The sequence below is a fragment of the Pleurodeles waltl genome, chromosome 5, assembly GCF_031143425.1.
Source record: "Pleurodeles waltl isolate 20211129_DDA chromosome 5, aPleWal1.hap1.20221129, whole genome shotgun sequence".
Lineage (NCBI taxonomy): Eukaryota > Metazoa > Chordata > Amphibia > Caudata > Salamandridae > Pleurodeles > Pleurodeles waltl.
Genome location: NC_090444.1, coordinates 1,091,115,400 through 1,091,187,488, shown reverse-complemented (window position 1 = coordinate 1,091,187,488; position 72,089 = coordinate 1,091,115,400).

Sequence of the window (72,089 nt, the reverse complement as noted above, 5' to 3'; positions counted from 1 at the left end):
GGGAGGAGTGGCACCCACTTGGCATGCACCACTCCTAAGGTGTTTCCGGCAAGCTGGGCACTCAATTCCATTTTCCTCCATTTTGGATGGAAGGAAAACAGTCAATCAGGTATAGGGAAGAGACACCACCCCACAGGAATTGATCACTTAGTGGGTGTAGCCACCCTAAGGTAGATGACCCAATGATCACTACCAGGTTCCCCCTAAGATGCCCACTAAGTACATTATTTAGTGGGCATCCCTAGACCAATAAATCAGATTCAGGGAACAAAAGAAGACCAGCACCAAGATGATCCAAAGTATGAGAACTGTGGACCTGCTCCACCAAAGAAAATGTGCCAAACCCTGCCTGCTGCACCCAGAACCCGACAATCGCCACTGAGGAGCTTCTGGACAACTGGACAACTCTACAAAATTCCCAGAGGATGTCCGGGCTTCACAAGTCACCAGATAATTCCCTCCAGAGTGGAGGAACCACTCTAAAACTACAAGAAACCAACAGGCCAGTGAGGGTCACTTCACTGACCAGCTGCTAACTCCCAAACCAGACATGCCAGCTGTCCCAAATTAAACACCAAAGTCTGCGAGGACAAAGCCTGCAAGTGTGCCAAGCTTGGTAGCATTGCACCCTCCAGTGACCAAACCATGCCAAAACCCTGGGTATTTCTCAGCCAACTTTGGATATCCAGAAAAATAGCCTCTCTGGGGCTCCAAAAGGACCAGGAGGAAGCCCCAGTCAAGGGACTTCAGGAATAACCTTTAACTCCCACCAGAGTGTCCCCGTTGTCCTGCAAACGACCCTTGAACCAACTTACCTCCTGCTCCTGAGGGCATCCTTGCACACAGCTTCTGGTTCACTGATTCGTTGTGCACCCGGCCGCCCTGTACCTTGCACCGAAGAGCCTGCTGTGCCCTAAGGGTCCCCCACCCCGTGCAACCCAGACACTCCAAGGGGACTCCAAGGATCCATCTTTAAACTTACCTGTGCAATGCTTTTCCAAGTGGTCCCCCGCAGTGGCTCAGCATCAGCTCCAGAAACCTCCTCCCACAGCCCCCCCCAGAACCAGAAGACGCCCAAACTTCTCCAGCTGGGACAGTGTGCCCACCAATGACCTCAATCAACCTGAAAAAGAAGAACTTGGTAAACTAACTGTGCGATTTCATATGTATTTTTAAAGTCGATCCTCTATTGAATCCTATGATGCGTAATTAGCATTAAAAAGACAATTTTTGTATTATACCTCAAGAAATCATATCTTGAAAAGTACTTACACAATTCCGATGATCTTCATCTCAAAATGTATATAAAAGCTTGAAGAAGTTTTTTTATAAATTGGTCTTGAGTTATTCCTTTGAGGGTGTGAGTGCAAGATTGATGATGTGAGTACAACAAACGCTTTGCACTTCTCTAAGACTGGTTTAACTGCTCGACCAAGCTACCACAGAAATTAGAGCATAGTGGTCTAATTTTTACCCCTGTAAACCAATGTGTGGTTGCCTTTGTCTCCCTGCACAGTGTGCCTAGCTCTGCATACTACATAGAGAGCCAGCCTCCTGCAGTGCACACCACCAGTAGGCTGACCAGACCTCTAGAATGAGCCGCCTGGTCTGTGCACTAAAGTCTGACTTCTGCCATCTTAGGAATGCCAGAATAGAGGGTTCTGGGTAGGTAAAAGGGATCTGTTCCACCAGATGTGGTCACCTTAGGGGCAGATTAGTTACAGGAGCTAGTTGCCCATTGGCCACTAGCCTCCACACACCTATAAATCCAGGATTTAAGGGCAACCCCTGACACCAGAACCTCAGATCTGCCAGCTGACATAAAAGAAAGACCACTAGGATCTGTGTGTCACTGGCAACCAGACTTTGGGGGTCATTCTGACCCTGGCGGTCATTGACCGCCAGGGTCAACGACCACGAGAGCACCTCCAACAGGCTGGCGGTGCTCTCAAGGGCATTCTGTCTGCGGCGTTTTGGCCGCGGTCAGAAAGGGAAAACCGGCGGTCTCCCGCCGGTTTTCCGCTGCCCTCAGGAATCCTCCATGGCGGCGCAGCTTGCTGCCATGGGGATTCCGACACCCCATACCGCCATCCTGTTCCTGGCGGTTCGCCCGCCAGGAACAGGATGGCGGTATGGGGTGTCATGGGGCCCCCGTAAGAGGGCCCCACAAAGAATTTCAGTGTCTGCTTAGCAGACACTGAAATTCGCGACGGGTGCAACTGCACCCGTCGCACCTTCCCACTCCGCCGGCTCCATTCGGAGCTGGCTTCCTCGTGGGAAGGGGTTTCCCGCTGGGCTGGCGGGCGGCCTTCTGGCGGTCGCCCGCCAGCCCAGCGTGAAACACAGAATCACCTCGGCGGTATTCGGACCGCGGAGCGGTGTTCTGGAGGGGGAACTCTGGCGGGCGGCCTCCGCCGCCCGCCAGAGTTAGAATGACCCCCTTTGATCTCTGCAACAAAGCAAAACAGGTATACTCTGTCCCTGAGGCAACAGACTGGTAACTGCATGAATGACCCTTGCACTTGGCTCAAGCTCAGCAATCTCAACCAGAGGGACCCCGTGGATGTCAATAGCACCCTCAGTTTCCCCTAGACTAGTGGCACTAGTCCCCTGCAAATTGCAACTAAAAATGTTTGCAGGATCTGACGATTCAGGCCTTCCGTGGGATCACCAAAATCCAGGTAGTCCTGGATCTTCTGGGAGTTGTAGTCTCACCTGCCCCTACGTTTTAGGCTGCTACATCACTTTTCCAGACCTCTTGAAGTTCCCAAAGCTTTTCTTCGACCTTATTGCTGCCAAGGCTTATAGGGTGCCAGTCTGATAACTGACCCCCGCCCTCTACGCTGTAACTGCAGGGCACACTTTGCAGTCTGCAACTGACATTGGCAACCCAGCCCTGCTGAGTTATTGCATCTTTTTCTCGGCAACGTTGTATAAGCGGTAAAAAGCAGCACCAGCATGAGTCCCCCTCACTAACACAGACAGCCAGGACAACTCTATACCCAGATGCCATGCGACAGGTGAAACTGAACTGATTGTAGTGGTCTGGTCCTAGGACCTGCACCACCTGAACCATCCAAGGGTTCCACGTAACGTGACCCCAAAGTGGCCATTTGTCACTAGTGGTTTTTCTCCATTGACTGCAACATTAAGTTTAAGTACCATTTTTGTAGTGATTTAATTTTGCTTCTGAAATCTGTAACTCATGGTGTACTTGTGTTTTAGTGTTGAAATTAAGATAGAAAGAAGCTTTATTTTTATGAATTCGTGTCTGATTTCTTTAGAGTCATGTCAATTACTTATCATCCTTGTTGGTGTTCTGAAACGCTTAACACATGTTCCTCTAGTAAAGCCTGACTGCTCTTCGCATACTACTGGGACTATGCTAAATATTTATTAGTGTGAATCCAAGGACCATCTTTGGGAGAGTATTTCATAGTGAGGATTAACCCCCACACCACATAATACTCCACTTTCCTACACTAACCCTACCAAATCAGTATACGTCTGGACCTGAGGACATTCTGCCAGGAAGAGAGACTGCTGTGCTGCTGAAGGGATGGTCATTCTGCTAGAACTCTGCTGGAATTTGCTGGATTCCTGATTTGCTGTGTCTGCTCTGTTGCATGCTGCCCTCTTTGCCTGGGAGTGAGAAGGACTGGACTTGTATCTCTACATCCCTAGAATAAAAGTAACCACAAGAGCTTTCTGGCTTGCCTCCTGCTCTGAAGTCTCAGGGACATCAGACTTCACGTACCCGTGCTACAGCCTATGGACTATGCCAACTGTGAGCCCTGTCCTGCCAAGTGGTGCCAATCCAGTCCTGGCTCCTTGGAAATTGGTTCTGCAGCTGGTCCAGCAAAACTCATGCATAACCATCACTGCGCCGATGGGAACCATTGCATCTCTCTTCAACGCCAACACATCACCGCTACAGCTGAGGACGAGGACTTACCAGTGATGACTGCGCAGCCCAGAATAGACGCACTCCCCTCAGCACCGACTCATCGCCGGCTGGGAAGCTTGACAATACGCTTTACCTTCATCACCTTGGTTTCTCTGACGATGCATCCCCGACTGCATAAATTGCAACAGAAACATCGCCTGCGCATTGCCTTCTTTGCCTCTCACACCAGAATTCTGCCATTGACGCATCCTGCACCCAAAAGCTACTTTTTCAGTGGGACAAGATTGGTCCCTGTATCTGACCCGTGCTCCATCGCTGTCGGCTTAACTTTTCATATTTCACCATGTTTAGGGCCACCAGATAGCCAGGGTTGCCACTTTATGCTTCTATTCACTATATTTGCAGATATTCTTTAACCCCTTCGTTGCCAGGCCTTTTCCCCCTCGGGTACCAGGCCTCTTTTGGCTATTTGAGGCAGTTTGCGCTTAGGCCCTCATAACTTTTTGTCCACATAAGATACCCATGCCAAATCTGCATCTTTCTTTTCCAACATCCTAAGGATTCTAGAGGTACCAAGAGTTTGTGGGTTTCTCTGGAGAAGATGAAGAAATTAGCCAAAATACAGCAAAAATTTTGTTTTATTGAGAAAAATGGGAAAAAGGGTTGAAGAAGAAGGCTTGTGTTTTTTTCCCTGAAAATGGCATCAACAAAGGGTGTTTGCTGCTAGAATCACCATAATCTCAGCTTTCAGGAACAAGAAGACTTAAATCAGAAAACCAAATTTTTTAACACAGTTTTGGCATTTTACTGGGACATAACCCATTTTTTCTATTGTTGGTGTTTTTAGCCTTCTTCCAGCTAGTGACAGAAATGGGTGTAAAACCAGTGCTGGATCCCGGACAGCTAAACCTTTCTAAAAAGTAGATGAAATTCTGAATTCAGAAATGGGTCATTTGTGTAGATCCTTCAAGGTTTTCCTACAGAAATTAATAGGTGAAAATAAAAAAAATAGTAATTGAGCTTTAAAAAACTGCTGTTTTTCTCTATATCTTTTTTCTGCGATGTCAGATTTTCAAACTCAATATACCGTTATGTCTGCTGGCTGTGGGAATGTATAGAGCTTGCAGGTTCATCAAGAACCCTAGGTACCCAGAGCCAATAAAGGAGCTGCACCTTGCAATGGGTTTTCATTGTATAGCAGGTATACAGCAATTCACTTTGTGAAATATAAAGAGTGAAAACTAGGTATCAAGAAAACTTTTGTATTTCCAAAATGGGCACAAGATGAGGTGTTGAGAAGCAGTGTTTATTTGCACATCTCTGAATTCCGGGGTCCCCATACTAGCATGGGAATTACAGGGCATTTCTCAAATCGACGTCTTTTTTACACACTGTTTTACATTTGGAGGGAAAAAATGTAGAGAACGACAAGGGGCAATAACACTTGTTCTGCTATTCTGTGTTCCCCCACGTTTCCCGATAGAAATAGTACATCACTTGTGTGAGTAGGCCTAATGCCCGCGACAGGAAACGCAACATGGACACATCATATTTTTACATTGAAATCTGACGTGTTTTTTGGAAAGTGACTAGCTGTGGATTTTGATCTCTAGCTGAGCCGGCACCTAGGAAAACCTACCAAAACTGTGCATTTTTCAAAACTAGACACCTAGGGGAATCCAGGATGGGATGACTTGTGGGGCTCTCACAAGGTACTTTTACACAGAATCCTTTGCAAACCTCAAAATGTGGCAAAAAAAACCCTTTTTCCTCAAATTTCGATGACAGAAAGTTCTGGAATCTGAGAGGAGCCACAAATTTCCTTCCACCTAGCATTCCCCCAAGTCTCCTGATAAAAATGGTACCTCACTAGTGTGGGTAGGCCTAGTGCCCGCAACAGGGAATGCCCCAAAACGCAACATAGGGCACATCACATTTTCCCAAAGAACCTGTCCTGTTCTTTGCAAAGTGCCTAGCTGTGGATTTTGGCCTCTAGCTCATCCGGCACCTAGAAAAACCTAAGAGGTCGCTCCTCATCTGTAAAACATTTTAAAAAGTAAAAACCCCTGGTGCCTAGTGGTTTCTGCCCCTCGTGGGGGCTGGTCTGCAATATTAAAAATAGGTTGATCTTCCCCCAAGGAAGGCAGAAATGGCATAAAATAAATTCCCCCCCCCTGGGGAGCGACCCTTGCCAAAGGGGTCACTCCCCTTGCATGAAATTGTCGCAAAAAACAAAATCCCTGGTGTCTAGTGCTTTCTGCCCCCTTGGGGGCAGATTGGCCTATGAAAAAGAGGCCTATCTTCCCCCAAGGGGGGCAGAAATGGCCTTAAATAAAATGTCCCCCCAGGTGAGTGTCCCTTGCCTAAGGGGTCGCTCCACATCTGAAAAAAAAATGTAAAAAAAAAGCCCTGGTGCCTAGTGGTTTCTGCCCCCCTTGAGGGCAGATCGGTCGAAATAAAATAGACCGATATACCCCAAAGGCAGCAGAAATGATCTAAAATAAACGCATCCTCCCCAGGGGGGTGACCCTTGCCTAAGGGGTCGCTCCCCTTGCGTGAATTTGACTTTAAAAATAAAATCCCTGGTGTCTATTGGTTTCTTCCCCCCTTGGGGGCAGATTGGCCTAATGAATATAGGCTGATCTGCCCCCGAGTTGGTAGAAATGGCCTAAAGACAATTAGCACCCCCCCCCAGGGAGCAGCCCTTGCCTAAGGGGTTGCTCCCCTCCTGTAAAACAAAGTAAACAAACAACAAAAATAATAATCCCTGGTGTCTAGAGCTTTCTGTCCCCTCGGGGCAGCTCAGCCTAATAACAATAGGCCGATCTGCCCCCAGGGGGGCAGAAATGGCCTAATAAACAATTGCCCCCCAAGGGAGCAACCCTGGCTCGAGTGGTCGCTCCCCTTCTTCATTTTTGTATTTAAAAAAAAACCTCCATGGTGTCTGCCCCCCCCAGGGGCCTTTTGTCCTAATTAAAATAGGCCAATCTGTCCCCAGGGAGGCACAAAAGGCCTAGTAATATATTCCCCCCCTGGGGAGCAGCTCTCACCAAAGGGGCCACTCCCCTCATACATAAATAGTGCTAAAAAATATCCCTGGCGTCTAGTGGACGTTTCTGCAGCCCGATCGCTTCAGGATCAGGCTACAGAAATGCTCATGTCTCTGTGCTGCCCCCAGCCCAAGGAACGGAAGAGAAAAGCAAAGCAATTGTCTCCGATCACGCTGGAAGCTGAGCTTCCATCGCGGTGGGGCGGCCTCTGATGAGGTTATTGCACGATTGCGCACTGATGTCATCAGACATCACAGGGGGTTGGGGGGTGGAAGGGGAAGCAATTCCCCTTCCATCGCTGCCCATGGGAGGGGGGTGCCAGGCCATCACGGGGAGCACTAGCACTAGCACTTCCCCCAAGTGCCAATAGCGGGACATAACCGTTATGTCCTGGGCACCCAAGGGTTAAAAATTCACATCACAACTTCTACCTCATGGATTTTTATTGTTGTGGTCTTTTGTTCAATAAATTAAGCTCTTTTTTTCTAATCTGACATGGATTCTTTTTGTGTGGTGTTTCACTGCTTTTCTGTTTTAAGTGTTGCAGAAATACCTTAAGCATTGCCTTCTAAGTTAAACCTGCCTGCTCTGTGCCAAACTACCAGAGGGTGAGCACAGGTACATTGATGGTGTGCTACTGACTTATCCTGACTAGGATTGTAGTTCCTGCTTGGAAAAGGGTGCAAACCTCTGTCAAACAGAAATCCAATTTCTAACGCAACCCAAAACTTGATTTGAGTGTCCTCTGGAAGGAATAACTCTCCCGTACAACAAAATACTCCTGACCATTTCCTACATTGGATGGTCATTTCTCTGCAGTTGGTGCTGTTGGCAGTAATGTAATTACTACTTATAGTAATGGATTTACTGCTGTAAGTAGAGTGGCAGTCCAGAATTTTTTTGGCTCATGATATTTCTTCCTTCTTTAGTGTCAGCATTATACACCAAGTACCACTAGTGTTGTGCCTACCACCCTTTCCGTCTTGATATCATAGTGCGATGCTTTGCTGAGCTATAATTGTACTACCTAGACATCAATTGACCTCAATATAGGTATACTGAAACCTTATAAGTTATGTGCCCTATATTTAAGATAAAAGGGATGGTTTAGAATTTGGTGGATCACGCAAACTGTCATAAACTAGTAAATATCTACTCCACCAAAGTGGCAGTTCACCAGTTTCATTTAGAGGTGGACAAGCTAGATGGTTTCCAGTAACTGAGCTTCTGCTGTTTCTGTCACTACAAACCATGGCAATCACAGGCAGGGAAATAAAACAATCACCCTGATACAGGCAGAAAACCCTCTGAGTGTTACCGGATATTGTGTTTTCTGCTTAAGTTGATTTTTTTAAATTGAATATTTATTATAATCACTAAGATAGACAAGAAGAATAGAAGGCAAGTCCTTTTAGTCCAGCACCCTAAGGTCTACTTAAGACATAAGAATAAAGTTCGGAAAGAAACACCTTGTGACCCCAAGTAATAAAAAATCTGTTATTAAAAGACAGAAGTGAAAAGTTAATTTTGATAAAGCAAAATATCCCATAAAAGAAAAATGTTATCACTATTTTACCTTGCTCCTGATATTAAGTACATCTTAGTCAAAGACTAAGAGGAGAAAGGGACTAAATCAAAACTCCACATTCTAAACTATATATACCACTAATAGTACATAAAGTGCCAAATATAAAACAACCTCATATTTTGTCTAGAGTAATTCTGCACGACTCCAACTGTGCACAATGAGTATTGTTCAAATTCCCATAATAAAAAGGTTCACTTTTTTCAATAACAATCTACACTTTGGATGCTGCAACATATGTATCTAAAAGGGCAAACAAAAATAAATATGAGTCCAAGTCAACATTGCAATAGGTATTGAAGGTCACAGCATATCCAACTTCAGCAAATGTTTAATAGCATATATCAAGACAATATCCGACCTATCAGTACCATAAAACATTATTTAATCCAGGACATCTCATTAGCCCAAATCACAATATGTCCCTTATAAATCCATACTATCCTCTACAACAGAGATGAAAGGAAAACTTTATATCCTCCATATTACAATTATCATCTATCCACCTCATTTCAGTAATTTAACAGGCCTCAGATATCCTCTACAAATACAATATACATCCCTTGTATGTCAGAAATACAAAACCCCTATATTGTCACAAGACATGAGCTACAGCTCTGTATGGGGTTATCATATCTCTGTTATCTATGCCATATGCAAAGACCAACTTAGCTTCCACATCGTATAGTTTGACATATTAGAAAAGTGAGTTTTGTACCGTATATAGTCGCACATATCATATAAAGATACCTATTACTAAAGAAAATACAATAACAACCTTTACAGAGGTTATCTTACCTGTATCCCCGACAATATGAGAAAGACCCAAAGCAACATCCACAGCACATGCCAACAAACCTGAAACACCTGCAGCAGCCCCAATTTGAAGGACGAGATACCCAATTAGAACAAGGCTTTCTAAACAGTGGAGCAGAAAAAAACATAGGCGGTCTAACAATGAATCGGTCTCCATGTTGGGAAAACTATGTACATGAAGTCTTATAAGCACCAACTATACATTATCCTCTTGCAGGCATATGCCAAAGATACCTATATATTATAAAAGATAAGCTGTGATCCATTGTCAAAATTATCTTACCCATGATTTCACAGCAATATGAAAATTACCCAACGACGTCTAAAGCCAATTTAAACCAGGCTCCCGGCATAAACAGCATATTTTAACAAGCTAAGCACACACCGCATCAACCCCTTATTTAGTAGAAGGGATGCCCACATTACAACAAAGTTTTCTAGAAGGTAGACCTAGAAGAAAGGCGAAAAATTGCCCGACATTAAATCAGTCACCATATTGAAATGAAAGCATATGTATATGAGACCTTATACATATTCATTATATATAGTCCTCCTGCATGTATTCACTGCAAGACGAGTCCTATATATGGAAAAGGCATAGAATGTGAACCATTTAAGAGATTCTCAGCATCCACAACGTGTGTTAACAAATTTAGCACACATCGCGTCAACCCCTTGTTTGGTAAACAAAATGCCCAGAATTAAACACAACTTGCTAGAAAGTATACCAGGAAGTAAAACAAAGATGGCTCGGCATTCAATGGGTCACCATATTGGAGTAGAAGAAAAAGTATATGAGTCTTTAAAATATTACTTAAATATTATCCTCATGGTCAAATAGCATCGCTGCGAAATGACTGTGGCCCTCATTATGACGCTGGTGGTAAATCCCGCTTACCGCTGAGCTGACGGCCGCCAACTTACCACTGTGCTGGCGAATATCCGTTCACCATATTATGACACACACACACACCAATCAGACAGAATACAGCCTCATACACAAATCTGCCACACCAAGGGTCAGTGATAAACTGGCAGCCCTAAAACCCCCACCGTTACGCCAACAAAACAATGGCCAACACATTATGACCCACAAATCACCATGGCGGACATTAAACGGTGGTAAACCATTGGCGGTAAATACTGCCGCACTCAGAATGGACACCCACAAACAAAACAACACCACATTGGACAACACTAAAGACACACACCTGACACTCATGCACACACCACACCCACCCACACCACTATAAAATACACACCCATCTTACCCACAACCCCTTACTTCCAACAATTGGCACCAGTACACTGAGAATGAGAGCACAGAGACAACTAGACGCACAAACCACATACACCCATTCACTCCTCATGCACTCCACATCACACACACCACCACATTACCCAACACACCCTCACCAACATACATCACACAACACCCATGGTACCACAAAGGCACCCCTGTTTAACTGAGGAGGAGTTAAGGGTCATAGTGGAGGAAATCGTCAGGGTAGACCCACAGCTGTTTGGAGCACAGGTGCAGTAAATATCTTTAGCAAGAAGATGGAGCTATGGCGGAGAATCGTGGACAGGGTCAACGCCGTGGGACAGCATTCAAGAACAAGGGACGGCATCAAGAACAGCTGGAATGACCTACGGGGAAGGCATGTTCCATAGCAGCAAGACACCAGCTCGCCATACAGAGGACTTGGGGTGGACCCCACCTCCTCCCCCACAACTCACAGCATGGGAGGATCTCTTACTGGCAATACTGCATCCTGAGGGACTCGCCGGATTTGGCGGAGGACTGGACACTGGTAAGTCAACGTTCAACAGTTATCACTCCCCATACCTGCATGCCATCCCACACCCTCGTCCTCACTCCCATCACTCCACCACATCCCACACATTCCACCAACACATCTCACGAATCCCAATGCCAGGCACTGCATGCTGTACCAATGCATGAACACCCCTCCCAGCCCTGGGTGGACAGTCATCACTAAAGCAAGTACAGGATAGGGAAACTAATATAATCACAATACACCAACATACACAAGCAAAAGCTGGCAGGGCAACACCAACCATAGAGGGGAAGCTACAGAAGTACAAATGTCATGCACTTGAAGCATAATACAACATTACATCCCCACAGGTACCCCAGCCAATGCCACTGGAGAGGAGGTGCCACCACTATCCAGTCCCACAACAGAAGAGGCCCACAGTGATGACGGCAACTCTGGACTTCATTGCCAAAATGTAAATAAAATGTGCCAGATATTTGCCTCCAGTAACTGGTTCATTGGCTTCAAGTGGCTCAGAGAAATCGAGAAGGGAAGACGACTTAATCAGCTACAGCAAACACAAACCCACAAAGTAAAACTGCAAAAGTGGTACTGTGAAGGGTAATAACTGTAGTGAAGTAAATCTGGGGAATATGGCAATCAGGAACCAGACAAATGGAGGCTGGGTGGTTCAGTAATCATGCAGAGTGGACCTGCTGGAGTTTGAAGTTAAGAGTTCAGAGATAGTTCAGTGTTGAAAGTACTGGCCTATTCAATAATAGGAAAGTATTGGCAGAGCAGCACTCTAGTGGTGATTGGCACCGGAACACTCACTCAGCTCTTGCTTTCTTTTGGTGTCTTTTAGATGGTTTGCGCGTTTGACTCAGGCTCCATTCTCTATTTTGCTCTATGGCTCCCTTGATATGGGAATATCTTGGTACGTGGTCTGCTGCTTTGCTTGAAGGCCCACTACAGGACCATTATGATTATGCTACTAAGGGCCCCATTTAGAGTTTGGCACATGGGTTACTCCATCACAAATGTGACAGATATCCCATTCACCATATTACAAATACATTATATTCAATGGCACTTGTAATGCAGCAGTAGGGATATCTGTCATGTTTGTGACGAAGTACCCCAACTGCTGAACTTTAAATCAGGAGCTAAGTTCCTTCAATAGATGACCCCCCTCCCACTTCAGACTCCACAAGAGACTCTTTACCCAAGGCTATTTCTGGGCTCTCCATCTTCTCTTACTCACTCTGGTCTGGGCATGAGTCTGTTAGATGACTGCAAACCACAGCTGCGTTCTCACCTGAGCTGTCCACTAACTACTCTCTACCAACTCTGCTGCAAGCTCACCATCCCTCTCAGCTTCCCAACAGGTGGTTGAACAAAGTTAACTAGAGCAGCAAAAAAGGCATGCCAGTGAAATAATTGGCACTGCAGAAACGGAGTGGGGGTGTCACGAGGAGACTGGCATTGTCCTATTCCACATAGCACCGTTTGATCACTGAACAAGCAGTGATAATTCCTTTATCCGTGACATGATCCACATGAAGGTGCAAGGACAAAACAGCCTTGCTGGATGTGCTGTATAGTGGTGTGCAAACCTTTACTATACAAGTGACTACTGGCCTTCACATAGATTGTAGAATTTCCCGATTTCACTTGATCTTCACCGGGTTTAGATTTTCTCTACTAAGTGTTAGTTAGGATCTGAACCCGAAACGTCTTACATCTCACAACTACAATGAAACTGTGTGATGTCGGTGAGTTGTGATCATTTTGTACACAACTTCAAATCTTGTTTAACCTTTGCTCGTTGGTCACTCAAAAAACACAAAGAAAACGAAATTTCATATTACACTCGGGTATAGAATAATTACAACAGGGATTATGCTATACTAAAACCCTACAGAAATAATCCCAATTGTCACGAACAAGCCTATAGGAATAGAACGTTGTGACCTCTTATCTGTTTGTTGTTTTTTAATGCACTACTTGAAGGTCATAAGAAAAAAGCGTGCGTTTTCAGACGCTCAGGTGCTATCACACTGAACAACATTGTGACAACATTGAGCCATGCTGATACCATGGACGTCATTTTGGGGTCACCAGGGGTCGCTGCAACCCCCTGCCTTGCCCTTTGCGACACTTGGCACTGCCTTTGCGACCCCTGGCATCAGAGATGGCAAATTCAGTGCCAGGAACACAGTGACAGCTCGTCCTTATGGACTTCAGTTGGGGTCCACTCTGTTTGTTTTCTGTTAATTTGTATTGCCATAACAGTAAGTAATAGTATATAAATTATAATTAGGGTACTAAAAATGGGGTACAATTAGCTGGAAGTAATCGCTTTCCTGGCAGCTAAGGTAAGTAAAAATGCTGTTACATATATGCTGTGTGCGTGTTTGCTGGTGACTGTGTTTATGGGAGAGAGTGTGTGTAAATGTGAATGTGTGTGTATGTCACTTCCGCTACCCCTGGTATTTTGGTGAATTGATGTCCATGGCTGATACTTTTGTTAAGTAGTACTGTACAAGTAATGCTCACTTCAACAAACTAGTCACCACATTATAAATGGATAGTCTGCCTCTCACTGGAACCAAAGCAACAATGATAACCTACATTATTGTTTTGCTTTCTGTTTGAGTTTCTTTACCTATTTACTTCAAGTAAGGCCATTGAAAATCAAACTAAAGTGCTCATTTGTTAACTCATATGATTGTATGAAATGGCCCTTTTGAGGCTCAGAGGTGTTTCTTGAACATTTGCACTATATAGGACAATTTCAAGGTTAGGGAATGCATTGTAAAAATGTCCCAGTGGATAACTATTCAAACGTACCTCTGAGATTATGACATCAAATATGAGAATTTAGTACACAGGGGTGTATGTCAAATGTATAAACCACCGTAGACAGTTATTGCACTTCATGCCTGAAGTGAACTGCATTGTGGCAATGCAAGTTTTGTAATTGGCAACTTTGAACCACGCACTCATTTTCTTAGGATATAAAATTGACCTTTTAGATGCTTGCATATTTCCTTTAGTCATTCCGTATCTGTAGGTTTCTTGTTTACCTCTGCAGAACTGTAGTTTAAATACTTTGAAGAAATGTTATTCTCTATCAAAAAAGGCGATGAGTTTGTTGACTTTTAAATTATTTAAAAATTAAATAACTTAAGTGCTTAAAGTTGTTGAGCATCTTCCAGCAAATCATTTGTGAAAACGTTTTCTACTTGTAATATTCATTTCATTTCTCTGTCACGTTATATCTGGGGACAGAGAGTGTTTTGCTCGTTATGACAGGTGGCTAGCCTTGCCTCAGGGATCTCTTCAGTGCTAGATTGCATGATGTGAATTTCGTTCGTTGTCCTTGACTGTGCTGCTGTGCCCTTGTTTCTGCTTTACTTTCCATCTCATGAACATTGCAGCTTCTTCCTAATACCAACAGTCTGATCGGATATGCTGAAAACCACAGATGCGCCCAACAGTGTGAGGGAACTAATGAACACCTATTTTGTAATTATCAGAAAACTACAAATTAGTGGTTTGTAGGCTCTTGAAATTAGACATTAGACATCGGACTTTCCAGGCCCAGGAAGACCTAATTCTGACAAGAGATCAGCTCATCCCCTAAGAACGATGATTGAGGACAGGACACCAAAGATGGGCCAAGTTGTCATCTGTAGGTTGAAAATTACTTGTATTACATAAAATATGCTTAAGTAGTTGCCTGCATAACAACTGTGTGCAAAGTATAACCCCATGTACAAAAGTAATTTTCAAAATCAAAATAAGCTTTATTTCGGCAACTAGTACCATAAAAGTACAGAACATTGAAATAAAAAATACCACATTTCATCTGCATAAAAGACTCTAGCACCATACGCATAGAACTAAAATAAAAGTTATAGATCAGTTTAAAGCGTAATAGTTTTTTCAAAGGTCAACGCCAAATACAGTACTAGAGAAATAGCAGCGAAGACTTTCCCAAATAATTTACATAATCAATTACAAAATCTCACAGTTCAGGCCACAGATTCAACATAATCAGTGCACAGCTTCTCTTTCCCAAGTGCAATAAAAGCAGTGATTTCTTTCCACAAGGGATATGGTTATCATATAACCACAAGCTGCATCGTCACCCTTTTTAAAATTTAACAGAAGGTCGTGATTTCATGAAAAAAAGTCACAGGAACTCAAACAATACCCCACTCCTAGACCCCTCTGTATAAAAACACATAAAAACACAATGGTATTATGAATACACGCACCAATTAACAATTCATGTCACGGGCATGGGCTAAACCACGTTCATCATGGTAAGAGCAGCCTACAATTAAATGAAGTTATACATACATGGCAGTTATAAGATAAAAGTTTTACTCTGTTGTTCCACATGGCTCCAAGAAATTTAGCTACAGCAGTAACCAAGACATGGTGGGTGTCTGATCTAAGAATTCGAAGAGCTATAACATTCTTGCAGATGCCCAGCAGTCTACAGGCAGGAGCAAGTCACTTCCTGTGAGGAATTGCATAAGCAGGACAGACAAATAATATGTGGGGCAGGTTTTCAATGGGGGCATTACAAGCAGGGCAAACAGTATTCTCATCGGATGACCAACTGCTAGTGAATGATATTAATAGTGGGGTTTCTACACTAAACTGAAAGTACAGCTTCCTGTCCTTAGGGGTCCAAATTATATCCCAAAATGCATATCTGTGTGCATCTTTCAAATCAACAAAAGCATCAGACAGCTGGGAATGAATTGCTGCACCCAACTCCTCAGAATCAATCATCCTCCATTACTTATTTGTAAAGTCAAACTTTGAAGGAAAGGCAGCAGCATCTGGGCAATCCCAAAGCTCGCTCCATAAAATATGCTTAGGTAGTTGTCTGCATGACAAGTGTGTGCAAACTATATCCCTGTGTACAAAATATATTTGATATAGCTTCTTAATGTGTTTTCCACGCAATTCCTTAAGGCCATTGATGAACATTGCTAGTGCAGCACATATGGTTGCAGCAGGCATCCACTGTTCCTGCACAATATGTTCTGCCTAAACCAGTCTGTCATGGATGAAAACTCTACAAATATTTATGAGAAGGAAAACAAAAATTATGGAAAGCACAAAATCTTAATTCATGCAAGATGATGCCTGCATAAAACAAGTAGTAAGTTTAAGAGCAACTTATAACTATTCACTACACATGTGCAGTCACAAGGTTCACATGCCTGACCTGGCTTTTCCACTCTCATCTATGTATATTTGCTGTTCAAAGACGAGTACTACGGAACATGGAGATGAGACTACCACAAGCCTCAAAAGTAAGTATTGATGCTGGAAAATGGGCCATTTGAGAAAATGGACAACATTTTCTTCAGGTCTAAAATGCAGTTTAAATGTACATGGATCTTTGCCTATATCCATTGGCTAGCAGGAATACAACACAAGAAAACCCCTTACCCAACTTCAGTTTCGAGCGTACCTAACTCTCTTTGTTGGCACTGCAAATCTCTGCTCTGCCAATGTTCAGGTGATTCATGACTGGTGAGGTGGTACAAATTTCAGGACCTTAAGATGTTTTGGGCAGATTAAAGGGGTCATTACAACCCTGGCGGATGGTGTTAAAGCGGTGGTAAGACCGCCAACAGGCTGGCGGTCTTTTTTTGAGTATTATGACCATGGCGGTTACCGCCATGGTCATCCGCTGCTTCTCCGTTCCGCCCGCCAGGGCCGAAACGACCGCTGGGCTGGAGACCTGGGTCTCCAGCCCGGCAGCCGTCACAATACCGGCGCCGGTATTTTGACCCGGCTTACCGCCGCGGATTTCCAACGGTAGGAACCACCATGAAATCCATGGCGCTAAGCACGATCAGTGCCAGGGAATTCCTTCCCTGGCACTGATAGGGGTCTCCCCAGCCCCCCACCCTGACTCCCTCCCCTACACCCTCACCACCCCTGCCACAGCCCAAAGGTGGCAGGGCCCCCCTCCCCACCCCGACCACCAACATCACATCACCCATACCCACACGACACTCACGCAGGCACCACCAACACACATACACGCACACACACCGACATACATGCCAACATCCACACACACAGTCAGACACGCACACCCACATTCAAACATACACGCACACATCCATACAGACATACCTACAGACATACACGCACTCATTCCCAAAACACGCAACACCCCCACAAGCATACACGCACTCACAACCCCCCTCTACATACACACACGCACACCCCCATGCACCCACACAACACCCAACACCCCCCCACCCCCGTCCCCTCACGGATGATCGACTTACATGGTCCGACAATCCTCCGGGAGGGGGCGGGAGCCATGGGGGCTGCTCCGCAGACACCAAACCGCCAACAGAACACCGCTGCGCCGAATCACAGGACGTGATTCGATGGGCGGTGTTCTGTTGGCGTGGCGATGGAGGTGGAGCAACCTCAACTTCCCCGCCGCCTGCCAGTATGCTGTTGGCAGCTCTCCGTCAGAAAAATGACGGAGAGCAGCCAACAGTCATAATATGCCGAGCGGCAAACCGCCACTACTGGCGGTCTTCCGCACGGCGGTCCCTCGGCGGTCTTGTTAAAAGAACGCCGAGGTTGTAATGACCCTCTAAATGCCTAAATTAGACTGACAGGTACTTCAGGAATGGTGGCTAATCATCCTTGCATAAGTCTACCTTTCTTTCCATAGACTCTGTTATTTTATCCAGATACAGGATTTTCCATGTGCAATGCCTCCAGTCATCAATCTCTTGCAGTCATGATGGTCTGTCTCACCACACGAAATACAAATGCAGTGTGTGTTCCTCTTGTAGGTTGTAATGGGCAAGATTGCACATTCGAAAGCCTTAGTAGTATGTGCATGTAGTCTGTGGATTGTGATATGGAGTCTCACATTGAGCGCATCTTTCACTTCAATCCAGAATCACTATAGTTTAGGACAATATTAAGGTAGTACTGCCAGTGTACCATTGCCCCTACTACCTTGCAGGAAAAATTGTGATTGCATGTTGCCATTTTCCCCTATTTTGACTGTGGTTTCATACCAGGATTGAGTTATGTTGGTCATGATCATTTTCCATGTTAGACTTCTTGCTGGGACATAGGCTTAAGTATAAACAACTTCCAATTATTTCTTCATAAATGCATGTCTTAGTTTAGTTCCCCATTTTTTATGTCTGTGTTTGTAGGGATTTGTAGATTTCAAACACTACTTTTCAATTGACCTCTTTGTAACTAAGCCACCTCTTGATCTGAAATGTGCAAGTGCAACAACCTGACTTTGGTGTAACAAAAAGACACCAAAGAATAAAAAACACTACCCGCAGTACCTATGTCAGTCAGCCGTGCAGCCAAGATGTTATTACTGATGGTGTCAAAGGCTACAAAGAGGCCAAGTAACACTAAAGCACTCTGTTAGAAATGGGGTCTTTGGTTGACAGTCAGGTTACCCCCTGTTCAAGCAAGGACCCTCACTCTAGTTAGGATAAAAGAGAATCACCCTCAGCTAACCCCTGCTTACCCCCTTGGTAGCTTGGCAGAGCAGTAGGCTTAACCTCAGAGTGCTGGGCGTAAAGTATTTGTACCAACACACACAGTAACTTAATGAAAACACTACAAAATGACACAACACCAGTTTAGAAAAATAGGAAATATTTATCTAGACAAAACAAGACCAAAACGACAAAAATCCAACATACACAAGTCAAGTTATGATTTTTTAAAGATTTAAAATAAAAAGAGTCTTTAGGTAGTTGTAACAACACACTAGCGCTGCTAGCGTGTAAATGTACCTGGTTTGCGTCAAAAATAACCCCGCACGGGCGGTGTGCGTCGAAAATAACCCTGCACGGTTATATGCGTCGAAAACAGCTCGGCACGGCGAGGCGCGTCGAAAAAGCCAGCCACGCGACGGTCCGAAAGTCCCGCGGCGCTGGTTGCGATCTCTCAGCCTTCGCCAGCGATGCTGCGCGTCGTTTCTCCTGCTCCGGGCGTCGATTCTCCGGTCGCGTTTCCTGCGGCGTCGTTTCTCAGCTGCGGAGCCGGCGTCGCGTCGTTTTCTCAGCCGCGATCGGATTCGCGTCGATCTTTTCTCCGCACGGCACTCGGTGCGTGTATTTTTGTCCTTAGGCTGCCAGCCTCTCCTTTCAGGGTCCCAGGAACTGGAAGGGCACCACAGAGCAGAGTAGGGGTCTCTCCAGAGACTCCAGGTGCTGGCAGGAAGAAGTCTTTGCTATCCCTGAGACTTCAACAACAGGAGGCAAGCTCTACATCAAGCCCTTGGAGATTTCTTCTTCAAGATGGAAGGCACACAAAGTCCAGTCTTTGCCCTCTTACTCTGGCAGAAGCAGCACTGCAGGAAAGCTCCACAAAGCACAGTCACAGGCAGGGCAGCACGTTTTCCTCAGCTATCAGCTCTTCTCCAGGCAGAGGTTCCTCTTGGTTCCAGAAGTGTTTCTGAAGTTTGTAAGTTTGGGTGCCCTTCTTATACCCATTTTAGTCTTTGAAGTCACCTTTCTTCAAAGGGGACTCACACCTTCTTGTGAAATCCTGCCTTGCCCAGGCAAGGCCTCAGACACACACCAGGGGGCTGGAGACAGCATTGTCAGAGGCAGGCACAGTCCTTTCAGATGAGAGTGACCACTCCACCCCTCCCTCCTAGCAGAGATGGCTAATCAGGAAATGCAGATCACACCCCAGCTCCCTTTGTGTCACTGTCTGGTGTGAGGTGAAAAACAACCCAACTGTCAAACTGACCCAGACAGGGAATCCACAAACCAGGCAGAGTCACAGAATGGTTTAAGCAAGAAAATGCTCACTTTCTAAAAGTGGCATTTCCAAACGCACAATCTTAAAATCAACTTTACTAAAAGATGTATTTTTAAATTGTGAGTTCAGGGATCCCAAACTCCACATGTCCATCTACTCTCTAGGGGAATCTACACTTTAATCATATTTAAAGGTAGCCCCCATATTATCCTATGAGAGAGAGACAGACCTTGCAACAGTGAAAACGAAATTGGCAGTATTTCACTGTCAGGACATATAAACCACATTACTATATGTCCTACCTTACCCATACACTGCACCCTGCCCTTGGGGCTACCTAGGGCCTACCTTAGGGGTGCCTTACATGTAAGGAAAGGGAAGGTTTAGGCCTGGCAAGTGGGTACACTTGCCAAGTCGAATTTACAGTGTAAAAATACACATACAGACACTGCAGGGGCAGGTCTGAGACATGATTACAGAGCTACTTATGTGGGTGGCACAACCAGTGCTGCAGGCCCACTAGTAGCATTTGATTTACAGGCCCTGGCACCTCTAGTGCACATTACTAGGGACTTACTAGTAATTCAAATATGCCAATCATGGATGAACCACTTACATACAATTTAAACAGGAGCACTTGCACTTTAGCACTGGCTAGCAGTGGTAAAGTGCCCAGAGTAACAAAAACAGCAAAATCAGAGTCCAGCACACATCAACAACCCGGGGAACAGAGGCAAAAAGTTAAGGGAGACCACGCCAAGGATGAAAAGTCTAACACGTGTCCCCCCCAGCTAAAAGTGGGGAGCAACTACCCAACCTCATGGGAGTTCTCATCACTAAGGCGGAAGAACCTGGACAGACCATCAGCATTGGCGTGCTCTGTACCGGGTCGATGTTCCACCGTAAAGTCCATCCCCTGTAGGGAAATGGACCACCTCAACAGTTTTGGGTTCTCACCCCTCATCTGCATTAACCATCTGAGGGGTCTGTGGTCGGTCTGAACTCGGAAGTGAGTCCCAAACAAGTAGGGTCTTAGCTTCTTCAGTGCCCAGACCACAGCAAACGCTTCACGTTCTATGGCACTCCACCTGCGTTCCCTGGGTAGTAACCTCCTGCTAATGAAGGCTACGGGTTGATCTAGGCCCTCTTCATTCAGCTGTGAGAGTACTGCTCCAATACCATGCTCTGAGGCGTCTGTCTGTACAACAAACTCCGTGGAGTAGTCAGGTGCCTTCAGCACAGGTGCTGTGCACATGGCAGCCTTCAGGGCATCAAAAGCGTTCTGGCAAGCCTCTGTCCAGATCACTTTCTTGGGTTGCTTCTTAGAAGTCAACTCAGTTAAGGGGGTAACAATGGTACCATATCCCTTAACGAACCTCCGATAGTATCCTGTGAGACCTAAAAAGGCTCTCACTTCAGTCTGGGTCTTGGGAGGCTCCCAAGCCAGAATCGTGTCAATCTTAGGCTGTAGGGGTGCCACCTGGCCACTCCCCACCTGGTGTCCTAAGTACACAACAGAACCCTGCCCTATTTGGCACTTGCTCGCCTTAATAGTGAGGCCTGCCTTCTGCAGGGCCTCTAACACTCTCCAGAGGTGTTGCAGGTGTTCCTCCCATGTGGAACTAAACACAGCAATGTCATCCAGGTAGGCGGCACTGAACTCATCCAGTCCTGCCAACACCTGGTTGACCAACCTCTGAAAGGTGGCAGGGGCATTCTTCATCCCAAAGGGCATCACATTGAAGTGGAAGTGCCCATCGGGGGTAGAGAATGCTGACCTCTCCTTTGCCCCTTCAGTTAAGGCAATCTGCCAGTACCCAGATGTTAAATCGAACGTACTGAGGTACTTGGCAGCTCCTAACCGATCAATGAGCTCATCAGCTCGGGGGATGGGGTGTGCGTCAGTCTTGCTGACCGCATTGAGACCCCGGTAGTCCACACAGAACCTAAGTTCTGGAGTGGCACCAGGAGCAGCAGCCTTTGGGACCAAGACCACTGGGCTGGCCCAAGGACTGCTGGAGTGCTCAATAACCCTGAGGGCTAACATTTTGGAGACTTCCTCCTTAATGCAAGCCCTCACCCTGTCAGTCACCCTGTAAACCTTATGTTTAACAGGTGTACTGTCCCCAGTGTCCACATCATGTGTGCACAGGTGTGTGACTCCTGGGATCAGGGAAAACAGCGAGGCGAACTGTCCCAGCACGTGGCGACAGTCCCTCTGCTGTTCCTCAGTCAGGGAGGGGGAGAGGATCACTCCCTCCACAGACCCATCTTTCTCTCCTGCAGACAGGAGGTCAGGAAGAGGCTCACTCTCTTCCTCCACCCCGTCATCTGTCGCTAGGAGCATGGATAGCTCAGTTCGCTCAAAGTGTGGTTTGAGGCGGTTGACATGTAGGACCCTCAAGGGGTTCCTGGGGGATTGCAAGTCTACCAGATAGGTGACCTCGCTCTTTCTTTCCACCACCTCAAAAGGCCCAGTCCACTTATCTTGGAGAGCCCTAGGCTCCACTGGTGCCATGACCCACACTTTTTGTCCAGGCTGAAACTCAACCAGAGTGGCATTCTGGTCGTACCACCGTTTCACATCCTCCTGGCTTGCTTCCAGGTTCTCCTGAGCGAGACTCCTGAAGCGGGCAGTCTGGTTTCTTAGCGCCAGCATGTAGCTAAATACATCCTGGGGTGGTTTACTAGGAGCTTTCTCCAAAGCCTCCTTCACCAGACTGAGCGGTCCCCTCACAGGGTGGCCATAGATGAGCTCAAAGGGGCTAAAGCCAAGTCCCTTTTGAGGCACCTCCGTGTAAGCGAACAGAAGGCATGGCAAGAGGACGTCCCACTTACGCCTCAAGGGCTCTGACAGGCCCTGAATCATGCCTTTCAAGGTGCGGTTGAATCTCTCAACCAGACCATTACTTTGGGGGTGGTAAGGGGTGGTGAACTTGTAGGTTACCCCACACACCTTCCACAGAGACTTCATATAAGTGGATATGAAGTTTGTACCCCTATCAGATACTACCTCCTTGGGGAACCCCATGCGGGTAAAAACCCCCATCAAGGCACGTCCCACCACGGGGGCGGTGACCGTCCTTAGAGGAATAGCTTCTGGGTACCGTGTGGCATGGTCCACCAAGACCAGGATGAACCTGTTGCCCATGGCTGTCTTGGGATCCAGAGGCCCCACAATGTCAATTCCTACCCTTTCAAAGGGAGTACTGACTACCGGTAAAGGTTGGAGGGGAGCTTTGCATTTCCCCCCACTCTTGCCACTTGCCTGACAAGTCTGACAAGATCTACAATAAGCAGCTGACTGCTTGTTCATCAAGGGCCAGTAAAAGTGGGAGACAAGCCTCTTATAGGTCTTGTCCTGCCCTAGATGTCCTGCCAAAGGCACATCATGAGCCAAACCCAGTAGGAAGGTCCTGAAGCCCTGGGGTACCACCAGCATACGAGCTGACCCCGGCTCAGGAACCTTAGGCTCACTATACAGGAGGCCATCCTCCCAATAAATCAGGTGAGTACCTGGCGCCCCGCCAGCCGCCTGGGCTGCAGCCTGCTGCCGCAGTCCCTCAAGAGTAGGGCACTCCTTCTGCGCTGTGCAGAATACTTCCCTGGTGGGTCCCCCTTCCTGCTGCCACTGCGACAGCTCAGGGACCTCCCCCAGTTCAGCCACCTGTTCCCCTGTAGGCTCCGGTGCATCACCCTCAGGCTCTGCCTCCTCCCGGACCGTGGGAACTTTTGGGGCGGGTCTCCCGCGCCCCCTGCCTTTCCTCTTCTTGGCGGTCCCCTGGGCCACTGTTTCAGGCTCCAGGGGCTCTTGACTACCCTGATTGGCTGCCATAGACCGGGTGGATACGCATACCCACCCAGGCAGACCCAACATCTCCAAGTGAGACCTGTGTTCCACCTCCTTCCAAGGGGAATCTTCCAGGTCGTTGCCTAGCAAACAATCAACAGGCATGGTTGGACTCACAGCTACTTTCCAGGAACCTGAGACCCCCCCCATTCAAAGGGAACCTGCGCCACTCTGCAGAGGCGCTCAGAGTTGTCTACTGCAACTACTTGGTGAAGTACCCGGGGATCAATCTGCTCTTCAGACACCAGGTGACTCCTCACTGTAGTCACACTGGCTCCTGTGTCTCTCAGAGCCTCCACCCTCTGTCCATTGATGGTCACCCATTGCCTGTACTTTTTAGTGTTATCAGGCACTAGGTTTCTCTGGACCATCTCACTGTCCCCTAGTGAGACAAGGGTCATTTCTGCTGGTTCCCACCCACCTGAAACCAACTCCTCCCCAAGCGCTACACTGGCCAAACCCTGGGACGGTGCACCAGTGGGTGCCGGTGTACTTTTGGGGCATTTGGGGTCCCCCCTCACATGACCCACCTGGTCACATGAATAGCACTTACGTAGGGGACCACCTGCCATTGGCTTCCCTTTGGAGAACCATGGCTTCTTTTCACTGGGGGGTTGGGAATCCTTACCCTGGGAATCAGTTTGGGGCCCTTTAGAGAACTCATCCTGTTTGCCCTTACCCCCCCCTTTCTTCTGAGAGGGACCCTGCCCACCCTTGGCGTGGTCTCCCCCATACCTCTTTTGGACCCTGGTGCTCTCCCAGCGGTCCGCTTCCTGTGCAAGCTTCCTGGGGTCAGTCAGCTTGCTGTCAATGAGGTGCTGGCGCAGCTCTGGAAAACATAAACTGTACAAGTGCTCCCAAGCAATTAAATTGTAAAGCCCCTCATACGTGTTTACCTTACTGCCCTTCACCCAACCATCCAGTGACCTGCAACAAGAATCAACACATTCCAACCATGTTTGGGATTCCTTTCTCTTGTAGGATCTAAACTTCTCCTTGTACTGCTCAGGGGTGAGACCATACCTGGTAAGTAAGGCCTCCTTCATGGCAGGGTAGGTGAGACTCTGAGCATCCCCTAAGGCCGTCAGTGTGTCCCTCCCCTCTGCCTCAAAATGCTTCCACAGGGCTGCCCCCCAATGAGCTTCAGGGACCAGGTTCATGTGGAGAGCTGACTCATAACCCTTGAACCACAAGTAGATATCATCCTCCCTCTTATAATCCCTCACAAGGTCTTTTGGGATGTGTACCCTTCTCTCAGGCTGCACTGTAGAATTGCTGCCACCATCCCTACTGGACTGACTCCTCTGATCAATCTCTTTTAAACTGAGCTCATGAGCCATGTTTATCTTCCTTTCCTCAAGGGCCAGCTTTCTCTGTTCTACCTCTAGACTGAGCTTTTTCAGCTCCAACTGGTACTCCCTCTCTGCCTGTCTGTCCTGTAACTCTCCAGGTGTCAGACTCTTGGAGGACACACTGCTACCTGCCCTGGAGATTCTCCCCTGAGACATAGCAGGCCCACCCACTACATCAGTGTGAGTGACTTGCAACTCCTCTTCCCCCTCTGGCTCCTCATCTGTGTGCCCCTCAGCTGCTTTGGCTGTCACCCAGGCCCTCAGCGCCTTTTGCAGCTCATCCTTCTTGGATGAGCTCTTAATGGGACAGCCAACATTACTACAAAACTGCTTCAACTGAGCCACTTTGTAGCTCTCCAATTTCTCCAAGTCAAAAGCAGCTTCAGCTAGGGCATCTCCAGACTGAGACATGATGAGAGGTTAAAAAAATATGCACAGTTCCAAAAACAGAAAAGCAAGTTCTCAAATGAAGTTCCAGAAAAGTCAATCACGGGATCAGGGAAAAAAAGAAACTGAATGCAGAGAAAAACAGTCCAAGTAGAAAAAAACAAAAATCACAAGACTAGTAGTATGTGGTCACGTAGTGGTCTGAGATCAAAACAGTAGTGTACACTTAATTACTGTATGTCAAGTACAAATACAAGTCCAAATCCCGACCGCTGGTCACCAATGTTAGAAATGGGGTCTTTGGTTGACAGTCAGGTTACCCCCTGTTCAAGCAAGGACCCTCACTCTAGTTAGGATAAAAGAGAATCACCCTCAGCTAACCCCTGCTTACCCCCTTGGTAGCTTGGCAGAGCAGTAGGCTTAACCTCAGAGTGCTGGGCGTAAAGTATTTGTACCAACACACACAGTAACTTAATGAAAACACTACAAAATGACACAACACCAGTTTAGAAAAATAGGAAATATTTATCTAGACAAAACAAGACCAAAACGACAAAAATCCAACATACACAAGTCAAGTTATGATTTTTTAAAGGTTTAAAATAAAAAGAGTCTTTAGGTAGTTGTAACAACACACTAGCGCTGCTAGCGTGTAAATGTACCTGGTTTGCGTAAAAAATAACCCCGCACGGGCGGTGTGCGTCGAAAATAACCCTGCACGGTTATATGCGTCGAAAACAGCTCGGCACGGCGAGGCGCGTCGAAAAAGCCAGCCACGCGACGGTCCGAAAGTCCCGCGGCGCTGGTTGCGATCTCTCAGCCTTCGTCAGCGATGCTGCGCGTCGTTTCTCCTGCTCCGGGCGTCGATTCTCCGGTCGCGTTTCCTGCGGCGTCGTTTCTCAGCTGCGGAGCCGGCGTCGCGTCGTTTTCTCAGCCGCGATCGGATTCGCGTCGATCTTTTCTCCGCACGGCACTCGGTGCGTGTATTTTTGTCCTTAGGCTGCCAGCCTCTCCTTTCAGGGTCCCAGGAACTGGAAGGGCACCACAGAGCAGAGTAGGGGTCTCTCCAGAGACTCCAGGTGCTGGCAGGAAGAAGTCTTTGCTATCCCTGAGACTTCAACAACAGGAGGCAAGCTCTACATCAAGCCCTTGGAGATTTCTTCTTCAAGATGGAAGGCACACAAAGTCCAGTCTTTGCCCTCTTACTCTGGCAGAAGCAGCACTGCAGGAAAGCTCCACAAAGCACAGTCACAGGCAGGGCAGCACGTTTTCCTCAGCTAGCAGCTCTTCTCCAGGCAGAGGTTCCTCTTGGTTCCAGAAGTGTTTCTGAAGTTTGTAAGTTTGGGTGCCCTTCTTATACCCATTTTAGTCTTTGAAGTCACCTTTCTTCAAAGGGGACTCACACCTTCTTGTGAAATCCTGCCTTGCCCAGGCAAGCCCTCAGACACACACCAGGGGGCTGGAGACAGCATTGTCAGAGGCAGGCACAGTCCTTTCAGATGAGAGTGACCACTCCACCCCTCCCTCCTAGCAGAGATGGCTAATCAGGAAATGCAGATCACACCCCAGCTCCCTTTGTGTCACTGTCTGGTGTGAGGTGAAAAACAACCCAACTGTCAAACTAACCCAGACAGGGAATCCACAAACCAGGCAGAGTCACAGAATGGTTTAAGCAAGAAAATGCTCACTTTCTAAAAGTGGCATTTCCAAACGCACAATCTTAAAATCAACTTTACTAAAAGATGTATTTTTAAATTGTGAGTTCAGGGATCCCAAACTCCACATGTCCATCTACTCTCTAGGGGAATCTACACTTTAATCATATTTAAAGGTAGCCCCCATATTATCCTATGAGAGAGAGACAGACCTTGCAACAGTGAAAACGAAATTGGCAGTATTTCACTGTCAGGACATATAAACCACATTACTATATGTCCTACCTTACCCATACACTGCACCCTGCCCTTGGGGCTACCTAGGGCCTACCTTAGGGGTGCCTTACATGTAAGGAAAGGGAAGGTTTAGGCCTGGCAAGTGGGTACACTTGCCAAGTCGAATTTACAGTGTAAAAATACACATACAGACACTGCAGGGGCAGGTCTGAGACATGATTACAGAGCTACTTATGTGGGTGGCACAACCAGTGCTGCAGGCCCACTAGTAGCATTTGATTTACAGGCCCTGGCACCTCTAGTGCACATTACTAGGGACTTACTAGTAATTCAAATATGCCAATCATGGATGAACCACTTACATACAATTTAAACAGGAGCACTTGCACTTTAGCACTGGCTAGCAGTGGTAAAGTGCCCAGAGTAACAAAAACAGCAAAATCAGAGTCCAGCACACATCAACAACCCGGGGAACAGAGGCAAAAAGTTAAGGGAGACCACGCCAAGGATGAAAAGTCTAACACACTCATTCTATCTTTACCTGAAATTAAATGGAGATCATCTATAGCAGAACTTACCACAGTTCAGTGCACCTACTTTACAAAAAAATGGCTTGAGAAGAATAAAGGCTGCCAATAATTTCTACAAATTCTGGTAAAGGTGTAAAACAATTTAGTCAAGGATTTTACCAAGGAAAGGCCACAAATATGTGGCCTGGTAGTCATTTAACACTTCAGGATCCATGAAACATTCTAAAGAAGAGGTTTAACCATGGCTACTTTTCAGGTAGCAGATACTAAACCAGTCTCCATGCAACTGTTTAAAATATACAAACATATTTGGGCTGTTGATCAAAAGGTTCTTTAGCTATTGTGCAGGAGCTATATTATCTGGGCAATCAAAGAAAGTTATAGTTTGTAAAGTTATCAATAAATTCTCCTCTGTAATCAATTGAAATCTCATAAATGTGTCCGATTGTACCTCTTTTTTTAAGTCTCTGAGAGAGACAAGTAGGGTCAGTTATTGCTTATTTCTCTATTTTGGTTTCAAATTTGTGATTTTTTTTCTCAAAAAGGTTGCTATGCTTTTACACAATTCAAATGAAGGCCGACAACTGGTGCTTGGATTTGGAATACAGCTCTAAAACAATCTTTAGATAAGTTTGGAAGTTTTAACAGCCACTCACAATAATGTAGGGATGGTTCTGATTTTATCCTCTCATGATAGTGTTTAATAAAATTAGGGTCAGATTTTCAAAGCCCTAGAGCCACGGGACCATCACTTTCAGTGATGCTTTTGTGTCGCTTTCACTGTACCATATTTATAAGGATGTGTTAAGCCACTTTTTGGGGCTTAACGACTCCTTGTAAATATGGGCCCCTCTGATGTAGTTTTCTGCATCAGAGAGGCGTGCAATGCGTGTTGCTGTGGGAATTCTACTGCAACACCCATTGCTTTTGATGCTGCCCGAAATTTACAAGAAGGTGTAAATCTGAGGCAGTGCCAAAAACTAAAACCACCCAGGGCTGGCGTTTCCATGGCACGACTAGGAGGAATACTTTTATTCCTCCATGTTTTTTCCTTTTGCAATGTGGGCTGCATTCTGCAGCACACATATAAGGAGCAAAAGGCCATTAATGATTGTTTATGTGTGTATGTGATGCTGAAATGTATGAATGATCTACTACTTCAGGGTGTTGCTTTTTTAAGGCATTGGACCTAGATTTCCTAGTCTTTCACAACCCTCTGTCAAGGGTGAGTCAACAAACCCTCCCTCAATCATAACTGGGGTTTAACCACCACCAATTATTATTTCAACTTTTGCCGTCCAACACTGTTTGCTCTGCTAGTTCCTAATAATAGAGTGTTCTTGTTTGAAGTTTGGTATGTATGTGTTGGCTATAGTCAACTATAGACAAACCTTCCCCTCCTCATCTATGGCAACTCCTAGCGCCTCAGAGGCACATCTTTGAGCTTTCAGTTTTGGCCCTCTTTTTGTATTCAAAGGGCCCAAGAAAAAGAATAGTCCAGTGGTTCTCTTTGGTTTTACAAGATATAAAACCTTTCAAAGTTTTCAAGCTTCTTGAATGAGGAATATATCGTTCCCTCTGTCGCTTAGCCTGTTTACAACTGTCCCTCACTTGGCTGGAGAATCAAGTAGCCATAGTATAAGGACACCAATTTGAATTCCATGTTAAATATGGAAATTTAAGAAACTAGAAATGGAAAAACAGCAAAGGAAAGGAGTAAAAAGATTTCAAAATCATCCACAGGAGGTACCACCAGCTCATTTGAGAATCCAAGAGGAAGGCCCCATTTGAATGAATGAACTCCAGTTCCAAAAGTAGAAAATAAGCCTTCATAGTCCTCAAATATTTCACTACACCCACAGCTGTCACTGAAACATCAAGCCCATCCCACAAGATATGTGTAACAACCTTTTGAACTTTTCCTGCAGCAAAATTGCAGCCATTTACCGCAACTTCCCCCCACAACCAAACTCCCTGGCCCTCTCCAGAAGTCTTGCAAGTGATGACGGAGATCAACAAGTTCACCACATGGTACACCATTATAACTGAGGAAACCATAACAATGATGAAGACCATTCACTTCGGGCCCCCAGCAGACCCCTGCCCCACCTTTGTAAAAGGAACAGTCACTGTCAGTGAGGCTTTTACCCTTATCCTCAACACTTCCATCAGTACAGCCACTTTCATTGTACCAAGGAAACATGCAGCTGTCAATGTCCTCCTAAAGAAACCTCGCCAGTTACTGACCAATATCCCCCTTTCCTTATTTAGTCAAAAACCTGGAAAAACCTATCAACAAAAGCCTATCCGATCACTTTGCCAAACATTAGCTTCTCAACACCACACAGTAAGGATTCAGACCCAAGCACACTCAGAAACCACTCTTATAGCAGCAGCAAAAACATGCAGAAGATATTCAACATGAGAAGACCACAGTCCTTACCCTTCTGGACCTTTCAGCAGACTTTGACAATGTCCCACCCTATCCTAATAGAATGACTCTAAGAAGCAGGCATCATAGACTCACTATCAAATGGGTCTGCTCCTTCTTCACCAGAAGAACCCAAACCGTCAACATGTCCCCTGTGACTCTGAAGTAGGGTAGGTGATGAATTATGCTCTGCTGGCAGAGTTCACAGAGTTTTGCCTACTCTGCACCCGGTATGGAGCATGGAGTTCTGAAAAACTCCACAGAGTGGCACAGCCCAGAGTGTTTCCTCTCTTGTGGCTTGCTAATGTTTGGTTGGTGAGTGTAAGTGAGAAACATCACACACTAGACCCCCTCACTTTGAGATTTCTCAACACAGGCGGTCGCTACAGGTCACTACCACTCCCAATTAGAAACCTGCCCCTTGTGTTGAGGAAGCTGATGCTCGAGTTGAAAAGAAGCAGCGCTGTGAGACCTGGCATCCTTGACGTGTTCTCCCCTGTCTTTTTGCCCCTGCTTCCCATGTTTTGACTGTGTTCTGGACTCTGTTTTTGTTGTTTTTGGTACTATGGGCACTTTACCATTGCTGACCAGTGCTAAAGTGCAGGTGCCCCCTACTTAAATTGCACGTGTAATTGTCTTTTCCATGACTGGCATATCTGATTTACTTTTAAGTCCCTAGTGAAGTGCAGTAGAGGTGCTCAGGGTCTGGAAATCAAATGCTACTAGTGGGCCTGCAGGACTAATTGTGCCACCCATGAGTAGCCCTGCAAACATGGCGCAAATCTGCCACTACAGTGTATGTGTGTGCAGTTGTAAACTGCCAATTCAATCTGACAAGTGTAACCACTTACCACGCCCAAACCTTCCAGTTTTATAAATATAATGCACCCCTAAGATAGGCCCTAGGTAGCCCCATGGGCAGGGTGTAGTGCATTTTAAAGGTGGGACATGTATTGATGTGCTTTACATGTCCTAAAAGAGAAATACTGCCAAATAAAATTTCACTGTTGCGAGGCTTGTCTCTCTCATAGGTTACCATGAGGACTGCAGTTAAATGTCTTTTAAGTGCAGTTTCCTTTTGGGAGCAGATAGAGATCTTGGGGTTTAGGGTCTCTGAATTCACAATTTAACAATGTATCCTTTGGTAAAGTTGCTTTTTTAATTGTCAGTTTGAAAATGGCACTTTTAGAAAGTGGGCATTTTCTGGTTTAAACCATTCTGTGACTCTGCCTACTTGTGTATTCCCTGTCTGGGTCAGACTGACAGTTGGGCTGTTTGTGAATCCCCTTTAGACAGTGACACAAAGGGAATTGGGGTGTAGCCTTCCGTATCCTGATGGGCCATCTGAGCTATAGTGGAGGGAGGAGTGGTCACTTACACCTGAATGGGCTGTGCCTGCCATCACACAATGGTGTCTCCAACCCCCTGGTATGTGTCTGGAGCCGGGCCTGTGCAAGGCAGGATCTTGTGAACAACAGAGACTTTCCGCTGAAGTTTGCCTACTTCAAAGGCAGAACGGGGTATAACTAGTGGACCCAAAATACCAGATTTGTAGATTACGTCTATAACCAAGAGGAACCTCTGCCAAGGAGAAGAGCTGAAGAACTAGAGGAGGAGTACTGCCCCTTCGCCAGTGACTGTGCTTTGCTGAGTTTGCCTGCAGTTGCTGCTTCTGCCTCAAAAAGGACAAAGACTGGACTTTGTGGTATATTTATGCAAGTGAACAATCTCCAAGGGCTGGGATTGAGCTTTCTTTCTGTTTTGAAGTCTCAGGGCAATCAAAGACTTCCTCTGCCAGCACCTCGACTCTCTACTGAGACTCCTGCCCTGCCAAAGGGTGCCCTATCCAGTCCCTAGGCCCTTGAAAGGTGAAGCTGGTAGAACAAGGACTGAAATACACGCACAGGAAGCCGTGTGGGGAAAATTGAGAGCGCCACCTACCTCAAGGTTGAAATTGACACATCTCCTGCATTGCGGCTGGGAAATCAATGCATCATCTACATTGTGGTTGGAGAAACTATTCTTGCTGCTGCTGAAAATGATCCAAACCCATCATCACGCTTTTCCATCACAGTGAGGCTGGATCTCTCACGCATCATCGCTGGGTGTCAAAATCATCATAAACCTGCATGGACCCGAGGTGCCTCGTCCAGAAAATGACACACAGCCTCACTTGCAAGTGAGTAAAGCTTTGCTGACCTTTTTGACAGACGCTCGCCAAGACGGCTTTATTTTTTATGCAAACCAGGTACTTTGTGTAAGAACAATGTTTCCATTGTTTTCTATGGAGTAAGAATCTATTATTTAAAAAAATCATAACTTTACTTGCTTATGCTGGATTTTTGTCATTTTTGGTCTTGTTTGATTTCGATAAATATTGCCTAGTTTTCTAAACTGATGTTGTGTCCATTTTGTAGTGTCTTCACTGTGTTACTGTGTGTTTGATACAAATATTTTACATATTGCCTTTGAGGTAAGCTTGACTGCTTGTTCCAAGCTACCAAAGAGGTGAGCAGCGTTTATCTGAGTATGTATCTCTATTGCCCTGACTAGAGTGAGGGTCCCTGCTTGGACAGAGTGCAAACTGATTGCCAACCAGAAACCACATTTCTAAACTTCTCGAGCTGTGCATTGTGCACTGATTTGAAGAGCTGGATAAACTCCTGGTGCCAGAAATCAGTGTGAGCAGCGTGACTTACTGCACCCTGCCGCCTGCGGCAATCTGTGTAGTGTGGCAAAGTTTTTTCGGCACTTCGCAGAGTTTCACGGAGCTGACCTCTGTGAACTCCACCCAGGCCTGCTCTGAAGCACAAAGATCTTGTTTGCGGAATTCCACAGGGCTCCTCACTCAGTCCTCTTCAACATCTACATGACCCCATTATCTGCCGTCATATGAGCTGACAACATATGCATCCTCACCTTTACAGAAAACATACAACTGATGCTGACCCTCTCGGGCAAAACACCCAACACCAGGATCAAGTTCACCACATGTATGACAGAAGTAGCCAACAGGATGAAATCCAGTTACCTCAAATTGAACTCAGAAAAGACTAAGGTGGCAGAGTTTGGGAAGAATGCCTCATCATGGGACTCCAACTGGTAGTCCACAGACCTTGGACGCACACCCTGCTCACAAGTAAGAAACCTCAAAATCATCATAGACAACAAACTGAACATGACCACTTAAGTCAACTCAGTGCTCTCAGTCTACTTCAAAACACTAAGGGTGCTGGACAAAGACTTCACGTGGCTAGCAGACAACACCAGGAAAATGGTGACCCAAGTCCTCATCACCAGCATCCTGGGAAATACCCTGCATACAGGGATTACCAACCAGCTCACAAGAATACAGCAGACTGTCCAAAATGCAGCAGCCAGACTAGTCTCACCCTCCCACCCTAAGCCAACAGCACATCACACCTTAGGAAACTCCACTGGCTTCTAATACACAAGCACACACACTTTAAACCCCTCACCCACAGCAATAACACTTTGCACAATGTTGGCTCTTTCTACCTGAAAAGCCACATTAACTTCCACCAACCTTTCAGACACCTCTGTTCTGCCATTCTCTCACTAGCACACACCCCACAAATACACAAAAGCAGAGCAGGGAGCTGTGCCTTCTCCACCTCGCCCCTATACCCTTAAATGACCCCCCACAACACATCAGAGCTTCCTCCGCTCTTCCTGACTTTTGAAATAAGCTGAAGACCTGCCTTTTCATGTAGGTCTCTTAGGGCTGCCCTCACATCACACGCCTGCTACAGAGTGCCTCATACCTTCATGGGTGATGAGTGGTCTCCTTCTTTGGGAAACTGCCACAGGTCTGAACTAACACGTACGGGCCCCTTCAGTGAACAGGCTACCTGTGCCTAGGTACATAGCTGTGCAAGACAGTAGTCTAACATGATCCACCAGCACATGGGAGCACACGCATGTGCTCACATGTTCATGTGTAACCAGCCCAGAATCTCTTACCATAGATGTAAAGTAGTGGCCTTCTCTGAAAAATCGGATATTGATGGTTAGCACTCAGTCCATTTGCCAATAATTTAGCTACATTGAGACTCAGGTGGTGAGACTCACTCACAGTAAGTGTCCAAAACCTTGCAGTCAAAAGTGTCTAGTCATTCAGCCAGCAAGCCTTAGAATTTCCTCTTTTCTCTGGTTCTCTAGTTCTTCCTCCAAAGCTTCGGGGAACAACCAGCCTGAAAAAGACATTCAACAATACTAGTGCATGGTACAGAATAGTTGCTTCTAGGATTTCACATGCATCACAATCTGGTAGTGCTCTTGTGATAGTAAGAAGTAATCAATATGTGTACTAGTTCCATGGACAAAAGACAGATACATAAAATTCCAATATAGGGGGTGAAACAACCTTCAAACTTCCATCATGGTGAGTTTCCATGACATCATTAAGAATAATTTGATCCCTATTACTTCCAAAGTCAGTTCTAGCAAATCAATAAGTCATTGGTTCTATAATATTATTCCAGTTCCCACTTACTAGCAAATTTGACTTTTCAAACTAAGAAAGAATGCTTTTTCGTTCAGTAAAGAAGGTTATTTTGCTACCAGTACGTGTAGACCCAGAGCTCTGTACCATTGTAAATCTGTGAAAAATGACCCTGACAAGCACAAACCCCCTCCTAAATCCTTCCATGTACGTATAATCTTATAGGATATGTTTAAAAGTAAAAGGATGGTCACTCCTCCCTTTCTAAAGGATGTCTGAGCTGTGTTTAAATATCTGCTTTAAACATCCATGCCCTGCTCCCACTCTTCAGTTGTGGTAAGTGAAGAATATTCTGCAGAATCTCCTGCTTTATTTCTAAGCTGTTGTTTGGATATGTAAGGAATGCAACTGGCACGATTAGTCAACCGCTGGAAGCATGCCCTCCTATCCCACTTTTGCACCACTTCAATAAAAGAGGCACAAAGTCACAGCATTGCTTTCCAATGCCTTTCCCAGATATGGCCATTCACTATTAACTCCTAACCACCTGTTCCATGCAGCTACTTTCCTGTAACAGACAGTTTTCTTGGGTTGCTGCTGACAAAGTGTCTCATACAAAGATACAACCTCCCACCACAATAAATAATGAGTGCCCTTTGCCACACTCAGAAATCTTCGTGGGAGAAAACCCCTTTATAGGCTTTCAGTATTGTTTTTCAATTTTCTGATAAAGGAGTTTCCCTGTATTTGTAGATTCTTTAGGCAAAATTAGGGAACCCCCATCTGAATGTCAGAGTCCATACACTTGCAGGCATCCGTTGCCTGTAGTACACAGCCACCCTCCCATACAACCACCTTGCTCCTCTATATGCTCCCATGGTCTCAAAAGGGGCAGCAAGATGTTATGTGTCTGCCAACTCCTTATACCTGCTGCCACTTTCGCTGTCTGCTCAGTTTACAATTCTGACGGTCCTCATACTGCTCTGTGCTCGTTCCTGCTTCTCCCATGTGCTTTGCAGTAGGGAGTGGCAGGTCTCAGGTGCTATATGGAGAAGGCTGTTCTGCTTAGCTGTTCGCTCAGAGTTACAGTGCATCGCAGGTCCTATTTAGCTCACCTTTCAACAAAGGCAGCTTGGTCTGCTTTCATCAGCATCACTGGCATCCAACCCAGTCACATTGGCCTCCTTGTCCGACCGAGTAACATAGGCTTTCTTGTAATTGTGTCTCTCAGTCCCCCTACTCTGTTTCTCCTGGTCTATAGCATTCAGGAGATATGCCCTGCAAGGCTGTCAGAGCACCTTAGAGCACGACCATCATGGGTGATAGCAAGCCTACCCCTTCAATAACATCTCCATAAAATTGTTTTGGGTTAATTCCAAAGAATTGAAGGCTCAGGTTTGGGCCATATATTTGGCCCTTGCCACAGATTTTGTTTATACACTCTCAAGCTTGCAGATAATAAACATCTTCTGTTATTGCTGTAGACACATAAAATGCCTCAATTTGACTGTATAACAAAATGCATTTCCTCTTCTGATATTCAACCAATTTTAAGAAGGATTAGAATGTTATCCATAAATAATTATAAAATGAAATTCTTTGGAAAAACATCAAGCTGATACATTTTACCACATTTAGACATGTAGCTGGCCAATACCTTTATTTTGGGTTTTAGTTTTTTTACCTATAAACCTATTCCTACCACATACAAACAACAGTCTCTATAGGTTCTGATGAGAATGACTGCATCATTCTAAAAAAATCAAAATGCAATCCTTATTCTTTCTACCCTTGGTACATCAATCAAAGATGTCTTTGAGGCTTGGCAAAATCCTATATGTGCAGTACAACAGATACATATGGGTCATATTGGTCGCATTTTGACTGTCACTTGCCATCCCTGTATTTTATTACCTCCCAAACCTGCATATACATTTGTGAACTCAGCTGGGAAAATACATGGTGAACAACTAAAACAAATAGGCATTTTGTTACAGGAGTTGATAAATCTTCTTCCCACATATACTCACGATGAAGTAATGACTTAGGCGGTCAATCTGACCGCGGCGGGCGGCGGTTGCCGCCCGCCATGCGGTCACCGCCAAATGCCCGCTCCGCGGTCAGGAGACCGCGGATGCCATTCTGGCTTTCCCGCTGGGCAGGCGGGCGACCGCCAAAAGGCCGCCCGCCTGCCCAGCGGAAAAGCCCCTGCAACATAGAAGCCGGCTCCGAATGGAGCCGGCGGTGTTGCAGGGGTGCGACAGGTGCAGTAGCACCCGTCGCAATTTTCACTGTCTGCAAAGCAGACAGTGAAAATCTTCATGGGGCCCTGTTAGGGGGCCCCTGCACTGCCCATGCCAGTGGCATGGGCAGTGCAGGGGCCCCCAGGGGCCCCACAACACCTGTTCCCGCCATCCTGGTTCTGGCAGTGTAAACCACCAGAAACAGGCTGGCGGGAAGGGGGTCGGGATCCCCATGGTGGCGCTGCAAGCAGCGCCGCCATGGAGGATTCCCTGGGCCAGGGGAAAACCGGCGGGAAACCGCCGGTTCCCCTTTTCTGACTGCGGCTTTACCGCCGCGGTCAGAATGGCCCTGGAAGCACCGCCAGCCTGTTGGCGGTGCTTCCGTTGCCCTCCACCCTGGCGGTCATAGACCGCCAGGGATGGAATGAGGACCTTAATCTGCAATTGGTAACTACCTTCAGGAGTGTGATTTTGGTCAGATATAATATCCAACACCATATTGGATCCAATCACTTGAACTGTCTCATTGGCCAAAATTGCAAGAGTTTCACTGGGCAATGAAGGGAATATCCTCTAGGCGGAAGGGGTAAACATAAAAGATACTACAAGCTTTCAACATTAGTATTTAATTTCCAACAAATCAACTACAGGTGTGGCTTATTTGATGGGACACAGGAATGGAATAACAAATATAAGATTAGGAGTCCCACCGACCAAATTTTGATGCAATGGAATACCTATTGAGAACCTGTGGCTGGAGTTTCCCACGAAAACAATATGATACATATCTCTTTTAACAGCCCAGTAATTACTTTTCAGGAGTTGCCAATTAGTCAGTTTACATAACACAGATAACAATATAGGACCACTGAGGAACATGGAAGGCCTTTTCTCATGGGTGTCCACCCAAAGACCCATCTGCCTCCAAAACCCACACCAAAGCAAGATCCAAGGACTCAAACCGGGCAGGATTGGCAGGGGCAGGATCATCTCCAGTACCTGCAGTACCACTAGTTACACCTCGATCTACAAATGCCCAAAGCATATTCCGGGTAGTCCCCCAATAAGTTGAACTACCTTTTGTTCAGGAGTTCCTAAATGAGTTAGCTGACCAGAAATTCAGGATTTCTATGTTGGAGCACCAGAAAGGACTGATCCTACAAATCCTCCGAGACATTATGGCCACCATATCAAAGCATTAAGCAGGACAGTGGCCATTATGAACAATACTTTCCTTCCCTCTGTATATAGTTTCTAAAATGTTTGTGGTATTTAGATAGTTAGGGTTAGCTTAACATATTGTAGAGTAGTCTTAGGTATAATACGTATTTTGTTAGACTGAGTGGCTCATGGGTATCTCTTTTATTTGGGGGTGGAGGCAGTGTGATAGGTATGTCTATTGGAAAATTGGAAAAACATTAAAAATAAAAAATATAAAAAATCTATAATTGTTCAAGTTTATGTTTCTTTTGGCAATGTTTGGCTGCAGTGAATGTTGTCCTTGTCTATTGTATTGTATTGTAATCGTATTTATATAGCGCTCACTACCCCTGACGAGGAGTCGAATCGCTTTTCGTGAGTAGCACTCTACTCTGGAACCCAACAAGAATTAGTGAGGAATTAGTATCGGAAAATAATGAGTACAGTTTTAGTATTATTATGAGTTAATTTGAGCCGCGGATAAGAGAGTTTGTTAGTTAGATTGACTGGAGTAATGGAGGATGGAGGAGGAAAGAAATCCAGAAGTGTTAAATGGGAGTATATCTTTAATTTACTCAACCCAAAGGCTTGGGATGAGTAAAGGGGGATGGAGGAGGGAAGAGTATGTGGAAGGGTTAGGGAGAGCATAGTAGCAGGGTGAGATAAATGCGGGAGAATTTAGTAGGGTTGTGTGGGAGGGCACGGTAGTAGAGTGAGGTTTGCTGAGTTAGATGTGGAAGCGGAGGGAAGAGCTTAGGCAGAGTTATTTAGGAGATGAAAGTAGTAGAAAGGATTTGGGATGAGTCAGAGTGAGAATGGTGAATAGTTTGATAGAGACATGACATATGATGATGGGTAAATAAGTGTGATAAGATGAGAGTAGGAATTCATAGATATCTAGTATAACAACCCACCCAGGAGCCATGCAATGACCCACAAACATGCCAAACACAGAAACAATATATACACATACATACATATATATATATATATATATATATATATATATACATACACACACACATGAATACACACACATATGCACATACAATACATAATTAGAACCATGGGTAAAATATGCTTAGTGAAACAATATGTGTCCCTCTGTGTGAGTTTAGCATAAGGAATGCTGGTGAAGCTCAAGTAAGAGTGTTCAGGGAACTGAAAAAGTCTGTGGCGAGTTAAGTTTACTCTGGGATAGCATTAGGGTGGAGGACAGGTATTCGGCGAATTGAGATTAAAATTTGGTCTGTTATACCTGGCCCTTTTTTACAGGGTTATCCCCAAATGTTTTGCCTTCTTCCTCCTATTTTTTCTGACCTGTTTTTGTTGGCTTTAGGACTCTGCCACTGCTAACAAGTGCTAAACTGCATTTATTCTCTTTCTAAAATGTATTGGTGATTTGTTTCACCATGATTGGCCTATATGATTTACTAGTAAGTTCCTAGAAAAGTGCAGTGTGTGCGCCCAGGGACTGTAATTCCAACTCTACTAGTGGGCTTGCATCACTAATTGTGCCATCCACATGAGTAGTCCTGTAAATGTGTCATAGACCTGTCCCTGCAAGATCTGTGTGTGCAGTTTTAAACTGCCATTTCGACGAGGCAAGTGCACACACTTACTCGGCCCAAACCTTTCCTTTTACTACATATAGGTCAACCCTAAGGTAAGCCTAAGGAAGCCCCATGGGCAGGGTGCAGCTTATTTAAAAGGTAGGACATGTACTGGTGTGTTTTACATGTCCTGATAGTGAAATACTGCTAAATTCGGCTTTCACTATTGCAAAGCTGATCTCTCCCATAGGGTAACATGGGGGATTGCCTTGAAATATCTTTTAAGTGTAATTTCCCCATTGGGAGCAAATAGAGATATGGAGTTTGCGGTCTCTGAACTCACAATTTAAAATTACATCTTTTAGTGAAGTTGTTTCTTGAATTGTAAGTTTGAAAATGCCACTTTTAAAAAGTGGGCATTTTCTTGCTGAACCAGTCTATGCCTCTGCCTGTCTGCTGAATACACACCTGGGTAAGAATGACAGTTGGTCTGTTTGAGTATATACTCTAGAAAGTCACACAAAGGGAGCTGAGGTGCGCCCTTCATATCCTGATGGCCCAGCACCGGGCTAATGGGTCTTCCTGAGCTAGAGCGGTGGGAGGAGAAGACACTTGCACTTGAATAGGGCTGTGCAGTCCTCACACAAAGCAGTCTCCAACCCTCTGGTGTGTGACTGAGGCCAGGACAGGGAAAGGCAGGGTCCTTGTGAGTTTGTTCTGGTGCAACAAGGAAGAAACTAGTGCACTGACTTCCAGAATGACTTCAGAAACGGCACCACTCTCTGACCCCACGCCGCTGCCTGTACTGCAGCCGTGGTCCAACTGAGTGCAACGACTGTGACCTACAGCGCAGGCTCAATGCCACCACAGCACCTCTAAATTCCCGCCAGAGCATGAGTCCAAAGTACGGTGTCACTGACACCCGTGGCCCTGCGGTGTGACTGCGACACCACAAAGTCGACATATCATGTCTTGAGCTGCTGGATTCATCATAAGGAACGGATGCCACCAACTCCTCATCTCCTCCCCTATAGCTGGAAAGAACAGATGCCTCACTTCCCCGGTGGAGCAAGGAATTGATGCTGCACCTGCTCCAGCAATGCCTCACCTTCCCCACTCTGTGCAGCGTCTTTGTTTCCTTATTGTTTTCAAAGGTACTATACCTGAGGTCCGTGTGACTCCGAGATTGTCCAGCACTACCTCGCAAGTGGCGTCGTACTGTTGGAGACTACTCCGTCAAGACCTCGTGATAGCCCCAGTTGGAGCTACTGTGTTTCTAAGCACTTTACTAAGATTTAATCTTTGAAAATTCATATCTTTTCTTGTGTATGTTGGATTTTGGTTGTTTTGGTCTTGTTTTAATCAAATATTGACTATTTTTCTAAACTACTGGGGAGTACTTTTGCATTGTTTTTGCTGTGTGTGTGTACAAATACTTTTCACACGGTCCCTGAGATAAGCCTGACTGATTGTGCCAGGCTACCAAGGGGGTAAGCAGTGATTATCTTAGCTGTTTGTCTCCCTTATCCGAACTAGATTGAGGGTCCCTGCTTTGACAGGATGCAAACCACTGCCAACTGGAGACCCCAAGTCTAATGGGGCCTTTATGTTGACTCGGGTAGATGATATGTATATAGTGAGTTTGTGATGGAGAAGCAGATATGGCTTTGTTGAGGGATTTGGATAAGGAAAAGGCATGGGAGCAACTGACTGACTGTGTAGATGATCATGACACCTACCACATTGTTTGATGTTGTCTATCCTTTGGGGTAGTGGCATATCCAGGTGGTACCAGACAGCCTATTAGGGAATGAGAGTGATCACTGAGCTAAGCTGCATTAGACAAACATACTTACTCTTAGAGTGTTTCTCTCATCTTTCGTTAGCTGTTTCTGAGAAATGGTGATGCTGGAGTCAGGCTGGAAGCTCCATACAAGTTGATGCTGTCATCAAGTTCGAAAGAATGCATTTCACTATGGTAAATACACAACCACTTGTACCCGAATGTAAAAGGAAACAGTCCTGGGGGAAACTAATCCAAACCTGACAGGACACCACTTGAGATCTCTGTCCTCAGACGTGGCCTGTGTGTTTCACTGATGTTCAGGGAGTGCCCTGTTTGGACTCACTGTGTTTATAAATGCATTCATCTCAATACTGAAATAGGAAGAAGCACACTATCAGCTTGAAGGTGCTCAAACAAAAGAGAAAAGCAAAGAAAATGAGTTGACTGAATGGTAGAAGTTATTATTGTTCGCAGAATCGGGAATAATTGCCCTGAGGGCTTGGTAGTCATGCCAGAAATGCAGCATATTTGGCTAGCACATGGATATAAATAAACAAATCCAGCTTGCACAGTAATGTTGCTGGCAGCCTTTGAATGAGCATTTCGTGTCCTCGGTGAACTGGTGATCTTATCTCTGCTGGTGGTGTGACATCTCCTGTTCACATCCCAGAGGCCATCCCAATCTGTGACTTCTTGTTGTGTGCAGTTTTTATCTACTGTCTTGTTGGGCATTCACCTACTACAACAGTTTGGTAATAAAAATAAATTGTGCTAACTGTACATGTTATATACCAGGTGTTTGTGTGTGTGTGTGTGTGTATATAGGTATATATTACACATACATATACACACACACACACACCAGTTAAGCTTTTTTTTATATATAAACACAAATCTAGTGTACCATCCCTTCCAAAAAGGTACACTCTTAATACGAAAAATTATGAAACATTCTTAAATTCTTAGTTGAATAAGTCTTCCATAGAACACTGGTTGGAGTCCCCATTTTTCATGTGTGTTGATGTGTTTCAACACACTGTGCTTCTGGGGTCTCCTCGGGACAAGGGGACCGATGAAGTACATCCACAAGATGCTGTGAAAGAAAAATTTACTTACACAGTAAGCATCTGTTTGTGGCAGAGATGTGGAATTCCTATCACCCGATGCCCGGAACATATTGCTTGGGGTCAAGGGCAACAGGTTTTCATGTTTATTTTGTCCTTAGGACAAGTAGGCCCAACCCCCTGCAGCACAAACCCTTTGGCTGCCAGTTTACAAAGAAGGGAACTGTCTGCAGTTGAGGTAATGTTTGTCCATATGTTAATGCTGTTCGAACTTGTATTTATGGTTCATTAAGGAAAAACCTTCATTATTAGGGTGAGCGCTAAAAATAAACGTTTTATGGGCACACTGCACTACTGACAAAGCCAACCAATCCAACATTTGTTGTCAGTCTTTTGGTTTCGTCAATGCGTGTCGTGTTTTGACATGGCTTTTGTAACCCATTATTGTGGGAGCCTCCAGGCCCTCACCATTGTAACAAACATGGGCAAAAAGCAAAAAAGAAAATGTTGGGTCACAAAAAGCACACATTGCCAGTGCCATAACAAAGTTCCCACAGCTCCCCTCTGAGCAAAGCACCTGCACTGAGGAAGACTAGAGGTGGGAGCCTCCAGGGTTCTTTGCAGGACCCCCTGTTTCGTTACACCACTGATTGCCACAGTAGTTCCTGGCACTGAACAAACCTACTTTGCATGCCAATATGCTCCTTGCCAAAGAGCAAAATTCGATCACTCGCAGTAAAGTCAGCCAACAGATAGAGAGCGAAACAGAAGTTTAATAAAAACAAAATGTATTTGTAATAATTCTGTACTCATATTTCCCTATACTAATCCACCACTAATTCCTCTTGGGTTCTGGAGTAGTGTGCCACTCGCCAAAAATTGCTTCAATGGCTCATCAGGGGTGGTAAGATATATATATATAATTACAAATCTCTCACACAGTTAAGAACTGTGATCTCATTTGCCTCAGAAATGAACTTGAAACCAGACCCTCTTGTAATGAAGAGTGCCACAGAAGGGGGAGGAGGAAAAAACATTGCCGTTAACTTTCTGGTCTGGTCTTTCTGGTCAACTTTCAGGCTTCAGCACCAACCTGCTCGCCATCAACAAGGAAGACAGGACAACAGATGTTCAACATAAAATCGCAGGTAGTTTTGTACCCAATTGTAGGAAGTTGGCTCTGCACGCACCACCTCAAAGTAAGAAACAGCATGCACAGAGTCCAAGGGTTGTCCCTAGAGGCAAGACAGTGGCAAAAAGAGACAATTCCAATGCTCCATTCTGTGGTAGCGCGGTCGAGCAGCAGGCCCACCAGAGGGCAGTGCCAAACACCTGCCGTACACACACAGGCAATAAATGGGGAACACGCAGTATAAGACCCACTCCAGGCCAATAGGTCTCTACACAGAAAAATATATTTTCCTAGTTCATTTTAAGAAGCACAGGTTCCAAAGTTACAAACAATACTCTAAATGGTATTTCATTCAGGTATCTTAGGAACATTGAATCATCACAATAGCACGTACAGTCTTGGCAAAAATGGCAATAAGCTACTCCAAAAATGAACACAGTGCAAAAATCAACAGCTTCCGGGGGAGGTAAGTAAATGTTAAGTTCACAGGCAAGTACAACACCCACAGGGTTCAAAGTTGGGTCCAAGGTAGCCCACCGCTGGGGGCTCAAGGCAACCCCAAAGTTACCACACCAGCAGCTCAGGGCTGGTCAGGTGCAGAGGTCAAAGTGGTGCCCAAAACGCATAGGCCTCAACCGAAACAGGGGTGCCCCGGTTCCAGTCTGCCAGCAGGCAAGCACCTGTGACTTCGGAGGGCAGACCAGGAGGGTTTTGTAGGGCACCGGGGGGGGGGACACAAGCAGGCACCGGAAGTACACCCCCAGCGGCACAGGGGCGGCCGGGTGCAGAGTGCTAACAGGCGCCGGGTTTGTAATAGGATTCAATGGGGAGACCCGGGGGCCTCTCCAACGATGCAGGCAGGCAAGGGGGGGGGGCTCCTCGGGGCAGCCACTGCCCGAGCTAGGAAGAGGGCCGCCCGGGGGTCACCCCTGCACCGGAGTCCAGTCCCCCCAGGTCCCTGGGGCCGCGGGCGCAGTGCGCCTTCCAGCCTTCGGGTTCCTTGAAGCAGGCAGTCGCGGTCAGGGGGAGCCTCTGGACTCCCTTCGCAGGCGTCGCTGTGGGGGCTCAGGGGGGTCAACTCCGGCCACTCACGGGCTCGCAGTCGCCAGGGAGTACTCCCTGTAAAGTTAGTTTTCCGAAGGTTGACCCGGGGGCATCGGGTGCAGAGTGGAAATTCTCACGCTTCCGGCGGGAAACGTGTGGTCTTTAAAAGTTGTTTCTTTCTTGCAAAGTTGCAAGTTGGTTGAACAGGGCCGCTGTCCTCGGGAGCCCCCCGGTCCCCCTAGATGCAGGGCAGCCCTCCGAGGCCCCAGAGGCCGCTGGACCCTGGGGGACGCGTCGCTGTTGCAGTTTTTCTCGAAGCGGGGAGACAGGCCGGCGGGGCCGGGGACAAAGCAGCCGGTGTCTCTGTCCCCTCTGCAGGGCCCCAGGTCAGCAGTCCCCCTTCGTCTTCAGGTTGCAGGAATCTCATTTCCTAGGCCCCGGGGAGCCCCCAAATACTGGATCCAGTGGTGTGTTTAGGTCTGGGAGGGCAGCAGCCAATGGCCACCGTTCCCGAGGGTGGCCACACCCCCCCTGTGCTCCCCCCGAGGGGAGGGGGGCACATCCCCACTCCCACTGGGGGAATCCTCCAAAACCAAGATGGAGGATTTCTAAAGGCAGGGGCCACCCCAGCTCAGGGCACCATAGGGGCTGTCCTGACTGGAGGTGACTCCTCCTCGTTCCTCCCATTATCTCCCCCGGACCTGCCGCCAAAAGTGGGGGCTGTGTCCAGGGGGCGGGCATCTCCACCAGCTGGAGTGCCCCATGGCACCGCAACACGAAGCCCGAGCCCCTGAGACTCAGCCACAGCCCCCCTTACAATACGTCTATGGAGGTTGATGTTTATCAAGTGGTGTCTGATATATATGATTAATTCAGATAAGATAAATTAGTTGTAGGCATAAGTTAAGATAAACTAATGTAGATTAAGCTAGTGTAGGTTAGGTTAGGATAGGTAGGTTAGTTAAGACAGGAGTTTTTAGGATTTCATTTGTGGTCATATTAAGGGGCATATTTATACTCCGTTTGCGCCGGAATTGCGTCGTTTTTTTTGACGCAATTTCGACGCAAAACTAACTCCATATTTATACTTTGGCGTTAGACGCGTCTAGCGCCAAAGTCCATGGAGTTAGCGTCATTTTTTAGCGTGGACACCTACTTTGCGTTAATTATATGCAAGGTAGGCGTTCCCGTCTAAAAATTCGACTCCGAGGCATGTGCGTCGGATTTATACTCCCGGGCAAAAATCACGCCCGGGAGTGGGCGGGTCAAAAAAAATGACGTACGGCCGCTTTTGCGCTGTTTGTTAGCACCTGCAAAAGGCAGGCGTTAAGGGACCTGTGGGCTCTGAAGGAGCCCAGAGGTGCCCTCCCATGCCCCAGGGACACCCCCTGTCACCCTTGCCCACCCCAGGAGGACACCCAAGGCTGGAGGGACCCATCCCAGGGACATTAAGGTAAGTTCAGGTAAGTATTTTATTTTTATTTTTTTGTGGCATAGATTTGTGCCCCCCTACATGCCACTATGCCCAATGACCATGCCCAGGGGACCCTGGGCATGGCCATTGGGCAAGGGGGCATGACTCCTGTCTTTGCTAAGACAGGAGTCATTTCTATGGGGGTTGGGAGTGAAAAAAAATGGCGCAAATCGGGTTGAGGTGAAAAAATTGCCTCAACCTGACTTGCCCCATTTCTTGACGCCCAAGCCCCATATCCCCCTACGCCGGCGCTGCCTGGTGTACGTTGTTTTTTTTAACGCACACCAGACGGCGCCGGTGGCTAACGCCGGCTAACGTCATTCAATAAATACGGCGCCCGCATGGCGCTTTAGAATGGCGTTAGCCGGCGCTAATTTTTTTGACGCAAAACTGCGTTGGCGCAGTTTTGCGTCAAAAAGTATAAATATGGGCCTCAATCTTGTTTGTCAAACATATATGGTCTCCATCATGTTTTGCAGTGTAGGTGATAGCCTGTCTGCACAGGTCATGGTAGGCACATGCCTTTGGCATGCATACACATCCTAAAACAAGTATTTATACAGCATTTCTCTGTGTCATTATGTTGTTGTCATTGCACTACAACTAAATGTAGAAGTTGTTACTGAGACTTCCATAAGGTCCACTCACAGTCTTACACATGCATTCAGTTATTTGTTGCATCTATGTTGTACTGTTGCTACCATCCTTGCTTAGCCCAGGTACTTGTGTAGGGATTGTGTAGGGATTGGTATCAGCTATTGAAATTCATGCCTGCTCACTGTCGCATACCATGCTTGGGAGCCTCAGGTAATACTTGCTAGTCCACATAGCTACTAGTCATCTCAGTTGTGTTGTGGTCAATGTGTGTGGCATTGTGTCTGTCTGTAATACTCCCATATCCCATATGCAGAGGCATATTAGAAAGCACCTGGTGCAACCAGAGCGTCATTTTTTGTGATGCTCCAGTGGAACTGTGCCCTTACCGATCTTTGGGATGTTATAAGAAGCCACTTTGTATGGCTACAAGCCGCATGTTAAATATGCCCCCCCCTAACTCTGATGTATGCTGCAGAGGTGTGTGCAAAGGGTTTTGCTGTAGGCTGGGGTTTGGCATGGCACAACATGGGAAAATACTGGTGCTGGTGCTACTTTGGGAGGGTATTTGCTTGAGTCTCTGCTTCAAGACACAAGCTATGTCCGCCGGGGACTGCTGGAGTCCACATAGTTGAGAGTGGGTACCTCTCATGGCAGCAGAGTTGTTCCTATTCGGACTGAGGCACCTATGGACTCCCACTAGGCTGCCCACCATGGTCTCCATCCCCACCCACACCTGCTGTGCCAGATCCCACTGGACTCCTACCACTGTTTTTTTTAAGATAATGTCTAGTTCCTGGGGGTCCAGGGCTGTGGCTGAGCTGGCCGATGTTGTGTGTTGTCTGTTGAGTGAGTCATATAGAGACTCTGCAAATCTGTGTGTCCTCCCTGCAACTGGAGATGGTGTCCGGATTGCACCCCGATGTCCTGGAGAGAATCAATATTGATGTTCTGCAGCTGGTCACCCGCTTCATCAGAGAATTCCAGGACAGGCAGCCCAGCAGGAGGTAACGCATCATCCTCTGCAATGAGACAGAGACATGTCAATGTTGGGCTGAAGTAGCTGTTCACATGAGTCAGGTTCTTGATCCTGGTGCCTTAGTTACATGGTGCAGAGCCACACATAAGGCCCTCATTTATGTGCTCCTAGTGGCACTCTGGTCCACCAGAGGGTAATTTTTTGAAACACTCCATTGGCATAATCTGCCACTTTGCATGACTTTTCATGGGCTTCTACATATATACCCCTTTCATTAATTAGACTGTGTGACATTTGCATGCCATGGGTGTTGCTTGGGATTTTTCTACGCAACACCAATGGAAGCATATGAAATCTAGTGCATTGTCAGATCATTTTTTTGATGAAGTGTCAGATTCCTCTGCAAGCCCAGATGTGTGGTAAGAGTGATGGAAGAGGGTGAGCTGTCAACATGCACCCTCCTTGTCACCACGAGTCATGTGTTCTGCATCCTACACCACCCATTGCAAAGAACAACCACCTCTTGTGTATGTGTGCGTACAGGACGGTGTGCCTCCACAAAGATTTCACTGTGCCGGTTTGGGGGGCCTTCCTGCGTGGGAACGCCGCCTTGCATACATTATGCGTGGCACAGGCATAATGTTGCTCAAGGGTTTACAAAGTAGAGTAATGCATGCATTGTGCCACTTTGTAAACATGGTGAAGGGGAATGGGCACCTTAAAGCCACATTAGTGTAAAAAAGAGCTCTAGTGTGGTGCTAAGACCTTGTAAATATGGCCCCTAGTGAGACAAAAAGACCACTTGTGGTTAATGTTATACAGGAAGGTGTCCCTTTGTGCACAACAACAACCATCCCCACCACACAGGCACCCTTGCAGCATCGGCACATGGCATTAACTTGTGAAGCAGGTTGATTTGTGACCCATTAGGAAATGCTAAATGAAATTCATGGAGTTTCATATCTTCAAATAGCTATTATCTAATTACGATTCACAGAGAATCTCAATTAGGTATTCACAATTTGTAATGATCATACATATGAGCCCTAGCTCTTAAAAAAATTGGATCTAAACAACTGACTCCTGTGACGAGTCAATCTAGTCTACAAGAACCACAAGCCCATCATGTTTTCCATACAAATTTGCAACAGCATAGACTCTCTCATCTCACCCCACTGTCATTCAAAGCAGTTGACCACCATGTATCCCACTGTCTTACAGTTTAAAAACTGTTTTTTATGGTAGGGCATGTAGGGTTAGATGCCCAGCAGATTTAATTCATATAAGCCTGACAATGGGAAAAAATACAATTGGCAGTTTTTCTCTCACCAGGGCACATACAATACCTTTTATAATGTCCCTGCTTATAGTTACAAGGCACTGCACCCGTGGGGAACTTAGGGGAGACCTTAGAGATGGTATATGTAACAATAAGGTAGCTTGAGACACTGGAACTACCTTTAATTCCAAACTCAAATTTGCATATAAATCTAATTTAAAAGCAGCCTGTAAGACAGGGCTGACTATTAAATTGACAGCAGAACACTCAGCAGTGCACACTTAAATGCATTAAATCTGCAGAACCTCTAAACCTGCATGCCCTACTATATAGTAGGGATTTACATAATATCATAATTTTGACTAATTTGCATAAACCCTTTATTCAGAGCACAGGCCCTGGGTCAGGTTAGCAGAGCCCAGGGCACTCTCATAGTCAGGAAGTCAGCACCCTGTGGTAAAAAATGGGAAGAAAAAGTGAGAAGGACACTGTAAAAAGGCATGATTTCTCATCCAACCCCCCACCAGCCAACAGCCCAGAAGACAGGCCAACCTGGGGAGAGTTTCCTTGGTCTGTCGGATGAGGAAGAAAGTGAAAAAAAGCAGGCTGGGCAATTGCAGGACCTACTCTGCCTTACATCCTCCTGCTAAGGTCAGTTCCTCTGTGCCAGTTTTACTTTTAATACTTAAAAAAAATCATATCTCTGGTGCCCTACATTGGATGTTTGTCATTTTTGTGTCATTTTAAAGATAAAAATATTTCCTTTTTTTTTTTAACTCAGTGTTGTTTATTCAATTAATTTTACTGATTTGGACTATAACAATAGGAATAGATTGTGGGACATGCTTTTTGCAATGTTCCATAAACGTTAATTGACGAATAAAGATTTCAAACTCATGATAAATAAAACTTTTAAAATTTAACTAAAACTCTCATCACTGACTCCTGAAAGAATATTTGATGTATTGTTACAGTAAATTGTGGCTTTCATAACTAGCCCATTCAAAATATTCCCTTTTGTGTGTCTAAGAGTTTCGGAGCGTTCTATAAAAGTAGGATTCTTCATGCTCACAAAATGTTGGTAGTAGCAGTAAGGTTAGTATGGAAAGAGAAATATGCTGGAATAATTAAAAAGTGCCCAACCCAGTGACAAAGACAGAGGTGGTGCAGTTTCTGAAGTTGTGGCAGATCGCGGTTCATAAACTTGTGAAATCAACAGATGTGAGTATTAATAGGTTGATGTGTTGAAATTGTGCATATTGTATTTTGTATTGAAGATTTTTTTATGATATTTCTAATTACAATTGCTATGGTCTCTGTGCCATGTGCTTTGTCAAAGCGACAAAGGGTTTCTTGGACTAAGAAGTAAGCTACGATCCCTGGTAACAGGTAGAAATATACAGAGAAAATAAAAGGTTTTCCTGTCTTCTAAGAGAAGTGTAAGTCATGAGACATTGTTGTCTTTACACACACACACATAGGGATGTATTAATCTGTTGTGATTATACTAATTTAAATTGGTGCTTGTGAAACCTGATGGGCAAAGGTGACACAACACTAATTAGGTGATTTCCTGCAGGTTAAGAACTCATCATTGAGAGTGGAGAATTCTGTTTGATGAATGTGTAAAATCTTTTTTTGAATAATGAATTGTACTATCAGGAAGCAGACAAAGATTTATGTAATTTTATGTTGCTTAGTTATTATATTTGTCTTTTGTTCATTAAGAGGAGAAAATTATAAAGGAGAGTGAGGCGCTGCAAGGAGTGAGTTGTTATGTCATGTTGTGTGGCACTGGTGTTGGCTGGTTGGTGTGACGTTGCACTGTTATTGGATGAATCTCTGCAAGATGTTGTGAGTTTATTGGTTGATTGAGTTACTAATCTGCATGTATAGCATTGTAATTTAATAACAGGAGTTCTGTGTTCTGATGTATATGGAAATCTTTTAAAACAGTTGAGACACTGTAATTCCGATTGTTGTATTTGTTGAAATAAATTTGAAAAATTACATTTTTCAAAGCTTTAAGGAGTCTAATGAAAGGTGATGTAATGGTTCCAGGTAGGAAGGGCAGGGAAGCCTCCTAAGAATACACCATCTTATCATATGATGATTGAAAAAGGGTTACATACATGTGTTTGGCTTCACCAATGGTGCAAGATCACTGGACGGAAGGGACACAGAGTTTTCCTAAGTGGGGGAAATTTAATTTAGAGATCATTGGCCAATTACGAGAAGCAGTACATGAAATCAAGCCACCTCCTAGACCTACACATTTCAAGCACTTAGGCCCATATTTATAGTTTTTGATGCAAAATAGCGCCAGCACAGGTTTGTGTCAAAAGGTTTACCGCCGGCTAACTCCATTCCAACGCGCCAGCCAGCCACCTTATTTATGGAATGACGTTAGAAGGCGCTGTGGCCTGGTTAGCGTAAAAATAAATGACTCTAACCGGGCAGCGCAGACGTAGGGCAGAATGGGGGATGTGCGTCAAATGAAGGTGCAAGTCAGGTTAGAGTAAAAAATCTTGGCCCTAACCTGACTTGCGCCATTTTGTGACGCACAACCCCCATTGAAAGGACTCCTGTCTTAGCAAAGACAGGAGTCATGCCTCCCCTGACCAATGGCCATGCCCAGGGGACAGCTGTCCCCTGGGCATGGCCATTGGGCACAGTGGCATGTAGGGGGGATCAAGTTAAGCCCCCCTATGCCACTTAAAAAATAAATAAATTATACTTACTTCTACTTACCTGTACTTACCTGGGATGGGTCTCCCCATCCATGGGTGTCCGCCAGGGGTGGGTGACGGTGGCAGGGGGAGACCATGGAAATGAGCCCATGGGTCCCTTAAAGCCTGCAGTGACCCAGGCGTTAAAAAACGGCGCACATCAGGCTGGGCGCCATATTTAAGGCCCATCCCCTCCTGTGCATCAAAATGATGCGGGAGGATAAATAAAGTACCAATGCCTTAAAGTTATTTTTTGCAGGGGAACACCTACCTTGCATATCATTAGCGCAAGGTAGGTTTTCACGTAAACTCCATAACTTTGGCGATGGACGGGTCCAATGCCAAAGTATAACTATGGAGACAAGTTTGCGCCGGATTTGCTTAAAAAAAATTTACTTGAATGCGGCGCAAACAGAGTATAAATATGCCCCTTAGTACATGGGAGAAGGTGGCACAAATTAAGTACAGGGAAAAATTTCAAAAACTAACTAAGAGAGCAATGAGAAATTATGCAGATGCAGTTTGGGAAGAATGAGCACAGGCATGGAGGAAGGGTGTAGTGGAAAGTATTAGATTATATCCCATACTTACAAAAGAAAAGAGAACAAAAACTAAAAAATCTGAAAAGCCTGTAAGGAAAAAGATATGTGGGTCCTATGATTAAATGACTGAGCTCAATTAGCAAAAAATGTGGCCATAGCTACAGCTATAATAGATTGAGGTCTTCCACAAATTACTAGTCCGATGCAAGCAGTACAGCCTGCAAACATACAACTTGTCTTGACTCAACCAATTGTGCCGAATCAGTAATAACTCAACTGATTGTTGTACAGCCAGTTATTATTACATAGCCTGTAACTCAGCAAGCAGTTACTAGTGCCGCAACAACAATTAGTACAGCTCAAATGGCAACACAAATATATGTTTGTTACTGTGGTTACAACTCCAGCAAAAGTTACAGAATTGACTACACAGCAAACAATGCTTGCACAGATTGTTCATACGCCAGGTACAGTGGCTAAGGAATCAAATGGGTGTATACCAGTAAATGGGTTTATCCTGATATCACAAAATTCACAGATTGTAGTATGGACACAACCACATACCATTTGGGAACTAGGAGAAGGAACGCGATTTGTTTTCGTGAAACAAACTGTACCAGGTGAATGTAATTTAGAAGATGGTTTATTTCCTCCTTGTTTTTAAGAAGCTGCCAGAAATTGTGTGAAAGTTGAGGATGCAGAAAGACCGAGTGCAAGTTTAAGTTCAGATACCAGCCCAACTCCTGAAAAGGAGAGACCTTAAATGTTCCTAAATTGAAAGTTGCGTTAGAATAAGCTGTTAAAAGATGCTTGAATCCTGATCACATAAACCAATATAAAGAAGAAGAATTGGTTTACTTGTGCAACAAAGTTAGAAGAAAAATTGCAACTGTTCATAATGGACTAACTGAATTGTGAAGCAAATACGAGGTGATATTTCTAAAACCATACCATTACAGAGGCGTTTCAAGGTACAATCAGATGATGAATCAATTTAAAACATGTGTTCTTCAGGAATTCAAAATCATCTGACTGAATTAATAACATGTTCATGCAGATGAGGGGAATATGACAAATTTGAAAGTTTATTGTCACAAAAACATGAAAAGATAATGAAACGGGTAGAAGAGACTGGGGAGCAAAGAAAACAAACAGTACGTTCAGAAATGAAAAGGACAACTACAGCTTATCCTTATGATGGACAGTATGTACATGTCCTTTGGAGTAGGGAAGACCTTGCATTGCTTACAAACAATTTTCCATAGTTAAGAGAAAGTGCAATGCAGTGGTACTTGCAAGTCAAGAGATTTGCTAACATTTCAAAGGTGTTGTGGGTTAATTTTTAATACATTCTTTAATATTGTGGCTCCAAGTTATTTATGGGCATAATGTAAAATTGCTGTGCAATGTCCAGATGCAGAAAAAGCAAGGGAACCTGTTACGAATTGCACCTTCACCTGTTTTAATGACTTAGTATAATGAGGCAATAACATTTTTGAAAGACAGAGTTCCACCTAAAGATTTGAATTATTTGAAATTGAATCAAATGCAGATAGAAGTTAAGGAAACTGTTGATGAATTTTATGAAAGTTTGAAGAAAGCATATTAACAGCATCCAGGATAGATACGTCTTGATCCAACAGATGGGATTTTTCATCGCACAGTTTTTCCTTGGTTTGAGACTCAATATTTGTCAGACTGTACAACAGAATGTTATCAGATGAGATCATTGGATGAGATTTTAAAGTTTGCACAATATTGCAGTGATGAGCAGGAGATTAACCTGTGTGAGACTAAAGAGAAGTTGATGTTGGCTCAGAATAAGGGTCTGATTTCGATCTTGGCATAGGGGTTTCTTTGTCACAATGGTGACAGATATCCCATCCGCTGAAATATAAATACCATTGTTATCTATGGTATTTAGATTTTGGCGGACAGGATATCCATCACCTTAGTGATGGAGTAACCCCTCCATCAAGATCAAAATCAGGCCCTTGGTTTGCACAATGAGGTTTTCAGAATCAGCTGCTTGTAGGAAATGGTGCAGTTCAAGATGTGAGTGGAATGCAAATCGGTTTCAAGCAGGAATACAAGGTGTACAGGGAAGAATGATGATGTCTCAGGGAAGAGGAAGAGGTGCTCCAATTGATCCAATACAAGTGTTGTGATGTTAAAGAAGATGACACCTTGTCGTCTGTGTCACAGGGTAGGGCATTGGAAGCACAAGTGTAGGCTCAATCCAGATAGAACTGTCAATAATCAGATGCAGGGAGTACACCAAATACAGATGTTGAATGTTCCTATGTGACAGATGCAGGGGCCAATGCAAATTCATACCCAAATTGTACCCATGCCGCAATCCCCTGTGGTCCAGTCTAATATAAACAGTGCAAGATCAATTCAGAATCAGTTGCCAAAAGTGAATCACAATGAGTTGCAGGTACAGAATCAAAATGTAGTTCAGAAATGTCCCATGTTTGATAACATTGAGATGTTATACTCAAATGTTACCATGATGGTGCCAGAGAGGGGGGATAGATTGCGTGCTTGGCACAGTCTTAAATGTAGACTGGAGTGGACCATTTGTGGAAGATTAAGTGAATGGCCACCAAGTGTCATTTTTGATTGACACAGGAGCAACCCATTCTATTGTGAGAACAGTGGAAGTACCAGACCTACCCCTCTCAGGAATAGAGATCCAAGTTGTGTTAGTTACAAACAGACAGATTATAAACTAACCCAATTTCAAAGGAAGAACCCATATAAATAGGTTCCTTTGAAGAAAATCATCAGCTTGTGGTGTGTGATTCAATGCCTGTTAACCTATTAGGAAGATATTTATTGTGCAAGTTAAATTGCACATTGCATTGTTCATGGCAAGGAGTAAAATTCCAAACTCATGATGAGGATGTAGATTTCAAATTTGAGACAGTAAGGATCCACCCAGTGTTACCAATAAAAGATTTGTCTGCAGATTTAGTTTCAACAGTTAATCTATAAGTGTGAGATTTCACAGGAAAGGATATTGGATTAGTCAAAGGAACTGAACCAGTCAAAATAAACAAAAAAGCCAAAAGCAGTTTTCCCTAGAACACCACCATATCACGTGACATCTGAAGTGATAGAAGGAATAACACCCTTGATTAATAACATGATGGAAAAGGGCATTTTAAGGGGGATCATTGGGAGCCCTTGAAACTCACGAATTATGGGACTGCGAAAACAGAAGTTTAGGATAGTGCAGGTTTTAGGAAAAGTGAATGTTATGTTATGTTGTCATGTTTATAGGTTTGTAGAGGGTGTGATTACCGATCGGCATCTTGGCTAATGTCAGTCATGAAAAAGCCAATGTGAAACCAATGAAGGGGGCATAAACAGAAAAGCAAAAGAGGCAAGTTTTTAGTTGTTTCCTAACTTTTAGGAGATGAGGCTGAGCTCTGAGATGGTCAGGCATTAAACTCCACTATTTGAAAATGAAGTAAGAAAAACTCCTTTTTCCCCAATGCGCTTTTTGATCCTAGGAATAATTAACTTTCTTGCAGTATTGTACCATAAGGTACGAGTAGATGAGTACCATTTAAAAACATCTTGAAAGAAGAAAGGGCCAACCTAATGAAAGGCCTTATGAGCCCAGCACACAGCCTTGACGTAATCTGTGCCCTTATGTGCAATTCCTTAATAGTCTGGGAGACTGAGCAGAATTTTGGGAGGTTCATCAACACTTGGGCTGCAGAACTTTGAAGCATCATCAATTTGCTTAAAAGTGAGTTTAAGGGCCTACATAAAAGGCATCACAGTAATCTAATTTTGAAATTGCTAACGCTATAATAACTGTTTTTCTTAACTCAATGTGGAGAAAGGGAAGATGTTTTTTAATATTCTCAAAATTAGAAAACAAGAGGATGTTACCTGTTTCGTGTGGTCCATGAAGGCGAGCATGGCATCAACAATGATCCACAAATTTAAAGCTTTCTGGACTGGCAGTTGATGGGCCCAAGAGTGTGGGGGGCACTAAGTGGTGTTCCAGTATGTCACTGCCAGCCAACAGCATGTTTCTTTCAGAATTTAGCTTTAAGCAATTCTTCTGTGTCCAATCAGCAATGCTACTCCCACAGATACTGAATTGTTTGGCCACATTTTCTGGTTCAGAAGAGATGGACACCACTATTTTGGTGTCGTTGACATACATGAATACTAAGAATTCACACAATCAAATGAGTTCACTTAAGGAGGTTATGTATACATTAAATAGGGTTGGACTTTTTGAAGATCCTTTAGAGACCCATTGTAAGGAAGAGTGAAAGGGGCAGAGGTGGAGTCCTCTAAGGCAACCACTTGCTCTCAATTGCACAAAAAAGAACAAATCAAATGTAAAGCTGTACCTTTGCTAACAATATTTTCAAGACAGTTCATCAAAAGAGAGTGGTCAACATTGTTGAAAGTGGCTGACAGATCCAGCAGCATTAAGGCTGCCCTGCGACCTCCATCTATGATGGCTCTGATCTCTTTGTGACATCCATTAGGGTGGACTCTGTACAATGTTTTGCTCTAAACCCATGCTGTGCAGGACAAAGATTGGCTTCAATGAAAGTTATAATCTCTTGGTTTATGCCCTTTGCAAGGATATTGGATGACAGAGGAAGGTGTGAGATTAGTCTGTAATTATTCACGTCAGGGGGTTAAGTGTGTTTTTTTTTTAAAAGAGGTAAAATAGTTGCTTTTTTCCACATGGCTAGGAAACAGTCAAAGGTAAAAATCTTATTTAAGAGCAGATTAAGATGGGCAGAGATAGTCTTTGACTCATGATCTTGCACCAGGGGGGATACGGATCCGAGGGAGCACCTGATTTAGTGGATTCATTAATGATTGCTAGCATCTCTTCAGTAAGAGAGATGAAGGTTGTTGATATATTCAGGTTAGCATGGATTGGTTCCTGAACCATTTCTGTTATTAAGCGTGGCTCTGTGTTATCCGATATTATAGTCAATTCTGAGAATATAATATTTTCTTTGGTGCAAAAAAACTGCTATTTTATAGCATAGCTGTTGGTCCCGGGTAACCATGTTTTTGTTTGTTAGAAATTAGATATTTAAATGTAATGGCCCTATTGTCTATCCAGGCCAGAAGCATGATTTTTCCCACCACTAAGTCAGGGGTGTTTGTGTAAGTGTGGTGGGTTTCATGAGTTCTAAGTTTCACCAATGTCAGAAGTCGAAACTTTGAAGGTTATCCGTTAAATGCTCTGAATCCTTGTTGTCCAAGCATTCTATGTAAAAATGTAAATCCCCTATGACTGTAAAGTTCAGGTAGTCTACACAGGTTTCCATAAATCCAAGTAGTGACTGAATAAAGCTCCCTAGGACCTGGGGAATTATATATCAGTAGGCCATTGAAGGAATAGGCGTTATGCATGTTTAAATTAAACCTAAGCAGTTCACCTTTTTCCAGCATGTCATCAATAAAGGGTGTTATTCCTTCTATCACTTCAGGAATGATATCGTAATCCCATGTTGGCTTGTGGTACCAAATCCAGCCACCATACTTTATCAACTTCCATGCACAGTTGAGTGGTTTACTATTATTGATCTCTGTCAAGGTTTCCTTTTGATTCCAATAACAAAGACAATCAGTACTTGTTCTGCTTCATGTTCCAAGAGAAAGTATTAGCATGGTGTCATGTCCCAAAAGGGTACACTGAGAGCCCCTCCATTTTTAACCAGATCTTTAAAAAGACTTTGGAAACCGTATCCTTGCCCTGAAGTTCAGTCTTGGTGCAATTTGTAGATGATCTACTCATTGTATCAAGGATGAAGGAATCATGCAAATTTGACACCAGTGCATTGTTGATTCATTTGGCAGAGAATGGACATAAAGGGCCTGATTTAGATCTCGGCAGATGGAATACTCTGTCACAAACATGACAAATATCCCACCTGCCATATTACAATCCCTGTAGGATATAACAGGATCCTAATATGGCATATGTGAAATCTGTCACATTTGTGATGGAGTATTGCTCTTCCCCAAGATCTAAATCAGGCCCAAAGTGTCTCCAAATACATTGCAGTATTGTCAAAAAGAAGACCAATATTTGAGACACATCATTGAAAAAGGAATGAGAAAAGTGTCAAAAGAAAGATTCAAAGGTATTCTGAAAATTAGATTTCCAAAAAACGCAGAAAGAGGTAAGAATGTTTTTGGGAATGGTTAGCTACTGTAGACAGTGAATACCAAACTTTTTATTGGTGATAAAGCCTTTATTGAGGTTGACACACAAAGATGCATGAGATCAGATTCCATGGGACAACAAGTGCATGGAAGTGTTCCTACAGCTGAGGGAAAGTCTCTGTCATTCCCTGGCACTGGGAATGGCAGATTATAAAAAATATTTAATACTGCTTTGCAGTGGGAGGGAGGCTCTCAGTGCTAGCCCAAATTCATGGAGATTCCAAAAAGCCTGTGGCATATTTCTCAGTAACTCTTGATCATCTAGCCGCTGCTTTGCCTGGTTGTCTTAAAGCAATAGCTGCAGTGAGTGTAAGCCTTGAGAAGAGTGAAAACATTGTGATGGCACACCTTTTACTTGTCATGGTTCCTCATTCGGTCAAGGTACTTTTTACTAGAACTAATACACAGCATCTTACAAATTTAAGACTAACCTGTTATGAACAGCAATTCTTGGTGGTAAGTTATGTGGTATTGAGAATATGTCAAATACGAAATCCTAGCAAATTGTTATCCATCCACGAGGGAGAATAATCTGATTATTTTTAACATGATTGCCTTGATATCACAGACCAGAAATAAAAGATAAGCTTTTAATGAGTCCAGAGTATGTCCTATTTGTGGATAGTTCATGCCCGAGAACAACTGAACGTCCTTTGAGAGCAGTTTATGCAGTCTGCCTAATTCAAGAAATAATAGAAGCTTTGTGGTTTCAAGGAATTTCTTCAACGCAAGTTGCAGAACTAATTGCCCTTACCAGAGCTTGCAGCTTGACGCACAAATGAGAGTGTCAATATTTACAGATAGTCAGTATGGATTTTGTGTTGTCCATTTTGTGTTGTTTGGGCTATTGTGGTCACAGTAAGGTTTTGTGATCTCATCTGGTTAAAAAATGTATTAGAAGTTCTACAACTCCACACTAAAAGTGTAGTTGTGAAATGTTTAGCACATAAGAGTGATAACAGTTGGCTACAGATATGCTGATTTAGTGGCACACTATTTTGCAATTGTGGCTTGTACATTTAACAGCTCATTTCCAAATGAAAATCCAGGAGAAAACATATTTTCCATTATGTTGAGAGTGGCTGATAATTGGGATGAATTGAAACAAATGCAAGAAAATGCACCAGAGACAAAGAAACAAGGATGGATTAAAGCAGTCTGTGGGATAGACTAGTACAATGTTTGGGTTGAGTGGATGGAAGATCACTTTTGTTAGCCCGCTGTCTCCAATGACATTTACACAGAAGCAAAAAGAATAGTTGGTGGACGGAACGTTGAACAATGCAAACAGTCACATAGTTTTTTTTCCCTCCACGCCTCCCCAGTTTGGAACTGGCCATATGCAAATCAGTCTTGACCCTACTCCCCATGGGACTCACAATATTGGCTTATGTATTAATAGTAATACCTTGCTTCCTTTCAATATTAGCAATTTTTAAGGCAATAAAATATTTTTGATAAAGAAGAGAGCTAGAGACATAATAAAAGAAGGAAAAAAGGTTTGTAATTAAGTGGCAAAGCGAATGAAGAATATAAGGGATCGAAAGAAAAAGAAAACCTAAAAAGGAAAAAGTGAGATGCTGAAGCAGAAGATACTAGTGAACTCTGGCAAATACATTTGTGAAGGAAACTTTGTAATTGTTACAAACCATCAGATGAGGGAAGTTGCTTGAGATTTTATTAAAAATGAAATCAATTAATTAATGCCCTGTAAGAGTAAATCTAGGCCAAAACAAGAGCTGCGTTTTAAACCTGCACTTTCCTTTCTAAACTTTGCATTAGCTATATTCAACTTGATTTGCTAATGTTATCAATTGCAAAAAACTTTAACTGAGCAAAAATGTTTCTGTTCTAACTTTTGCATGGCCTTTGCATGACACAAACTTCCTATCCTAACAAATAAAGCTAATTGATTCATTTTAACCACTTGACCTGCATTGGAATTTCCAACCTTCCTAAATTAATCTGAAACTTGCTTCTTTATGAATAGTCTTTAGTGTGGAGATGTATTAGAACAAGTATGACCTCAGTTTTTTCATGGACAACATTTACATGAGTGTCTTTTCTTTCAGACAAGACAAGACAAGACAAGTGGGAATACATTTTATACCTACAACGTATGTAGAAATATTAAAATGTATCTTTCTGTAGAACTGTCTTTGTTCAAAATTAACATCTCTACAAAAGCTGATCTTGTCTCCTGATTTTCGCCGCTTGGTTTTGGCTGTCTCATGTCTTGATGAAACATTTGTGCTAAAATGTTTGTCATTGCATTTATATAATCAAAGTGTCCCGGGAAAGAACAGATAGCGTGATAGTGGCTACCAGAGATAGCAGCATGCTTAAGAGCTCCTAGCTCTCACATTCTAAGATTCAGGTTCATTCTCTCTGATAGACATAGACAGACTTTGCTTTCTCGCTAGATTCTATCAGAGTCTGCAACAATTTTTTTTTATGAGTGCTGATAGCTTAACTGACTAGACTGCCTCTTAGAACCTTGGGCCATATGTACGAACACATTTCCCATTGACACAGAATGGGAAAAACCCTTTGCTACATCTGGCCCCTTGTTCCTTTTGCTATTTCTGACTAAAATGATTTACTTTTGCTGATTTATACACTTTATTAAATGTTTTGTAAACTTTAAATAATTGACTAGTAAAGAACGGATTTAAAATTTATGATAAACAACGTTTTGAAAATCTATCTAAAATTCTCATTATTGACTCCTGAAGAATATTTAAAGCATTGTTACTGTAATTTGTAGCTTTTGTTTCTAGCCTATTCAAAAGTTCCCCTCCTGGTTTCTAAGAGTTGCGTAATATGTTATAAATGTAGGGTTTTCCACACTCTCGAAAGTAACTCCTACATCCTGAACTCTACAGCATATCTGCTGCCCCCACACACGTCAGTAGCGTCGGAGATCTTCAAGGCATCACTCCACATTTAAGTGTCAGCTCACCTTTACTGTCTCATGTATGATGCATTTGTCTTATTGTGTCTCAACATGCAATTTTTATCTCTCCGATACTATTTGAGCACCCTTTGTCTGTGTCCCTTAAACTAATTGAATGACTCTTGCTTAAGCCTTTTGTGGCTCTCTACCATTTCATGTGAATTTCCCTCACTGCCTTCAACACACAGAGGTTAAATTGGCCATGCAACATTAGTGCCCCCCTAAGTATCTTGTGTCAACCTGCCTATACTGACGACACGAAACAGAAAAAATGGGGAAGTAACCAATATTCTCTGAGTATGCTACAGTCACTTCTCTACCAAAGTCTCAGGCAGCTAAATTGATCTGTCGTGGTAGCCTTGCAGAGTCTTGCTCAGGACATTGCAAAGGGGTGCAAAGGGCAATGACTGAGAATTAATATGAACACCACGTGCTGGCACCTATAATGTCTCTATTTTGCCTTAGTTCCTTTCGCTCATCTGTGCGTCTCTCCCCTGAGGATTTGTGTGTCTTCACTAGCTTTTTCACCTTTTTTTATCACTTTGTTGGTCACTTTATCTCTCTCCCCATTTCCCATAGCATCACGTGTTCCTAAGTAACAGGGCTTTCAAGGTTCTCTGTGGGTGCTGCAAACTGTCTCCCTGGCGCAATGCACATCTTTTCTCCTAGCTGTCTCAGCCATCTTTGCAATCTCTATACCCTGACTGTGTCTCTTCTATTTCTTTGTGCTGACCTTGATTGACTTTTCAGAATTGATAGCTTTCAATGGCACTGTCTTTGTCACTCTCTCCCTCTCAGGTGTCAGGTGTTTTTTGCCTGTAAGGGTGCTCTTACTGATCTCTCATTGAATTCCCATCTGACTTTCCTATGCCTTTCTCATGCTCTATCACTGTCTTCCCTTTCTGTTTTAATTTTGTGAGAAGCCATAGTGAATTCTGTGCTGGCAAGATGGCTCAGTGTTTTACACCCTTGTGGTTGCCATCTAATGTGATATTGATGTCCTGAATTTGATTGAAGAGAACGACCTACAACTTATGCTTTCATCCTTGCCAGTTTCATAAATAGAGTGTAATTAAGCAGGATGATGGGATTACATGTTATTCACAGTGCTTACAAAAAGGCATGCTATTTTAATACCACGTCAATATTACTGGCAGGAAGTGTAAAAAAACTCTTCATTTTAGGTCTAACTACAGGCAGATCACATACCATCACTACTGAAAAAGATACATATCTAGCATTTGGGATATTTAAACAGCACCTCTTGCTTGGAGTGGTACAGAACCTGATACTCTCACAGTGGGTTACCAAGCACCCCCAGATTAATCTGTTGCTCCATGCCAATGAGCGCTAATTAGCTTGAACGTGTCCAAGGATGCCCAGGCCTTGCTATGTGACTACTGAGTGGCAAACTCTTAATTAATATTATTGAGGACTGTATCTACACGGAATGTATTAGGGGACTGGCAGACAGTGTACCCCTATGCCAATCTCTCAACGATTAGCAATTTAACTGCCAGGTTCTTCTAATCAAATCACTAATGAAATTACCTGTGTATACACAGGGGCCTTGAGCAAGCATTCTTCATCAATTGGTCTACTTGTGATGCACAATGAGCCTTTACCAACAGGGCAGCATATACCTTAGAAAAATGGATGAGTCCGTTCAGTCATTGGCTAATTGGAGAATTCACCTAAGCCACTGGCTTTATTGTTCATGACTCGCATCGGCCTCAAAAACTGGCTATGGGCCTGATTACAACTTTGGAGGAGGTGTTAATCCATTCCAAATGTGACGGATATACCACCAGCCGTATTACGAGTTCCATAGGATATAATGGACTCGTATTACAGCTGGTGGTATATCCGTCACTTTACTGTCACTTTTGGGACGGATTAACACCCCCTCCAAAGTTGTAATCAGGCCCTATAACTTTATTGTCCGGGCCTTTTCTTTACGTTTCCCAGTGTTTGCCAGTTCCCCTGCCATCTCCTTTTCCTTTCAGGGTGCCCACCATCCTCTCTTCCACTGTTACCAGGCCATATTTTGGTGGGATATGTGTTTTGTTTAGTTTTCTTCATACGATAGGTTTCTGTCTTATGCTTTCAATAAATAATCAATTAAAAAAAAAAAACTAATCAGTGCACCACTTTGACAAGATCCGATTTATTGGTTTTGCTAACGTTTGTTGTACAAAGTCGGAGAAGGCAAGACTGGATCCTGAAACACAATACAATTACATGGGAAGCCGCCTTTACCATGCAGTTTTACCCACGCAATGGCTTTACGACCAGAATTTCCCATACATGCTTTACGAACCAGGGTCCCTTTATCAAGCATAGTAGACATATAAGGTAAGTCTGTATATATGTAACTAATCTTATATTCATGAAGACCTCATTATGCGCCCGAAGAGCCCACTTTGGATTAATTTTGTAGGATTATTTTGTCCCTGCATGATATCAGAACGTATCTATTGGTTCGAATCGAACCCTGGTAGAAACCACAGCATAGTACTAAGCTACTTACTGTGATATATAGAAACCAGCATTGGAATCTCCTAAGTAGTTTCTTTTCAGATATTGCCTTTTTGCATTATTTTTAAGTGTCATTTACATACACTAGAATTGATGTTATGTTATTCATTTTCATTGTTTGTAGATGTTTAAAGCTAGTAACTATGAGATTCGCTGGCATTTCAGGGGGCAACAAGGCTCACTTTTAACACTCTTATTGAAATTTCGATTTAAGACACACGTGGTTACTACGAAACCCACGCGCGTTTCTCATACATGCGAAAATGCTGGCCCATGGCCCCCTTTACGGTCACCTCTAAATACAAACAGGCCTGAAAAAAGTTGGTGAATGTTTTGGACTACAGAGTGAAAGAGCAGATCCTGCCCAGGGCCATTCAGCAGACGCTGTTAGTATTCTAAAATGGCTCGAATATTCAGATTTATTTTTACGTCTGTTGCAGCAGCTCATTGAAGAAGACAATTTAAGGACATAGTTGGCTTATTTAAAAGATTTTCATTTTCTTCAGAATCCTGGAATGTATGCCACTCGTAAAGACAAGAGACTGTCAAAACTAGATCAATTGCTTTGGTTGAGAGGAATAAGGAAGATTATGCGCTGTTGGATCAGTGATGTGCTGCAAATCTTAAATCCAGACTGCTTACTTGCTTTTCGAACCGTTTTAAACCAGCATCACAGACTGATTTAAAAAAAAATGCCCTCTTCAATCATTAGTCTAGGCTCACAGATTTTGGGAAATGGATTTTCAGATCATTTAATAGCGTCTGTTCCACTTGGGATTACCTTGATCAAATCCAGAGATAATAGATGGAGCTTTGATAGGTCCATTTTATCAGGTGAGAGATGGAAAAGGAACAGTGGGATATTTATAGAAAGGTTTTTTAGGTTTATTGATATCTCTGTCCCTACATTAATTATTTGAGAGTCTTTAAGGCATGCTTTCAGGGCCAGGTCATTGGTCCGTCAGCAAGACAGATTGATTGCCCTTCACCACTGATTAAGAAAGTGCAACGTATAGTAGCAAAGGAAACCAGGTTATGTTGAAGATCGTGCTCTTCCTTCCTAGTAAGTCACTAAGGCTAGCTAGATAAAGGTTTTGTGATCTCTTCTTCAATTTTTTTTTTCAATTCTTTACTTAAGTCATGGGTTGGAACTCCAAAGATGTCCACATGCAGATATAACACAAAATAATATACAAAAAGACCCTAAAATTCCGATTTTAAAACCAGTATAAAACACTACATTCTCTATAAATAAGTTACATTCACTGAGGTCCCTAGTGCGCATCATATCATACAAGCAGTTACTACCTGGATAGAAATCACTTTTAAAATATATTCCCGAATCCAAAATAAATTTGGCTACCTTCAAAAAAAGATTAGGACCTGTGTATAAGATCTATATGGTTGTAATAGGAAAACTATATGAACTGCAAACACTCTGCCCGTCAAACAAACATACAAAATAATGACATTAGCATGCTTTATAACCCGTCCTACTCAATACTCTTTAAAAATCATATAGGGTCTTTACCCTGCCAAGGTAGAACCAATGCATTTCTCTTGTACCCTACTAAAACAAAAATTCAGTAAAGATTTCAAAAAGACTTGAAATATTTAAAAACACTGTAACAAAAAAATCATTTGGCGGGTTGTACAAGATTTCCAAAGCCTCTTTAGCAGAGTAAATGTTAAGATTCAGGTAGAGGGGTTTCAACCATATTTTCCTATAAACTGCTAAAACGGGGCAAACAAACACAACATGTTTAAGATCCTGCACCCCCAATTGACATAAATCACAATTATTCAACGACCCATCCCATTTAGAGGTAGTTCTAGTAGTGGCAGTCTATCTAGTCTCCACAAGATAAAAAAACGTCTCAGCCTATCTGGGAGATTCCAAGCTAAGTATTGCTAAAAATTTTTGAACATTACAGATTTAGTCAATGTCGTTAGTCTCCTCTTTAAGAAACTGATCTAAAGAAAAACTTTTGGACCATGTCACCTCTTTCAGGTTTTTTTTAAGAAAATCAAAGGTAGTGAAAGAATCAAATCAGGCTTAAGATCAAGCAGTTGGCTGCAAGATAAAAATTTCTAAAAAACTTAGATTTTTCTCTTAGACTACGAAAAACTTCTATAAAAATTCAGTAAGAATCCCTACTTTGAGCCAGGCAAAATGCCATCCGAATCACTGCTGCAAGGCCCTGAACAAAGGTACTCTTAATACCGAATTCAAGCCTAAGGGCTGCCCCTGAGATCGATTTATTACAGGAGGCAAGGCATCTTAAAATCTGTCTATCGGTATTATCAAGAAAACCCCATTTAGAAATCTCGAAACATTCTATAGCGTAAAAAAGGGTTGCTGGTATTTTTGCTTGATGAGCAGTGAGAAGATGTAAAAAATGACACTGGCTAACTGCATTAAAAAAAGCTAACAACCCTTGCACTTGAGAGAAGGCTTTGCTGACATTATTTCGAATATGGTCCTGGGCACTCAGTGAGTGGGATAAATTATGCCCCAAAAAACAATGAGTTTTGTACTTGCTCTAACTTATGTTGACCCAAGAACCAAGAGAAATAGATCTTTTTCCCAGACCTTTTCCCAAGAAAACCAACAAGTTGAGATTTAGATATATTGATTTTCAGGTGGTGCTGCATAGTGTAATGATTTAAGACGGCTAAACGCTGGTTTAAGCCTTTCGGGTTAAGATCAATCACAACTATGTCGTCCGCATATAACAAGCAAGAGATAGGTCGGCCTCCAATTGTGGGTGCAAAACCAACTGCATTTGATAAGAAATCCAGAAAATCATAAATATGCAGAGAAAAAAGCAACAGAGCCAAAAGACAGCCTTGCTTCAAACCATTTTTTGTAGCAAATTCAGAGGACATGCCCTGCTCTCCTCCTAAAAGAACTTTGTACCAGGTGGAAGAGTGCAGAGCAATAATTAAGCATAACAAATTTGGTGGAACACCCATCTCATGTAGTTTCTTCCATAAAATCTTCCTATCTACCCTATCAAAAGCCGTTGAGAAATCTATAAAAGCAGCATATACACCTCCACCCCTAAGCTGAACACATTTTTCATTAATAATTTGCAATATAAGAATATTGTCCAAGGAATTGTGTTCCTTTCTAAAGCATGCCTGCTCCAGAGGGAGGATCGCATTCTCCTCAACCAAAGAAGTTAGGTGTACTAATGTGCTTCACGCAATTTGGCGATAATTGATATGGAGGGCTTTATCTCCCTTTTTACAAAGGGGGGCTATACTCCCTGTCCAATACTCTGGAATGTTACCTTGCAAATAGCAGTCGTGAAATACCGGGTAGAGAATTGTTGCCCAGAGTTGAGATTCTTGTTTAATTACTGCCATCGGAACCTCATCAGGGCCCAAAGCTCCAGATGCCTGCATTGCCCTTATGAATCCCTCAATCTCAGATTTGGAGAGCAGATCAAAAGTGTTCATTTCTGCAATATAATACTTAAACACGGGACCACTCCCCTTGGATTCATATCCAGATTTTCCACATAAAGGGAAAGTATAAGTTCCTTCAATCTGCTTCAGCTATCAAGGGAGTGATAGAGGACTTACGATTACCACACCCATCAGATATAATAGGCCAAAACTTTCGAGAATTTTGGGACACTGCGGCTTCCTTCAATGCAACCCACTTCTGGTCCTCTTCCTCCTTCCTTATACTTCTCTTCATAAGTGCTCTTCTTTTTTTTTAATAGAGACATTTTCCTATTACTATCCATAGACTCCCCATCATATCTTTTCCTTATCAATTTATTGATCCCTCTATTCAATTATAGTACAGATAACTTTACTTTCTTTTGAGGAGGTTTTGTGCACTTGGGCTGATCACTTTAAGTGATACATGTCATGACTTTGGTGAAATAGTTTAACGGATTCCCACTCCAAGGAGGGATAGATCTCACCGACCATTCAAGGACATCTAAGATTTTAGCCGGTGTCCAATAAATTCTGCCAGTTTTTCCATTAAAACTGATATCCTTGCCCTTTAAATTCCACAATCCAATTGAGGGTAACTGAATTTTTACAGATAGATTAAAGATCTTATGGTCACTATACTGTGAATCGATAATTATCATATCCTCCACCAATTGGGCGATAGCATAAGAGGCCATCATATAATTGAAAATAGAATTACTTTGTAACAATTTGTGGGCGAAGGCTGCAGGGGAGTCAGAGCAAAAACGCCCATTTAAGATGACGCAACTAAGGTTCCTCAGCCCTTTCAATAAAATCCACCCCCTTTTATCTGTCCTAATTCTAGGGGGGAAATAAAATGGGAGGGATAATCATCACAGTCTTGCTCTCTAGATCACAAAAGATAGAAAACCTTTGGTTAGAGATCTTGCAGTTTAAGTCTCCCATAATCAATACCTCTTCTGCACACTCCTTTGAATTAGAGCAGACGGTAAAATATGATCAAAAATTTGTGACGTAGCTGAGTCACAATCCTTATCTGAAGAGATATAGGCATTTACTATTAATAAGGAACATTTCTTACCATTCTCCTACCTTAAAAACATTCTCACAATTTGAAAAAAGTTCGAAGAAACTGGCAGAAACACAGAGTCCCACTTATAGATATTACTTAACAACATAACAAAACGCCCTTTTGCATGACCTTTCAGAGAGGACTGGGGTTTTGAACAAAGAACAGAGTACCCGGGACAAGGGAAATCCGAAATCCTTCAGGTCTCTTGGATACAAATTAAATCAGCCTTCCAGGACCCGATCAATCAATCAATCAATCACTGCATTTGTAAAGCGCGCTACATACCTGCGAGGGTCTCAAGGCACTGGGGAGGGGGGGTGCTACTGGTCGAAGAGCCAGGTCTTGAGGAGTCTTCTGAAGGCCAGAAGGTCCTGGGTCTGTCGTAGGATGGTGGGGAGAGTGTTCCAGGTCTTGGTGGCGAAGTAGGAGAAGGATCTGCCGCTGGCGGTGGTTTTTCGGATGCGGGGGACTGTGGCGAGGGCGAGGTTGGCTGAGCGGAGGCTTCGGGTGGGGGTGTGGAAGCTGAGTCGGTTGTTGAGTCGATCATATCTAATTTTTCCAAGTGATTCCGCAGCCTGCAGCGTTCCAAGAGACTACTGTAGTATGAGGGTTAGTAATCAGGGTATAATGGTTTTCCCTTCGCTCGAGTGCTATTTAAAGTTCTCGCTAGCCAACTCCAATTTTCTTGATATAAGCCTGAATAAAGAAGTGGGGCTTCTTCCATACATTTCACCACTCTTTCACCATGGGACAGGTAATCTTTCACTTTACCCAGAGCGGAGGGAGAAAGATCCAACACTTGATGGCAGGGAGTATCAGTCCTCAGAGGAACAGGGTGAGATTGCTGCAATTTACATAACATTTATTTGTCCATCCTGGGAACACGTCTATGCCTCTGCGTAATAATTGCTCACAATTATCTAAAATCAAATTCACAACAACTTTAGAAGTGAACCAGACTTTAGATATTAACTCATATCCCCTCTGAACTAGGGATACACAAACAATATCCCTTCTGTCAATTTGCTTTAACTCCTCAATGTCAGCAAAACAAGAAATTAAAAGAGAACGGTTTAAAACTAAATCCTGATCAAATGGAGCAGAAAACGGCAGACAATGCAGGATCGTCATAAGCCCTTTTCCGGCTTCCATCCTACTGGTGACTTCCCCGCCCTTATTGCATTTAAAGGCTGTATTCGATAATCCTGTAGACACACTCTCATTACAATAAGGTTCAGCACATGGATTTAAATCTTACACAACCTTTATTGAGTCAAGTGATTTATCACATTGCCAGCCCCTACCCAGGGTCAAATCTTGTTTTCCCCTGAGAAACAGCGATCCCACACTTCTCATATCCTTGAGCATCTTCTTCCTCTGGGCCAGATCATGATCTTCCTGGTCATTCAAGGGGTCCATCGACGCCAATATTCTGAAATGTAACCTTTCTTGGGTTCTTTGTTAGAATGCGCCGCTTCCCCCTTTTCCCCTTTTTCTTGCCATTTTTCCCCTCTGCAACCTCTTTTGGAGCCAAACTCGTATTGTGGTCTGCTGATAATGGGGCAGGAGGAATTTTGGGTAGAAAAATGGGAAAAGGGGCCACCAAGAGATTTAACTCAGTTTTCATAGGTGCAGAATCATATACGGCTTGCGCTCTCTTACTCGTGGATAGAGGACTGGAGAAATACTTTTCCAATGAATAAACAATACTTTCTTGCTTCGAAGAATCCTGTAAGTTTGAAGCTTTCAACAAAACCTGGGGCTTACCCAACTGAGTTCCCTGATTGAGAAAAGTGGGTTGAGTGCAAGGAGTTCTAAGTGCCCGAGAGGCACTAGGGAACATACATGTGCTAAAATCTTGACCCTCCAGATGGAAAGATCAAACCTTTACAGCCATAAATGTTTTCTCATCCGTATATAATTTGAAATTTTTTTGATTTAGCAAAACTTTCAAAATAGAGGATAAAATGTCCTGGGTATGATCAGAATGATTTAAAGATTATTCTAAGAGTGTCAGGATTGAAGGTACAATTCTCTCTAGGCATTTAAAGGACTCCAAACATATAGTATATTGGTCTGGAGGACAACTCAGTAGATTCTCATAGGGGGTACTACTGAACAACCTTAAGCCAGAAGGACTAATTTTAGGTTTACCCAGAAAAGGCATAGTTGGACAACGATAGAATAAATTTCCTACAATATCAGCGCCATACACTTCCACATCAATATCTGGGAGGGTCAAGTCATTCTCTGACAGAGCAACATTATTAATAGAAACCCCTCCCAGAGAACACCTATTCTCTCCCCGAGTGTCAACACAGTTAACCACTAGTCATTTACTTCGGTGATGTTCAGATCTTTAGATGACTCTTTTTGAAGAAACAGTAGGTTGGTATTGATGCTTTTCAAACTTAGGTGATGAACAGCCATATATTTTAGGGGGTTGGACTTGGTCTTTTTACATGCCCAATTGATGAAGGTCCTGCTCCTTCGCTAGCACTTGGCGGTCATACTTACGGCAGAAAAGATTCCCCCACCCTTAATTGGCACCAGTACCAGAACGTACCACGAGAGAACCTGGGAAGTACTTACAAAAGAGAAAATAAGGTGGAGAGGCTAACACAGCCAGGAACTCCCAGGTACTCCAAACTGGCTCTTGAGATAGAGGATCTACCACAGCCATACCCCCTTTCGAGGGGCACTTAAGACTTCCTTGTAATGCAGCAGTCACAGCGTCTCGGAAACTATCCCTTATTACACCTCCTACTGACCACTCTGTGCCTCCTGCAGACCTGTCCTGGCAGGGTGGAGGAGGGGCCCAGCAGGAAAAGTAGAAACATAAGAGAATGAAAAAAAGTTTGGATATTTCACAGCTTACTGGCACAGGAAAATATCAAAATCACACGTCCACGCTTTTCCTTCGCTTTGTGTGCTGCTACTGTCCGGGACCAGGTCCAGGCCCTAGGGGGCTGCAGAGATCACCGTAAAAGACCTCTGGCCCTCAGTACACCAGAGCGCCACTGCACCAAATGCCCTCCTTTCTCCTCGCCCAAACAGCCAGGATACGCCATCAACACAGAGGAGACCTCAACCTCTGGGGCGGCCTCTAAACAGCCGTGGGACAAAACACAAACCTAGCGCTGAGCTTTGGGCCAGGTACCGGATGTTGGGCGGAGTGTTTTGGGCCAACGATGTTGGTCCTACGATGTTGGTCCGGGCGAGTTGGTCCAGGCACCAGGGGTGATCAGCGAGCACTGGCGAAGTCCACACTGTCCCCGCCGGGAGGAACCCCACCCACTCAACCACAACAGCGACCTCGGAACGGCCGGGAGCGGCCTTGGGAGATGGGAACTGGGGGCA